This window comes from Akebia trifoliata, chromosome 2 (assembly GCF_017979445.1).
Source record: "Akebia trifoliata isolate Shusen 1 chromosome 2, ASM1797944v1, whole genome shotgun sequence".
Classification (NCBI taxonomy): Eukaryota; Viridiplantae; Streptophyta; class Magnoliopsida; order Ranunculales; family Lardizabalaceae; genus Akebia; species Akebia trifoliata.
This window is the reverse complement of record NC_141376.1, coordinates 20,995,315-21,067,403: the sequence shown is the minus strand read 5'-3', so window position 1 is coordinate 21,067,403 and position 72,089 is coordinate 20,995,315. Positions and strand designations below refer to the sequence as shown.

The 72,089-nt window shown below is 35.7% G+C and overlaps 1 protein-coding gene across 1 annotated transcript; it reads left to right on the top strand.

The window, feature by feature from the left end:
• Positions 1-16,912: 16,912 nt before the first annotated feature.
• LOC147409900 (putative phosphoribosylformylglycinamidine synthase, chloroplastic/mitochondrial) lies at positions 16,913-43,763 on the top strand. The gene is given in 14 exon segments (XM_086431998.1): positions 16,913-17,248; positions 17,335-18,988; positions 18,991-21,535; positions 21,639-21,707; positions 21,803-21,855; positions 25,875-36,305; positions 36,394-36,504; positions 36,586-36,674; positions 36,905-37,040; positions 39,100-39,162; positions 39,383-39,494; positions 41,567-41,681; positions 42,995-43,156; positions 43,249-43,763. Coding segments are annotated over 3 exon segments (4,236 nt in total). The 5' UTR covers positions 16,913-17,206; the 3' UTR covers positions 21,531-21,535; positions 21,639-21,707; positions 21,803-21,855; positions 25,875-36,305; positions 36,394-36,504; positions 36,586-36,674; positions 36,905-37,040; positions 39,100-39,162; positions 39,383-39,494; positions 41,567-41,681; positions 42,995-43,156; positions 43,249-43,763.
• Positions 43,764-72,089: the final 28,326 nt, after the last annotated feature.

The window sequence follows — 72,089 nt, the reverse complement described above, 5'->3', positions numbered from 1 at the left end:
CGAGACAAATCTAAACAAAAGTTGATAAAAAGTTGAATGTTATACTCTACCTACCCTAGGTGAAAGAGTAATGAACTTATTTTTCTAAGAGTCCTACTCTACCTGTCTAGGGTGAAAGAGTAATGAACTAATTTTTTTGGGAAGTTCTACTCTACCTATTCGGAGTGAAAGAGTAATGAACTAAGTTTTTTAGGAGTCCTACTCTACCTGCCCAGGGTGAAAGAGTAATGAACTAATTTTTTTGGGAAGTTCTACTCTACCTACTCGGAGTGAAAGAGTAATGAACTAAGCTTTTTGGGAGTCCTACTCTACCTACCCAGGGTGAAAGAGTAATGAACTAATTTTTTTTTTTTTTTGGAAGTTCTACTATACCTACTCGGAGTGAAAGAGTAATGAAGTAAGCTTTTTGGGAGTCCTACTCTACCTGCCCAGGGTGAAAGAGTAATGAACTAATTTTTTTGGGAAGTTCTACTCTACCTACTCGGAGTGAAAGAGTAATGAACTAAGTTTTTTGGGAGTCCTACTCTACCTGCCCAGGGTGAAAGAGTAATGGACTAATTTTTTTTTGGGAAGTTCTACTCTACCTACTCGGAGTGAAAGAGTAATGAACTAAGTTTTTGGGGAGTCCTACTCTACCTACCCAGGGTAAAAGAGTAATGAACTAATTTTTTTGGGAAGTTCTACTCTACCTACTCGGAGTGAAAGAGTAATGAACTAAGTTATTTGGAAGTCTTACTCTACCTACCCAGGGTGAAAGAGTAATGAACTAATTTTTTTGGGAAGTTCTACTCTACCTACTCGGAGTGAAAGAGTAATGAACTAAGCTTTTTGGGAGTCCTACTCTACCTGCCCAAGGTGAAAGAATAATGAACTAATTTTTTTGGGAAGTTCTACTCTACCTACTCGGAGTGAAAGAGTAATGAACTAAGTTTTTTGGGAGTCCTACTCTACTTGCCCAGGGTGAAAGAGTAATGGGCTAATTTTTTTTTTGGAAGTTCTACTCTACCTACTTGGAGTGAAAGAGTAATGAACTAAGCTTTTTGGGAGTCCTACTCTACCTGCCCAGGGTGAAAGAATAATGAACTAATTTTTTTGGGAAGTTCTACTCTACCTACTCGGAGTGAAAGAGTAATGAACTAAGTTTTTTGGGAGTCCTACTCTACTTGCCCAGGGTGAAAGAGTAATGGGCTAATTTTTTTTTTGGAAGTTCTACTCTACCTACTTGGAGTGAAAGAGTAATGAACTAAGTTTTTTGGGAGTCCTACTCTACCTACCCAGGGTGAAAGAGTAATGAACTAATTTTTTGGGGAAGTTCTACTCTACCTACTCAGAGTGAAAGAGTAATGAACTAAGCTTTTTGGGAGTCCTACTCTACCTACCCAGGGTGAAAGAGTAATGAACTAATTTTTTTGAGAAGTTCTACATTACCTACTCAGAGTAAAAGAGTAATGAACTAAGCTTTTTGGGAGTCCTACTCTACCTACCCAGGGTAAAAGAGTAATGAACTAATTTTTGAGGGAACAAACAGGGGATTAACCTTGTATTTGATTTTTTTTTTAATAAAAAGTTGGATTTTATGAAGATCCGGTAAACATTTTAACTCTCTTTGAATCTGAGGAGTTTTCAAAATTGCTATCAAGAGGGTAACCTTTAATTCAAAGTTAACCTTATCCTTTGGGGTTGAAATTGACCAACCTTCATAACCAAAACGCCCCTAGTTTGACAGGGAATATTATACTAGGGATAATTGAACATAATTTGAAAACAAATGCCCCTAGTGTAAGGGGGGAAACTGTACTCTTTAGAAAAATGAAGTGCCCTTGTTATGAAAATTTGAAATCCTTGATCACCGCAAGCGCAATAAAGGTTTAAGTTTTTATATTGAAGATTTTGAGTCAGGCTCAAAGAAATTGGAACAAAATATTTCTTTCTGAAATTCATCATAGAATTTGTTATTTCTCCTCGTCGGTTCGCTTAGGGACATGAAACTCTTCAGATCAATCAAAGACGAGATACTTGTATCAACTGAGTCTATATTTGATTCGAACTGAGTATTGAAACTTGATCATTCGGACTTCTGATGTTTCTGCTCGGACTGTCTTTTCAGCTTCTCAACTCAACTGAGATTTTCTTTTATTTTTTTATTGTTCTAAGTTTTGCCTAGATTACCTTTTCAAGTTTTCAATCTAGCGAGCATGCTCTAGCTTTTGCCTAGATCGCCTTTTTAGGTTCTCGATCTAGCGAGCTTACAATTTTTTTCCCTTTTCTTTGTTCTGATTGTTGCCAAGGTCGTCCTTTCAGATTTTCAACCTTGCGAGCTTGCCTTAATTTTTGCCTAAGCTACCATTTTTGGGTTTTCAACTTAGCAGGCTTTTTTTCTTCTTCTTCCCTTCTGAACTTCTGGAATTGTTGTCTGATTATGCTTTGCTATCTTCCTTGATTTTTCGCACGGTACTTAGGAGGACTTTCATGGGTAAGCTTAGGACTAGGTATAAAAAGAAAGGAATTTTGAGGCTCAAAAACCCGAATGCCCCTTGTGTGGCATTTCTTTTATTTTGCTTTGAATTTTCTTCCCCATTTTGAAGATATTTATTTTTCTTTTGAATTTTTTTCTTTTTAGATTTTTTCTTTTTCGAGGAATCTATTTTTTTCATTTTGATGTGGTCGGGTCTGAAGTAACTTCTCAGGTTGCCTACGTACCCTAGAATTTTGGGATCAGACCAAAACGTAGTTCAAAGCTTCCCTCCCCTAGGTTAGGTGATCGGGCTGAGAAAGAAAAAGGCATAATTTTTCTTTTTGAAATGACTGCAAAGGGGTTGAGAAAGGATATATTGAACTAAGTAATATGAGGATTGATTCGATCAAAGATGGCTTCCTTAAATGTAGTACCGTTTGATTTGGTCAAGGTTGGTTGGTTCTGGTAATTCGATTTCATCATGATCTTGAAGTCTGACAGCTTTTCCAGGTAATATTTTTTTATGATGAACAGATTTCCCCAGTTAGGTTTGAACTTCCCTCTAGGGTCAAAAACAAATGCCTGATTCTCTTTGAGTACCAAATCTCCGACTTGTAAGTGATGGGCCTTGATCTTTTTGTCAAACGCACGGGCGACTCTTCTTTGATAAACCTGCATGTGGTACAAAGCTTTTAGGTTATTTTCTTCAGTCAGGTTCAGTTCTTTGTACTGATGTCGAACTCAGTTTGTTTCTAACAATTGACTTTCCATCAAGTCCTTGATATACGGGATCTCCATTTCAACTGGTGAGACTGCTTTCATATCATACACTAGAGAATAAGGAATGACTCCAGTGGAAGACTGTATTGAAGTACAATATGCCCCCAGTGTGAATGACAGCTTCTCTGACCATTCCCGGTGCGATCGACACATTTTCACGATGATTATTTTGAGACTCTTATTAGCTATTTGCTTCAACTATTCCATTAATCTGAAGATGGTATGGAGATGATGTCGGATCTTGAACTTTGAACACAAAGTAATCATTGACTTTGAAGTATGACCTGTTATCAGATATCAATCCCAAAGGTACCCTGTATTGACTTATGATAGCTGCAGTGAGGACAATATTGAAACGTTTTCTAACATATTCTTTGATCTCGTTAGTGTTTTCAATTCATCGAGCAAGTATCTATTCCATGTCGAACAACACCCAAGCTTGCACCTAACATATCCTCATCAGACCACGTGAACAAGTCTTTTGAAATTTCTGAGTAAATTCATTATCCTTCCGTGTTCCTCTAGGGATAAGATAGTTTCTACTTGAATCTCTTTAGGAATTATTTTCTGTTCCGAGGTCAATGACCTTTGCTTTCTTGAGCCCGACTCTTATCTTCTTGTTCAAAAAAGAAATCTATCCTTGAAGCTAGATTAGTAGTTAATTCGTTAATGCGCTCAAGGTATTCAAAATTTTTCTTTATTCAATTAAATTTAGATAGGACGATTGACACCATTGTAGACTCGACAAACTAACTTGACTAGAACAAAATAAGAAATAAAAAAGACATACTTGATTACTAAATTGATAGAAAGAACTAGACTCAAGACTCATAAACAACTAAAGACAATTACCCACAACGGGCTTGATTACAGACTGAGACTCGAGAAATTATTTTCAAGTGGTTGAACTGAGTCTTCTTCTTCAGATTCTTTGCATTCTTCAGACTTACTTCTTCTCTATTGACCAAGACTGCACTTGATGGTGAAAACCTCATTAGGGACCGTTACTTTGGTAAGAGGAATGCTAGGAGGTTTATGATTGACTGATCGGATGAGAAGGATTGGGTCAAACGAGAGTTGAGTATTGGATATCATGTTCAAAGTCTAAGGAGGTTGGTAAATTGATAGAGGGTTGGTAGTAACATTTGGCTGCTCAGGGGCAGGGATAGTAACTTTTTTGGTGTCAATGAGGTCTTGAACTGTATGACGAAGAGCGACGCAACGATCAGTAAGATGACCGGGATTTTGGTGAAACTCACAAAATAGGTTGGGATTGTGAAAAGTGGGGAGTGGATTTGGTAAAGGTAGAGGTTGGAGGGGTGCAATGAGCCCTTTACTTAATAGTTTTTGAAAGACAATGCTCAAAGGCATACCAAGATTGGTGAATTTTGTTACGTGGTCGAGGTTGATTAGGGTTAACTTGGTTACTAGGCAGGATAGTAGATTGGACGGGTGTAGTAGACGTATTGGCTACATAGGCGTGATCAGTGTTAGGCTTGGAATTGGTAAAAGGCTTTTTGAACTTATTGTCAGAAGGATTGGAAAGGATTCCGGAAGCGAAAGCATCTTCCAATTGGCTACTAACTTGCAATAGAGACTTGAATGTAGGAAGGTATTGGGAGACTAGATGTCGGGCATACCCTTGCGAGAGATTTTTTAAGATAATAGACACTTGTTCTTTCTCTGAAGGTCTATCCCACATTTGTGCAGCCTTGGCCCTCCAACGACCGATGAAGTCCGTAAATGTTTCCCCATTCTTCTGTTTAGTTGACTCCAAGTCCCTTCTTGAAGTTTCAATTTCAGTACTGTATTTGTACTGATACCAGAAAGCCTTTGACATATTTTCCCATGTACCTACCATAGTTGGGTCTTAAGACATCAACAATCGCAGAGCTGACCCGGATAGAGTTATTTGAAATAGCAATGTCATACGTTCATCGCTGAGCCCCATAGTGCGCATGTTAGTATCGTACACCTTAAGATGCGTTTTTGCACAACCTACCCCACTGAACTTGTCCATTTCAGGCATCACAAACTTCTCTGGCAGATAAATTCTAGGGATACGGTTCAAGACTTCAATGCCCGTTGTAATTTCATCGATACTCTTTATACTCTTCATAGCTGATTCCAGTTGAGACATTCTGTTGGCTAACACTGGATTCTCATCAACATACTTTTCATCTCCATCGAGTTCGAAGACTTCATGGGCACGTTTTCCTTTCGGATCGTCAAGGAGATTGCCAGTTGATTCTAAAATCTGTTCCAAGACTTCTACTTTGCCCTTTATACTGTTGATATCATTGGCAAAGGCTGCCAAAATCTTACGGATCTCTGTGAGCTCAGATTTTTAAGTCATTTCTGCATGTTGATTTGATACCAACGTTCGTTCTAATCGACTGGACTTACGACTCCAACTAGGAGGTGGATGTTTGAGTTTGGGTGCAATGACAACCCTGAAAATCCCATCAAAAGTGGATTACTAGTTACGGACCCCAGAGTAGACTTTTAACAAATAGAGGTTTCTCTTGATAGCATGGGTTAAGTTAACCCCTAGATTCAAAATCTCTAACCAATAAAATATTCCCATCAAGAAATATTACATGAAAATGATTTACTGATCTTGTTAAGTATGAAATATTCAGTCCGTTGAATTAAACTGGTCGATGCAAGGTGATTGGGACTATGTACCCATTTGAGTTTGGGCCGGTTCAACCCAATGGATCTGAATATTCCACTTGCATCACTTCATATAATATTTTTAAGCCAATTACTTCAACCGGTTCATCTGTTGATCCATAAGATCCATTTACCAATGGGGCTAATTGGTTTAACTTGATATTGACAATATGTCTCATCAATTAAGTTTATTGGGTTGGACCGATATTGCGGGTTTGATTGGAACGGTGTGGACCGGTCCACCCACTTACCTTTTGACTAGATTAAATAGAGCAACCCGGGAACACCCACGATAAGTTCGGGTCGTGGCCTACAAGGGAGGTTTCTAGACTCTAAGCTTACTATATGCAGTGCATTTTTATCTGGCCACCCTTACCCAAGCACACCTATATACCTCTCGATACGTGTTGACTTGGTTTGATATACCGTATAAGTGATAATCTAAAACCTCAACTCACTTCTCTGAAGCCAAAAATAGCCAGTTTGATCCCCAGTTGAGAGGTGGCGCACAATGCTGAGCAAGGGCCCACTTAAATACCTCTCGTCTAAAATAGACGTAGTCTATCCCCCTCATACAGTAAGGTACAGCGGGACAGGATCTCGCTTAGGCATCGGTTTTGACCAAAAAGTGCAATTGATATACTTGGATTATCTTTTATATACCTACGGGACGAGTCAAGAGTTGTAACTTTCATAAATGGTTTGGCATCCCACAAGGGGACCGACCATGTACTAGTACTATGTTGGCAATCGGGACATGTGACTGTGTGGCTCACAATAGGTCAAAGGCTCAGGTCGCTCCAGCCTGGGTGCATCAATATACCTCTCAGAATCACCTGATCAGATGGTATTGATGCCCCAGTTTGATATACCCTAAGGTACGTGACTGGAGTTGTGGTTTTCATGAATGACGTCGTATCTCCGAAGAGACCGGGCCACGCACTAGTGCCATGTTGGCTATATAAGACATGTAAGTGTGCAAAACAGTAAACGTGCATGTGATCTGTGCAACACAGGGTGGGGTGTGTCCGGGGCCTTTTCAAATAAATGGGTCCATAGGCCTAATCAAACCATCACAACATGAATATCATATAAATATTACCCACATAATTCATCACATCAAGATTAAGATCAAAGCATGTACATCAAAAAATATCTATCAAGATCATGGCAAATCAATTAATGAGCATGGCATATAATAATTAATCAAACAAACATTGCAATAGGCATAACTTTTATAATTTTTAAGGTCCAATCAATGATCACTTTTGGGTGATCCAAAATAAATCGAGATTCCAATAGATGTTACATTGATGATAGAATGACAATGGTTGAGATGAGCTCACTCTTAGGAACATTAATTGTGCTAACATTAGATAAATTCGAATTTTCTGTGAATTAGGAAAATACAATCCGAACTTACATCGATGATATCTAAGGCTTTTGATAATGAAATCGAGTGAACTCAGATTATAAATTAATCTACTCGATGAGATCTACATTTTATTAAGAGATACCTAGACTTAGTTCTCACTAGAATGTTCTGTAAAAACGTTTTAACATTACTGTCCCAACCTTCATTCAGAAACAATTCCAGATTTACAGATTGAACTTGCATCGATGATATCTAAGGCTTCTGATAACGAAATTGAGTGAACTCAAGTTCTAAATTAATCTAGTCGATGAGATCTACGTTTTATTAAAGGTTCCTAGACTTAATTCTCACTAGAATATTCTGTAAAAACGTTTTAATATTGTTGTCCCAACCTTCATTCAGCAACAATTCCAGATTTAGAGATTGAACTTGCATCGATGATATCTAAGGCTTCCGATAATGAAATTGAGTGAACTCAAGTTCTAAATTAATCTACTCGATGAGATCTACGTTTTATTAAGAGGTTTCCAGACTTAATTCTCACTAGAATATTCTGTAAAAACATTTTAACATTACTGTCCCAACCTTCATCATTCAATCGTTTTCATATGTCAATTTGAATCTTTCATTATTTAGGGGTCATCAAAAAGTGATCCTTAATTGGAAAAAAAATGCAATACCCAAAATCATCTACAATCAAGTCACAAAAATAAATAAACAGAAAAAATAAATAAAATAAATCGAACTGAATAATAAAAAAAAAAACTAGGTCATCTTGGCAATGCTCCTATACTTAGAATTTTTCAAGTTTGATCCTCAATAGTCCCCAGCGGAGTCGCCACTGAAAGCGCTCTCGATTCGCTTGGTGCGCGGATCCACTTTTGACCCTTGAGGTTTGGGAGTCGCCACCTAGTTATTATGGTTTAGGAACCAAACTGACTCTAAAACGGATAAAAAACTAATCTACTACAGAAAATCTAAATCTAGGGATCATGTTACGGGGTTGGAAGGTGTTAGGCACCAACCCCGCCCAGCCAATGCCGGTTTCTACTTATCCCAAGTAAGACTACAATTCTAATGACCAAAACCTAGATAAAAAAATAGAAAAATGTTACCTTCGATACGTAAAGGTTATATTCCCTCAGATCTTGTGAAACTGCTCCTTGTACTGTACTCCTTGCTTCGTTCTATCTCCGAATCTGATTTCTTATCTTCGAGACAAGGTATCTCTTTCTTGGATCTGGATGCTTTGAATTTATTAAAGATTTTTGGAGTGTTTTTGAAAGATTTCTAGGTGTTTTTTTGGCTAAAATCGAAGTAGGGGTATTAGGTAAGGAGTTGGGACTCCAAAATTAAGGTTTTGGGGGTGATGTGGAGGCTTCTTCACCTACTTTTCCTAGGGTTTTTTCTTTGATACGAAAATAGGGTGTGGAGGCTCCTATTTATAAAGTTTTTTAGAAGCATTAGGGTTTGATTAGAGTTTCTTTTAGAGTTTTAATTAGGGTTTAGACTTTGATATCTAGGGTTTTAATTTAGGGTTTTGACTTTGGTCTTATGAGATTGACTTGATTAGTTTAGATTAGGGTTTTGATTTAGGATTTTGACCTTAGTTTTATGAGATTGACTTGATTAGTTTAGATTAGGGTTTTGATTTAGGATTTTGACCTTAGTTTTATGAGATTGACTTGATTAGTTTATATTAGGATTTTGATTTAGGATTTTGACTTTAGTCTTATGAGATTGACTTTAATACTTTGACTTTAGTCTTTCTTGGTTGGTTTTTAATATCTTGACTTTAGTCTTACTTGATTGACTTTAAGGCTGACTTTAGTCTTACTTGATTGATTTTAATGTTTCACTTTACATTATTTAATAATTTATTTATTAATTTCGAAAATTTTAATTATTAAAGTTGTAAAATTATCGTTTGACCCTTAAAGAGGATTTTTTACATTTTAAGTCGTTTTTCAATGTTCCAGGATGTTTTGGAATCAGTTTTTCATAAGGAATTCAATGGGAATGTTGATTTTTATCATTTATAAAATTTTTTGTGTGAAATGATCGTGAATTTTATGAGGGGTATTTTCGTAATTTTGTCAAATTTTGTGAAAATTGACAAAGTTGTTTATTTGATTTCGATTTACTGTTTTATGTGTTTGAATGGATTTTTTTAAGTGTAACGTAGGTTTTAGGATTGTTTTGATGTTTGGGGTATTTTGATAATTTTGTCATTTTTAGTGATTTTTATCGTGAAGCTTCTTTTTGGTTTGCAAGATGATGATTTCTATGTTTTTGGGGTCGTATTTTCCTAGTGTAGCGTGGTTTCTAAAATTTTTTCAGTTCGAGATACCTCATCCGGATTTCTGAAACATATCTGGTAACAAAATAAAGTATTGGAATAAACATCCATCATTGGGAACAGTTGCGATCGGGTTGACGAGTTGATTAATCAGGCGAGTGCAAAAATGGGGTGTCTACAGCGGGGTATGCGGATCCGCTTTTGACCTTTGAGGTTTGGGAGTCGTCACCTAGTTATTACGCTCTAAGAACCGAACATCGACTCGAAACGGATAAAAATAGCTAATCTACTTTAAAAAAAAATACTGAGTCCGGAAATCACGTTATGGGGTTGAAAGGTGTTAGGCACCAACCTCGCCCGAGAAACATCGGTCTCTACTAATTTCGAAGAATATTACATTACTAAAGACCTAAAATAAATAAAAAAGATAAATAAATTATACCTGTGATGATCGCAATGACTTGTTCCCTTAGATATGGTAGAACAACTTCTCATATAAATTCTCCTCGCTTTATTTTAACACCGGATCTATTTCGGATTTCTAAAATGAAATATCTCCTCATTAGATTTGAGTTTTTCTTAGTATTTTGATGGGTTTCTAGGTGATTTTTGGAGAGTTTTGAGAGTCTTTTTGATAAAAGTTAGGGTTTGGATGATATGTAAGGGGTTAGGGCTTCAAAATCAGTGTTTTGGGAAGGATAGTGTGGCTTTTTGACCTATTTTTTCTAGGATTTTCTTTGACCTACGAAATTGGGTTGTAGAGACTCTATATTTATAGAGTTTTTTTTGGTAGAGTTAGTGTTTGATTAAGTTTCTTTTAGGATTTTAATTAGGATTTTGACTTTAGTCTTATGAGATTGACTTAGTCTTTTTAGATTAGGGTTTTAATTAGGATTTTGACTTTAGTCTTATGAGATTGACTTGGTCTTTTTAGATTAGGGTTTTAACTTAAGTCGTATGAGATTGACTTGGTTAGGGTTTTAATTAGGGTTTTGACTTAAGTCTTATGAGATTGACTTGGTTAGGGTTTTAATTAAGGTTTTGACTTAAGTCTTATGAGATTGACTTGGTTTAGATTTTTAAATTAATTTTATTAAGGTTTTACTTTACGTTAATTAATATTTTATTTATTAATTTTGAAATTAAAAATTTTAAAAATTAAAAAATTACCGTTTTTCCCCCGAAAAGAACTTTTGCATTTTAAGTCAATTTTTGATGTCCCGAGATGTTTAGGAATCAATTTTTCATAATGAATTCAATGGGATTATGAGTTTGTGTTATTTATGAAATTTTTTAGCGTGAAATGATTGTCAACCTTTATAAGGGGCATTTTTATAATTTTGTCGAATTTGGTGAAAATTGACGAAATAATTTATTTAGTTTCAATTTGTTATTTTATGTGTTTGAAAGGGTTTTCTTAAGCGTACTATGGGCTCTAGGGATGTTTTGATGTTAGAGGGTATTTTGGTAATTTGATCATTTTTTAGTGATTTTTATTGTAAAACTTCTTTTTGTCTGCAAGATGATGATTTCTATATTTTTGGAGTTATATTTTTCTAGCGTAACGTGGTTTCTACAGTTTTGTTAGTTTGAGATACTTCATCTGAATTTCTAAAACATATCTAGTAACAAATAAAGCATTAGAATAATCATCCATCATTGAGAATCGTCGCGATCAGGTTGACGAGTTGATTGATCAGGTGAAAGCAAAAATGGGGTATCACACACAGCATCCTCTATTTCCTTTATATTATAGATGTATTATTGACTATTTGCTAGATGTCATTTTTTTTTCTTTTTATAACTATTTGGTTTGAGTGACTAACTAATAAGAAGGCTAAAAGTTAAGGGGTCGTAGTTAAACTCTATAATGAGAATAAGGAAGCTTCAACCTTAACCTCCCTCGTGTGTTGGTAATCTAATAGGTGTCCATAATCTAGTTGGTGATTGAGCATGAGGGATGTAATGATCCATGTTACACTTATACCCAAATTTTGGATCAGGGGCAATTTGATATTTTTAATTTTGAGTTTCTATTTAATGAATGTTAACCATTTTTGGGTACCGAACAACCTAATCAAATAGAGAAAATATGCTTTTAGGGATCGAGAAACCTGAGAAAGTTATATGATGTAGGATTTGCAGAACCATGTAAATCTTGTTTGTTTTCTTTGTCATTCTTTTAGTTTATTTCCTATTTTACAATGTCACTTGAAGAGATCAAAAGAACTTATTCAGCTGATTTTAGTCCCACATCGGAACAAAATTTTCTTATGTCTCTCCCTACAAGCTCCTAGGCCTCTCCACTTATTACCAATTGATATTGAGTTGGACCCCCAAATTTATCATTGTGTAAGAGCGGGCCCTTCTCTCCTTAATGTTATCTCCACGTGTTTTTGCCCAGTTTGGCCCCACGTGTGGAGGCGTATTGAGTTTAGTTCCACATCAAATACAAATTGCATTGTATCTTTCCTTATAAGCTTTTGGGTTTCTCCACTCATTGGCAATGGGATTTGAGTTGGACCCCCAAACTTATCACGTGACACATGCATGTGTTCCTTGCACGTTGAGAACATTCCCAATGCAAATGTAGATCGAATTTGGTTTAAATTCTTGCTAAGAATTTATAAAAATGAGCTTTTGGTCATTTAGAACACACAAAAATACTAATATTAATTCTGAGGTCATGTATTCTTTATAGAAATGAACTTTTAATTAGTTTAGAACACATCTATTTTACAAAACAAGGTTGTTGTCCCAGTCATAAGCACAATTCATGATCTAAGATCTATTTGGAAAGATCCTATAGTGGTGGTCACTTCCCTCTAAAAGATGCATTCATTCGAAACTACCCACTGACCACCTATCTCTCTCGAAGAATAAACCACCATTAACCCTACATATCACTCTCCAAACTAAATCACAAACAACAACATTGGTTACTCTACTTTGAAGTGGCAGATTGTTGACTTAGATTCTTATATTATTAGGCAATCTCTTGTTGGTATTCTTTTCATCGTTCACTTTATATAATTCAAAAAGAAAATTTTATACGGGAAAGAATTACTTTAGAATTTATGGCCGGTGTTCTTCACTTAACTATACGTGAGTTCACTTCAATCCCTTCATTCCTTCTATTCTTGACTTGGTTTTAAAATGTAGACAACAATTGTGACTTTAGTTGGAAGATCATTTTACACGGTTTTCCAATTTTATATAAGTAGTGACAATTAAAATAAAAAATAGAAAAAAATAATAAAATATAAAACACCTTTTTATATGATTTATCAAGAAAATCGTGCATTATGAGGTACATGTAATGCCCAACTAAGTATAAAGGCAAAGGTCTACTCGACACTTGTTCCATAAAAAGAAAGATGAATTTCTTTTTTCTTTTTTTTAAGGAACGATGACGAAAATATATTCAAACTACATAGGCCAAGGGGGCTCACCAAGAAATCTTCTAATGTATTCAAGGGGAAATAATTAAAAACAAATTAAATAATACTTTTGTTAAAAAGACAATAATTCCTAGAATTTATCGAAAGGAATCTAGAACCCCGACACTTTTTGCCAATTACAAAATTACCATATGAAAAATGTCCATTGAAAAACACCACTTCAATGGGCGTTTTGCTGTTTTATCCCACAAATTCCCTTACCTTTACATTTAATTTTAGAGATCTCATATTGATACCAGGATAGGAAAATGTAGATATAGTGACAATCAAGTTACATCCGTTAGTGTAAGACTACTATAATGACGGATCGGAGAAGGTACTGTCGGCATATAGTTAATTTCTTGTTTATATTTTTCCTCTTCTTCTATTTTCCAAACCAGTTTTTTTCCTAACTTTCCATTTTCCTTCAACCAAACTCTCTCGATTTCGATCTTGTAATCTCGATCTCGTCATCTCCCCCGATTTTGATCTTGCATTCTCTCAATCTCTTTATCTCTATTGATATCGATATTTTATTCACTTGATCTCCTCTTTTGGAGTGTTGTATTTGATCCGAAGAGATCGAGCTGATCTCTTAGGGACGAAGTTTTAATTCTTACAAAGACTACTTCGTTGCAGTCGATTCTTTCAACAAAATCGTTAAGGATCGAAAAAGAGTGGAGGAAGCGAAAAGATTTGTAGTCTTAGTTATTCTTCTTCTTTGGTTTTCTCCTTAATCGATTACTCTTTCATTCTTTGGCTCAAGTTTGAATTTCGAAAATCAATTTCAATTTCTATAGACTTGAAGGTGAATTATCTTAAATTTGTCTAATTTTGGAAAGAATTTTGAGATCTTGATCTTGTATTGTTTCTCTGCTATGTTGATTCTGTCATTCTCATAGATTTGCACTCAAATTAGGGTTGATTTTTGTGGTGGAAATTAAGGATATCTTAACATCTATGGTAAATCGCAATTTTTTTTCTTATATACAATCCTCATTCAGGCTGGATACAAACTCTAATTTCAAATTAACAAGGGAAAATTTATTTTGAAAAAAATGAAAATTGAGAATTTTGACTATTGAAAAATCACCTCTATTATATTAGGGATAAAATTTGAGACATCCCATCCTCATATATAAAAATTTTGAATTAAATTTATTTGACTATTATCGATTGTCATGCTATTAGTTTTTTATGTTAGTTTAGGGCTGTCAACGGATAGGTATCCGATCGGATACTGCTATATCCGAATTCGAATCCGAAAAAAAAATATTATTTGAATTCGAATTCGAATCCGATCGGATATCTCTAATAAACAATCAAATTCAAATTCGAAAAACATATCGGATATCCGATAACATTCAATCCGATCGGAGTTCGCATAGTCGAAATCCACAAATTTCATCTGAAAACTCCGGCGGGTTCAGATCGTAGAGAGAGAGAGAGAATATATACCTGGAATTTCACCGGTGGGAGTAGACAAGTCAGAGTTCGCATAGTTGATACCCACATATTTCCTTAAAAAAATCACTCCGATTGATTTGATCGGAGAGAGAGAGAGAGAGAGAGAGAGAGAGAGAGTACCTGATGCTCGTCGATCGGAGAAAATCGTGGTCACAGAGTTCGATCGAAACGGAAACCACCATTAACGTCTGTTGAAAGTGGGTCGTCTGTTGAAGGTGGGTTTGAGTTGAGAAGATAAAGATTTGAAAATTAGTTTTGATGTATGACACGAATATATAACATAATATATTTGCATATATAAAGTTTTGTTGTAAAACATAAATACCTAATATATGTATTACTATCGGAGCGGATATTATCGAATTGGATATCGCAATATTCGAATTCGTATCCGAAACTCATTCAAATATTAAAATGACATCCGAATCCAAATTCGATATCCAAAATTTTTGGATAATATCAGATTTTTCGAATTCGAATTCGGATTTCAGCTATCCATTGACACCCCTATGTTAGTTCTCAAATGTTGTTTAGATTTTGAAATTCTGTAAGGGGGTTTTCTGGAGTTTTTTTATAGTAGTGGATGTTAGGATTGGGTTCACTTAATCCAAATTGTATGTATCAATTGCATTTGCCAAAGATGCCATCATCGTATAGTTTCTTAAGTGTTTGAGATTAATGAATAGGCTTATCCATGTGGGTGTGTGTTGATTGGCTTAGAACTATGGCTTAAAAAACAAAAAGAGCATCTTTCTTATCTCATATACCACTAAGGATTTTCTTTTTTGTTTTAAATTAACATTCTTTGGATATGTTCTTTTGTGTGTATGACCATGTGTTATTGGTCTAAAGATGGTGTCGCTGTAAAGTGGACATGTCAATAGAAAAAAGTTGGATTCAATTACCTAGAAGTATCCCTAAGTATGATAAAGGAATTATTAAGTTATTAGATTTTCCATTTTCTTGTTCAAGGTTTGGTAACATGATTAAGTGCCCATGCATCAGATGTCTCAATGCGATTTTAAAGGATCAAAATAACGTGCATGGTGACTTATTATGGTTTAGGATGAATAAATATTATACTCATTGGACGTACCATGAAGGGAAATTTGAAGAAAAGAACTTCACCCGATATTGATTGGGGGAAATTTGTTACTACAACTTGCATGTTACACAATGTCTTCAATTGAGAAAAAGAAGTTTTGTGAATACTTGAAGGATGTAAAAATACAAAATATTTATTACTACCTACATGTTACACAATGTCAATTTTAATATTACTTCAGCATTTATTATTATTATTATTGGAAAATAAAGTTTTGAGGTGTATTTAATTCATCTTAACTGTACCCTTAGGACACATGTTAACAAAACCCAAGATATATAACATAAGAGAGGCTAAAATTTACGAGAGGAGAGGGTAAAGAAGGAGAGGGAGAGGGAGAGGATGGATGCCTACTGGTCATGGACTTCGTCCATCAAAGATTGGTTAATGGAGAAAAAATTCCAATTGAAAATTTAGAGCAATTTAAGGGCTTGGTTTTTTTCAATACACGTGGCTTCAATCCATTGGTTAATGAGCTCAGTAAATCACTATTCCAACTTGAAGCTAACACATATCTTTCTTTTCCAAATCCAAATATGGAAAAAAGAAAGGTTAAAAATGGGAAGCTTTTAATTTTGGATCGGATTCGGATTTAAAATTATAAAATCCGTCGGATCTCTAATAGATTTCAAATCGGATCAACATTAATTTGTTACCAAATGAATCCTAACTCGATCCATTGACAACCCAATAGGTTATTGGTAGTTGGATCGTACACATATTAGAACCCTAACCACTATATATTTATCGATTCTGACTTGAATTTTAAAATAAGTAGAATCGAAATCGTCAAAAATCATAAATACCCATCGATTTCAATTCTCAAAACTCGGATGAGAAAATTTATTTTAAAATCATTATACAAAAAATTTCTTCTAAAAAAAATAACATATTATTTGTAAAGTATCAATTTAAAAAATAATTTATTTAATTAAATAGATGATTTAATAATTTTTATTTTCAAAAATTAAAATTTATCTTCTTTATAAGTAATCAATTTTAAAAGACATGACTTATTTTAAGTTCAAATATTTAATTATATGAAATTTAAAGAATTTTATATCATTTATGTTAATATTAAAATATAAGAAATCAATCAAACTTGTATAATGTAAAAATAAATCGGTTTTGGATATTTGACGGATACAACCTAATGATTCTGATTTCTATTGGTTGGACTCTATAGTAAACCCGGCTCGAAGTCGATTCTAATAAAAGGGTTTTAGGTTTCGGTTCCGGGTAAATGGATACCTATTGACACCCCTAGGGTTTTTAATTTTTTTAAACCCTAGCCTTCGTAAACACAGACTTTCAATCGTCTCCTCAGTGTGAGCCCGAACTTGGCAAAAAAAGGTTTCTGTTAGTGTCACTCTCTCTCTCTCTCTCAGAAATCGGATTAATTAAGTCTTTTATTATGTTATCTGTGAATCTCCATTAATGGAGAATTGGAATACCGATCCAAGAAAACATGAGATTGGCTGATTTTATCCGTTTGTGTATTATCGAATTCAAACAATTAGATTCTTACGAGTTACTATCGTTATAAAGCTTGAATTTTAAGTCGAAATCTCTTAAAAGGTTCAATTTTTTATTTGGTACAGTTAAGCTAATGGCTTCTGCAGGGGAGATAACAGCGGTGGAGTTCTTACAGGTATGATTAGTTACTGTTTTTTTTTTTTTTAATATCAGAGTAAAATTTTCTGTTGAGGTTTTTTTTTTTTAATTATTTATATACAGGGTTCAAGGAGGCAAAATCTGTTTTTTCAAAGAAATTATCGAAAACAGAGGTGTCATCTGCTTAGGGTTCCCCGAAATAGACAAATTCCGTTGGCTGGGATCTCTAATAGAGGCATTGTTTCGAGGGTTATGCTTCCAGTAGTTCCCAAAGCTTTGGTTTCAGGAGGTGTGAGCAGTTTTGTAGATGAAGAATTAATTAAGATTGGAAGTTCAGCTGAGAAGGTTATACATTATTATCGCATCCCATTGGTTCAGGACAGTGCAAGTGCAGAACTTCTGAAGTCGGTCCAAATGAAACTCTCGAACCAGATTATTGGCTTGAAGACTGAACAATGTTTTAATATTGGGCTTAATTCGGAATTGTCAAAAGAGAAGCTTGAAGTCCTTAAGTGGCTACTGGGAGAGACGTTTGAGCCTGAGAATTTGGGGACTGATAGTTTCCTTGAGAAGGAAAGTCAGAAAGGTGTTTCTGCTGTTGTAGTTGAGGTTGGGCCCCGTTTGTCTTTTACTACGGCATGGTCTGCTAATGCTGTATCAATTTGCCAAGCGTGTGGACTGATGGAAATCACTCGCCTAGAGAGGTCAAGGCGGTACATGTTGTATCTTCGTTCGAGAAGTGGAGTGTTAAAGGAACGACAAATAAACGAGTTTGCTGCGATGGTTCATGATCGGATGACGGAATGTGTCTATCCCCAAAAGCTCACATCTTTCAAGACGAGTGTGATTCCGGAGGAAGTTCGGTACATCCCAATCATGGAGAGGGGGCGGGAAGCATTGGAGGAGATTAATCAGAAAATGGGTTTAGCGTTTGATGAACAAGACTTACAATATTACACGAAGCTTTTTAGAGAAGACATCAAGCGGAACCCAACAACTGTGGAACTCTTTGATATTGCACAGTCTAACAGTGAACATAGTAGGCATTGGTTCTTTAACGGGAAAATCGTTTTAGATGGAAAGCCCATGAGTAATACTCTCATGCAAATTGTGAAAAGTACATTGAAAGCCAACCTTAATAACTCTGTGATAGGCTTCAAGGATAACTCAAGTGCAATCAAGGGCTTTGAAGTGAACCAATTGCGCCCGATCCAATCTGGTTTGACATCTCCGTTAAGCACAACTACTTGTGACCTTGATATCTTATTTACAGCAGAGACTCACAATTTTCCATGTGCAGTGGCACCTTACCCGGGTGCTGAGACAGGAGCCGGGGGTCGCATAAGGGACACACATGCGACAGGACGGGGTTCTTTTGTTGTGGCTTCCACAGCTGGTTATTGTGTTGGGAATCTTTACATTGAAGGTTCGTACGCTCCATGGGAAGATCTAACATTCAAGTACCCATCAAACTTGGCTTCTCCTCTTCAGATTCTTATTGAGGCAAGCAATGGTGCATCAGATTATGGGAACAAATTTGGAGAACCCTTGATTCAGGGTTATACAAGAACTTTTGGAATGAGACTCCCAAGTGGAGAAAGACGGGAATGGTTGAAGCCAATCATGTTCAGTGGAGGAATTGGGCAGATTGATCACACCCACATAACAAAAGGAGAGCCCGAGATTGGAATGCTAGTCGTGAAGATAGGAGGCCCTGCATATCGGATTGGAATGGGAGGTGGGGCTGCATCAAGCATGGTTAGTGGTCAGAATGATGCGGACTGGACTTTAATGCTGTACAACGAGGGGATGCAGAGATGGCTCAGAAGTTATATCGTGTCGTCCGAGCTTGTGTTGAGATAGGGGAGAACAACCCAATTATCAGTATTCACGATCAGGGTGCAGGGGGAAACTGTAATGTTGTCAAGGAAATAATCTACCCAAAAGGTGCTGAGATTGATATCCGTGCAATTGTGGTTGGTGACCATACTATGTCAGTTTTAGAGATATGGGGTGCAGAGTACCAGGAACAAGATGCGATATTGGTGAAGCCTGAAAGCCGTCACTTGTTACAATCAATTTGTGAAAGAGAAAGGGTTTACATGGCTGTTATTGGAACTATCAGCGGTGAAGGACGGGTTGTGTTAGTAGACAGCTTAGCTGCAAAACATTCTCATTCAGGTGGGCTCCCTCCTCCCCCTCCAGCAGTAGATCTTGAACTAGAGAAGGTTCTTGGAGACATGCCTCAGAAATTCTTTGAATTCACTCGAACAATTCAAGCACGGGAGCCACTTGATATTGCCCCAGGGGTCACGTTAATGGATGCTCTAAAAAGGGTATTAAGGCTTCCTTCAGTTTGTTCAAAACGCTTCTTGACGACAAAAGTTGATAGATGTGTAACAGGTCTTGTGGCCCAACAGCAGACAGTTGGGCCTTTGCAACTTACTCTTTCTGATGTTGCAGTCATTGCTCAGACATATACCGATTTTACTGGGGGTGCGTGTGCTATTGGTGAGCAGCCTATCAAGGGTTTACTAGATCCAAAAGCCATGGCGAGACTAGCTGTCGGGGAAGCACTTACGAATCTTGTTTGGGCTAAGATTACTTCTCTTTCAGATGTTAAGGCTAGTGGGAATTGGATGTATGCTGCCAAGCTTGATGGGGAAGGAGCAGCGATGTATGATGCTGCTACTGCTCTTTCAGAAGCAATGATCAAGCTTGGTATAGCAATAGATGGGGGGAAGGACAGTCTTTCTATGGCAGCCCATGCATCTGGTGAGGTTGTCAAGGCTCCTGGAAATCTAGTTATCAGTGTATATGCCACTTGCCCAGATATAACATTAACAGTGACCCCTGACTTAAAACTTGGAAATGATGGTGTCCTGCTTCACCTTGATTTGGCTGAAGGAAAGCGGCGGTTAGGCGGGTCTGCTCTTGCTCAGGTTTTTGACCAAGTTGGAGATGAGTGCCCTGACCTTGATGATGTCCTTTATTTCAAAAGTGTCTTTGAGGTTGTACAAGAGTTGCTTGCAGACGGGTTAATCTCTGCAGGTCATGATATTAGTGATGGTGGGTTGATTGTGTGTGTTTTAGAAATGGCATTCGCTGGGAATTGTGGAGTCCACTTAGACTTGTATTCACATGGTGAAAGTCTCTTCCAAGCACTTTTTGCAGAAGAGCTTGGCCTTGTTCTTGAGGTTAGCAAAACTAACTTAGATAAAGTGAGGGAAAAGCTTAGTGGAGCCAGCATTTATTTCGAGGTCATTGGGCTGGTGACTACATTACCTACAATAGAATTACGGGTTAATGGGGCAACTCAATTGAAAGAGGAAACTTCCCACCTTAGGGACATGTGGGAGGAAACCAGTTTCCAACTTGAGGGGTTCCAGAGATTGGCTTCCTGTGTAGAGTCAGAGAAAGAGGGATTAAAGAGCAGGCACGAACCTTATTGGGCTTTATCTTTCACTCCCGAATTTACGGACAAGAAATGGTTGGCAGTGCTTTCTAAACCAAAAGTAGCTGTAATTCGAGAGGAAGGCAGCAATGGGGATAGGGAAATGTCAGCTGCATTTTATTCTGTCGGCTTCGAACCTTGGGATGTCACAATGTCAGACCTCTTGAATGGTGTTACCTCTCTTCATGAGTTCCGTGGGATTGTATTTGTTGGAGGTTTTAGTTACGCCGATGTGCTAGACTCCGCAAAAGGTTGGTCGGCCTCTATCCGGTTCAACGAGCCTCTCCTAACCCAGTTCCAAGAATTCTACAACAGGCCTGATACCTTCAGTCTTGGGGTTTGCAATGGGTGCCAACTCATGGCTCTGTTGGGATGGGTCCCAGGATCCCAAGTTGGGGGAGTCGGTGTCGGTGGCGACCCATCACAGCCTCGGTTTATCCACAATGAGTCTGGCCGGTTTGAATGCCGCTTCACGAGTGTGATGATAGGGGACTCACCTTCTATAATGTTTAAAGGAATGGAAGGTAGTACATTAGGTGTGTGGGCTGCCCATGGTGAGGGGAGGGCATATTTCCCTGATGATAGTGTTCTAGATCGCATCCTTAAGTCAGATTTGGCACCAGTAAGATACTGTGATGATGATGGGAGGACAACTGAGGTTTATCCTTTCAATCAGAATGGGTCCCCATTGGGGGTGGCTGCTATTTGTTCTCCGGATGGGAGGCACTTGGCTATGATGCCTCATCCTGAGCGATGCTTCTTGATGTGGCAGTTCCCATGGTATCCAAAGCATTGGGATGTGGAGAAGAAAGGCCCCAGCCCATGGTTACGGATGTTTCAAAACGCAAGAGAGTGGTGTTCTTGAGACAGGTTAGCTTTTGTTCGTTATTCTCTTTTTAATTGATGATATTCCCCACAATTGATGTTTCTCCTTTTTGCTGGTCAAGCTTTCCTAATTTTTGTCTTTCTCCAGAAGTTGAAAGATTAGGAGAGGAGGGGATTTTGTTTTATTGAAGTACCAAGGCTTTTGATGCTTTCAGAGGTTAGTGAGGGTTTTGATGCTTTCAGAGGTTCTGTTATTCCTGTTTTGTCTTGTTTCTAGCAATGGTCATATGTTGATTTGTTTTCCATTTGCAGATATTTACACCAGGAACAGTGGAAAATGGGGAATGAAATAATGGGATTTTCCTGTAATTCTATAATTTATTTTCTTAATTTCTGTTCCTGTTGTGGACTGAGTAATTTATTTTTGTTAGAGTCTATAGTGTTTCGTGACTGTATGGGTGATCTATTAGTGGATTGATCCCTGTTTTCGTTTTCCTTTATTCAGTTATATGGAACCCTTTTCAACTATGAATAATACAAAATATATACATACATACAACCTGTAGAGGTAATTCCATGGGTTATTGGTTTTTAATTGCTCATGTGGCTAGCTATCTCGAGTTGTATCCTTAAGATTTAAGACACTTTATATTCTTTCTCGTTGTTTCTCATGCTCAATCTTTTCAATTGACTTTACTGTATGATTATGAGTATCTTTTGTTCCATTTTTTATTAGATATTTTGAACTCTTTGCATCCAATGTATTCTGTACGGATATTTTTTTATGATTACTTCAATAAACACAGGACCTTCTTTGTACGCTATTAACGGATGGGGCGTTTTGCTTTGGAGACTTTCTTTAATAATGAAAACTGTGACTTAAACCCTAAAACCCAAATAGAACTTGATTTTGTATAAGATATGTTACTTTTACAGTATAAGTTGTGTCCTTCCTAAGATATTGTTATTGTGAGATTCAAGTTTCACTCAAAAAGTTTTTTTTTTTCCCTTAAAAATAAGAAAAGAAAACAAACCTTATATGATTGCTTATGGGATGGATTGATTACATATCATTTTTCACAAGTCTTTTTTTTTTTTTTTTTTGGTATAAAATCATTGGAACATGATCCAGTAACCTTAGGTTTTAAGATGTGTTGAGGTATGTTAGTGTGTCGATGCATTCCCATCTATACTATCTTCTAGGTGCAAAATATATATAAAGAAACAAACAAGAAGTCGAGTTTTAATAATAATCAAGAGCTAATGTTTAGTATTTGTAGGATGATACATACTCTCTTTTGATGTTTGATTGTTCTTGATGGGCCCTCGTATAAAGAACTGAGCCCCACCATATCAATGGTAAAATCAAAATCAGATAATCTAGAACATATCATTTCCCATTGTTTATAAGGGAAATGTATTAGAGTTATACTAGATCATCTTTGTTGGCTTTTCTTGTTGATGTATGCCCAACTTTAGGACATTAATTCATCTTTGTTGGTTTGTAAAAGAGTTTGGATTTTGGTTACTAGGAGTAGTCCTATCCTAGTGAGTAATTATTGAGCTTTTAAATTTAGAGAGCTTGCCACACCATTGGTGGTACTATTGTTCAAAAAAAATCTCAATTCAAACTATGACATTAATTCATCTTTGTTGGTTTGTAAAAGAGTTTGGATTTTGGTTACTGGGAGTAGTCCTATCCTAGTGAGTGTGATTATTGAGCTTTTAAATTTAGAGAGCTTGCCACACCAATTTTTGCTAATGCCACACCATTGGTGGTACTATTGTTTAAGAAAAATCTCAATTCAAACTATGAAGATATAATCGTAAAACAATAGATTGGATTGCCTCTACAATGGATTTCTTTAGGCACACCAAAAGGATATTAAAAGAGCTTCTATTAACATACCAATTTTTTACTTATAACACTCCGATTATATGTAGATTTTAATTTCATAAGGATTGGTGTGTTGTGAGTAAAAGTTGGTGTGCCAGTCAAATATATATGCTTTAACTATTTTCTCAAAGGTAGAGAAGATGATTGGAAGACTTGCATCATCCGTGCAACAAATCTCGAGGTGGGAGGTTGTGTTATTGTCTTCCTAAAAAATCCCTGTATCTTACATGACAAAGGGTTTGTGATATCCATACTATATAGTGAAGGACATGCCATTGAATTCAGAGCATACACGTGCCTATCATATATGCCACATGATGGGATGAGTACATGATACTGTTGTTGTAAGGCAATAGGAGATTTAACGTAGATTGTAGTACCTAGAGATATATCGAAATACTCAAAATAGTAGCATGGTCGTAAAGGGATATGATGAAATAAGGAAGAACGATTACTACGGTGTCTTGACTGACATAGTTTAGTTAGATTATTTTGAGGACAACCATGTTTTCTCTTCAAGTGCGATTGGTGGGACGTCGGCAACAATGGTAGAGGAGTTAACATAGATAAATAGAACTACACCAACATCAATATCACAAGGAGATGGAATACCGATGAGCCATTTGTGTTGGTGTCTCAAGTTGAACAAGTTTTTTATGTCAAAGACTGTAAGTTAGGCAATGATTGGTTTGTCGTAATGAAGACACAAGCTCGAGACTCGTACGATGTACCAGAAGATGAAAAGTCAATTTGTGATGACGAGCCATACCAACAAAATGAGCCTTATGGTCTAACTAATGCATCGAATATTAGTGACGATGATTTTGTGGCATGGCAAAGAGATGATATTCCTCTAGCACTTGTTGAGGAAAATCTTGTAATGCGAGGAAGGGGAAGATGAGAATGATGATACCTTCATTAATGATGAAAGTAAGGATGATTGTACCTTCTGTGACTATGAAATAGAGGAGGATGAAATGAACACTAATGATGGTAGTGAGAGCATTAGCTTTATGTAATAACATCCTTATCATTGTTTGTAGTTTGCTACTCATCTCTCCCCACTATTACATCCTTTTACATTCTTCTTGACTTTTGGGAGAATAATCTTTCATTTCACATTAAAATTTGTACTTTAGTCTGAGAAATGTTTGAATTGTTGCAATTAGGCTATATCATATTTTAATATTTTGATAAACTCACGAAGCTTTCTGATTTATTGGTGGAAAGTAAACAATAACTCAACATTAACAAGAAGACTATGATAGGTATAATCCTAACACACTAGAATAAAAATATATATCTTTGAATTAAAACTGACAGCATTATAATTTATCATTTTTACCATTTTATTAATGAGAATAATTTGAGAAAAAATTAAATAAAATAAAGTTTGCATGTGTGGAGAATAACCATGGAATGCCTCATCAATAAGTATGTCTACATTTCCTCGAGTTGCTTATTATCTCATTTTAAATTTTTTATTTATTTATTGATGTATAGAAAGCACTATTTTTGTTTCTAGTTTGTTATAGTAGTTGTACTAGTAGATTTTCTTTGATTGTGGATCCTATATACATCCACTTGTATAGAAAGCATTTTCTTTGGTTCGTTTAAATCACACATTTATGCTAAGTAACATAGGAGCTAGCATAACATAGGAGGTACAAACAAAAAATTGAGGCTGGAATCCAGCTTATATTGGGCACAAATGGACCACACGACCAGGCCCAACATAAAAAATATCACAAGTGACAGCTCAAGGCTCTACCCACTTTAATGATTATCTATCTTTTTGGGACTCGTGATGTTTGGACAAATGTGGGTATGAAAAAACCTAATCAAGGGAAAAATGTGTTTTTTTAAGTGTTTATTATTATGAAAAATAGAAAGGGCTGGATTATATACACGCACTTCACTGTTTTCATCCAGCAGCCTTGGCGAATCTCAAATTCCTCCTCTCTCATTTGTATCTCACTTTCTAAATTTTCTTCTTCTTTGAGTCTACATAAGTTTCAAGTAGGGTTTCCTGGTACAAAAAGTAATGCTCCCTGTATTTTAGTGTTCTTACAATTCAAATGTGCCTTAAAATGTATACCGCCAAGGATTCAGTTATGTGTTCATTCCCTCTCAGAATTCAACATGAGGTATGTACTTTTTTGGATTGTTTCTTAGTTAATTTCTTTATTCAGCTTGTCTATGTTTCACTGGTACATTTACAAGTGTTAGTTCTACTATAAGTAATCTCTTTTTGACCATTGTGTACTTCTTTTAACCTTTTCAAAGCTTATGTACTGTTGGGGACATTATTGACGAGACTAGTTTGTATTTCTTCATTTATGTTTTCTGAATTTCGACTAGTGTTTTGGTGACATTGTGATTCAAATATGCCTGAAAATGCATAACATTTAAAATTTCAGTTACATTCATTTTTCCTGCTTAGTCTTCTACAAGGATTCAGTTAGATTCATTTTTCTATCTTGCCAGAATTCCCACCGGATTCATACTGATGTTCGAGGTAAGTTCCTCTTCAATATATATTCATTTATGAAAAAAATGAAATTCTGAACCTGTTTTCAATGGATGGCATGCCCTTGACCTTGGTCTTCTATTGAAGACAGTTATATCCCCATGTTTTGGTTTATATTTGAGATGCCCTGTTTTTTTCAAACTGATGACATTCCCCTTAACCATAGTCTTCTGTGAAAGACTTTTAAAACCTTAATTTAAGGTATTTTATGTAACGAATGTTTCGGTTTTTGGAAAAACTGAAACACCGAATTGATTTGAGAATTTAAACCGTGCTGGCCAACTCCTTAGAGAATAAAAAATGTGCGCAATCTCATGGACTGACCAATTTTGGCATTAAAAACAGTTGATGTTTGAACTTTATTGAGTTGTTTTACATATGTGAACTGTTGGATATCAAAGCCACTGCATATAAGCTTTTTGTTAACATTTCCTTGGCTTTTGTAAGACAAGTATTTTGTGGGATCTGTATGGTGGTTGCTTGCTGGGAAAGCGGAAACAGGCAATGTACTCATCTCTTTATTATGCAACTTATTAAATAATAAGGGAGTTGGTAGGTCTTGATTAGAATATGCTTCCATCTTGACTGACACGGGTTTGTTTGTTAGTTTTTTATAAGACTCATAGGGTATCTGATTTTTCGAATTTTAGTTGCAGCTTAATGCTTTCCGTATAAAAGTTGTTAGAAGAATTGGTTGTTGAAGTGATCTAAGCAATCTACTACTCAAAAAGTTGATAGTTAGTGCATAGTTAACCATATTGTTCCGATATATGATTTTTGTTGTTGGTTGTAGCTTAATGCTTTCGACACAAAAGCTACGAGAAGCGTTGATTGTGTGACTGATGTTAGTAAGTTCCTACTTATAAAGTTGATAATTATTACATAACTAACCATTTAGTTATGATATATGATTATGTAGAATGTTTTTCAAGTAGTCTCATTTAAAATGATTTAGTTATTGTATGACAACATTATCGTGCCCTAGTTGTGCTAATATTTAGTAGTTCTATATAAAGAGAGTAAATAGCACTATTGCACTGTGATGAACCTTGAAAAATATGATTCATGGATTCAACAGTATATTCTAAATTACGTAATAAAAGTATTGTTGAATAATAATAAAGATGATAGTGGATTATGTGATGGGATATTTCATGAATTGAACAATTTACCACAAATAAGACGAAAAGGTAGAGCTTATATTTGGTAGGCACATTTTGGTTATTACTTGCAATAAGGGGAATACTAAAAACAAAAACACATGCAGAAATATTGGAATCCAACTTGCCCTTGATTTGGTTACATGTCTTGTTAAGAAGAATCAATGCGACATTCCAATTTCTTATGATGTTGCTCATCTGTTCCTGGCTTGGGTGTTATTATAAATTAGAAGTTTTATATATTTATCGAAAATGAATGTATATGTATATCATCCTTGAGTGTTAAACTAACTGTGTTGTTGCATTCATGAACCTAAAACTTTCTTATAATTTCAACCTTTTAGATTGAAGGCCCTTCCTGTTATGCCACGAAAGATAGGAAAATGCAAAACTTTGCATTTCCTTTCTTTTGCAATTCTTGTCTTTTGCGGTCGTTTATGATTCAGTGGCTTTGTAGACCTTTTAGAATTTCATTGTAAAACATTTTGATTGCTTGGTTGAACATTTGAACTTTTCACACATTTATCATGTTATAATTGCTATGTTCTTATTTGTAATGCCATATTCCTTAATAACAAAATCTTGTGTCTCTGTCTCATGTGCTTATGATCAATTATTTGCATGTCTTCTATATTTTTGTTTGCACACATATGTATGTTACGACACTGATTCATCGAGTTATATATTTGTCGTTTAACATGCCATCCTTATACTATTATTTTTGGCATGTCTCTGTTTGCTTCCGTCATGCATCGTGCTCTGATAGTCATATTTATTGCTTGCATATTTATTTTTCCCCTGTGCTTATTGGTATATATTCTGTCAACATTGGGTTGATTATGCCATTTATCAAATACTAACAAAAAAGGGGAGAATAGTTTCCACCTGTGTGTACTGTCTCAGTTGAATTCTACAGGTAAACCATTCAGAGGGAGCAATACCTAAGGGGGAGCAAAATAGTTAGAATCTTAAGTTTTTAAATTTAAATACTTTTATAAGATTCTATCGGGTGTAAGTGTGTTGGTCATTCTAGAAATATTTCCTAGTTTTTTTTTGGTTTAGATTAGGTTGTCTCATAATTGACAAAGGGGGAGATTGTTAGTTCCATATTTTGTCAATCCAGAGACTTAAGTTGAGTGTTGGATTTGTTTACATTTGAAGACGTATGAAGATTCCGATAAAGCTGTTCAACCTTAAGCACCTTGACAAAAAGCTCCAAATGTGCGTGCACAAAGTTTAAAAGGTAATGAGACCACCTAGACCTTTCACTAATACCTAGATGATTGTTAGATCAACTCATATTGGTAAGACCATGCTTTTCCCTACCCATTCTTTCATCGGAACTTCTAGGAGTCAAAAATGGCTTGTCGGGAGTCAAAATGGCTAAAAGGGCATTTTGATAATTTTACCTCCATTAGGTCATCTCCTGTCTCTTGATGAGTGTTTGGGGATCTTATATTGACAATATCTTGGAAATCCCCGAGCCGTTTGATCATTGGACCTCTCAGGAGCTCAAAATGACCAAAAATGGCATTTTTATAATTAACCCGGTGTCGAGGGGTCCACTAGGGCCGTCAGTAGAATCACTCCAATTATCCAAAATATAAACGTTGGATGTACTAGTGCCATTGGTAGGTATATTTTGTTTCCCTAATGTCTTTAAAACTCAGCTCTTGAGTTCTTTCTTTGGTTAGCTCAAACACCAGAGAAGACTTGTTCTCATCCCATATCATCTAGAGAGTTTCCTCTAGCCATGGAAAGTCCAAACCTTGGTAGAACCCACCTTCAACCTAAGCCCTTCCTTGTTTTGTCCTCTTTATCCCTTTACCCTTACCTTGCATATATATTAGAACACATCAATGGAGCTTGAAGCATTCTCTTGAAACAAAGAATACAAAGTGATGAACAAGAAATCCTCAAGGACATGAAGAACTCAAACAACTAATTAGAAGATCAATTAAGTTGAGTCAAGTCTTTGTAAGTGTTTTTAGTTTTCTTTCATTATCTAAAGGTTCTTGGTTCCTAGTTAAAACCAAGCTCTTGAGTAGAGTTGAGGATTCTACTCAAGAGAACTAGGTTGTGGATTCCCTAGAGACAAAATCCACAAGTTTGAGGAAGAAGCATTCTTCTCAAACCATAGGTTTAGATTTAGCCTAGAGAAAAATCTGAATTGCAAGGTTTTCAGGTGAACTATAAACCTCATTTGTTAGTGGAGGTCAAGACCCTAGAGTAGGGGTATTTGATAGTGGATGTAGGCAAGTTGCCGAACCATTATAAATCTTGCGTCTCCTTTACGATTATGTTTTATGTTCTATTTTGAATGAATGACATGAATGCCATGACTTGCATATCAAATGTTTGCTAAAATGTCTACAGCATATTTTAGAGTTGTATGCTTTGCCATGAATGACTTAAGTTGAGCTTGTGCATCTCTATGTATTAGTATAATCTTAAGACCTAGGTTAACTTCTTGGGTGGTGAATTTATCTTAGTTTCTTGATCCCATCAATTAACTTACCTAGATAATTTAGGAGAGGATTAAAAGAAATTTTTATTTTACGTATTCACCCTCCTCTAGGTTTAGACACGGTGCAAAGCCTAGAATTTCAGACCTACCATAGTCATTGATGATGGTCCACAAAGAAAGATTATGAAACGATATCCTTGGTCTTTCATCGCCTTCCCGCAAGAATTGAAGACTCCTAAAGATGAAAAGTCACTTCCACAAGATTCACTAGTGATCGCTCGGATGGAAAAATTAAGTTGCACTGTAACATCTTCTAGCTCCAGCAATTATCAGAAGCGAAGGTAAATTTTTTTTACTGTGAAGCTCTAAACATGGAGAAATATGGCTTGTAGAGTCATATGGATTGAATGCTTTTAAGTTATCGACTAGTGTCATTCATCACAAAGAAAGATTGGGAAAAGGATATGGCTTGGTTGAGGAGGGCTTGGGTGGCATTATTATACCTTAAAAGTGAATAGGAGGCAAAGGTTAAGGTAGAATAAGAAATAGGCTAACTCTGTGAGGATGGGAAGAATAATGTAGAAATTCTAAGGTCAATGGATAGTGCCATAATAAATGTCCGTGAGCAGAAATTGAATTTAGTTTTGGAGGCAATGAAAATAAAAGATAAAATTGAGTGGTTAAATAATCTTCTGAATAAAATTCATGAAAATGTGACTTGTCGTGAGGTTCAAATGGAGAAATTAATAAAGAAGGCTCAACTAGAAAAAAAGAAATTGAAGTGGATTCTAAAAAGATATTGCTGAAGAAAGAAAGCTCGTGGAAGAGCTTCGTGAAGTGTTAAAAGGAGAATTGAATTGACACAACAAATGGAAGAGTTTCTGGATTCGGTTGAAGAATGGCTAAGAGATATGATTGATTTAGGTTTCTCCTTCTAAGCTTAACATATAGAGATTGAGAAGCTGATCAGAGTTGGGTTTGTTAGAGAAGAAGAATACCCAGAGTGGTTAGCAAATATCGTCCTAGTCAAGAAGAAGAATGGGAAAATCAGAGTTTGTGTTGATTTCCACGATTTGAACAAAACTTGCCCTAAAGATGAGTTTCCTTTACCTAATATGGATATTATGATTGATAATAACACCTTCAAGTACCAAATGTTTAACTTTATGAATGGTTACAATGGCTACAACCAAATAAAGATGGTACCAGAAGATGTACCAGAGACATCTTTCATAACCCTCATGGGAGTATATTGTTATATGGTGATTCCTTCTGGGTTGAAAATGCTGGGGCTACATATCAACAAGCCATGACAGATTTTTGGTGACATGCTACACAATGAAGTTGAAGATTATGTTGATGACATTGTAGTTCGATCATAAATTGGCCCCGATCATATAACAATTCTAAAGTGAATACTAGAGTGATGTCGTGAAAAGTCGTATTTGAAGATGAATCTATTGAAATGTACTTTTGGAGTAACCGTTGGAAAATTCTTAGGGTTTATGGTTAAATACAAGGGGATAGAAATTGACCCAACAAATCTCAAAGCCATCAAAGAAATGTATCCACCAACATATTTGTTAAACAAGTGAAAAGCTTCATCGAAAAAATCTTGTACATTTGTCGATTCATTCCCAATCTGTCTAAGAAAGCTTTACCTATAATGCACATATTAATAAAGATGCAACTTTTATATGGAATGATGACTGCCAAGAAGTATTTGATCGAATCAAGGAAGAATTGCTAAAACCTCTGACTCTAATGTATCCTATGGAAGGAAAACCTTTGTTATTATATCTATCTTCCATTGACAACGCAATGGGTGTTTTATTGGCTCATGAAAACAATGGGATTGAAAAGCCAATCTACTACCTTAGTAAGGTGCTTCTCACAATAGAAAATAGATATTCATGTATTGAGTGTCTATGTTTAGCTTTGGTTTTCGCTACACAAAAATTACGACATTATGTTTTGGAACAAATTGTATGGCTCATTACAAAAACGGACTTGATACGATATCTCTTGAACTGGCCAATGTTAACAGGTTGTCTTGCCAGATGGTCTTTAAAGTTAGTAGAATTTAATGTCCAATGCAAGAACTAGAAAGCGATTCTAGGACAAGCAATACTTGATATGCTAGTAGAATATCTAGTTCCTGACAAAGAAAATATTTCAGATCATTTGAATGATGAGGAAAATATGATTGAAAAAGGAAATAGATTAGAAGTCAAAGAATCTGTGACGAAAAACCAAATTTTAGTTCCGAAAAGAAAATGGAGTATTTATAGGAATATTTAGATACATATTGCTTAGGTAATGCATTTTGATGAGTCACCATGACGACGAGATTGTTTAAAAAATGACGAACCAAAAGATGACTTGTGTGATGGAGGGATTGGAATTATCGTTAAAGCTTCCTCATGAGAAGAGTTGACTTTCACTTATAAACTAGAGTTTGATTGCTCTAGCAACGTAGCAGAATACGAAACTATGATCATGGGTTTAGAGTTGGTTGTTCAGGCTCAGATTCGAGATTTGCATATAATAGGGGACTCACTTTTGTTTATTTCTCAACTCTAAAAATAGTATCGTCAATGAAGATGATCTTCATCTCTATATTAAGAAAGTTAATCGACTCTTACAATATTTTTGCCATATAACTATGGATAATGTACCAAGGAAGAAAAATTCCCATGTAGATTCCCTTGCCACCATTGCGTCAAGATTTAAAATGAAAAAAAGATGATCAATTTTCTGTTATTGTTGCGAGAAAAAAGACCAATACCCAATTTAAACAAGATGATTTGTGAGATGTGGACAATGAAGAAGTTTGGGTTATTATGAATCCTGAAGAGACATGGTTCCAGTCGCTTAAAGATTATTTGGAAAAGAGAACATTGCTTGTCATTACAAGAAAATGAGCGATTAGGAACAACATTTTAAAATGGTATTTAGCCGTTTCTAATTAAGAAAGGGTTTGAACCGTTTTTCTCTTGAAGACCATTTGCTCTTTCATTAAGAATGTCGAAATAAACTTTTTAATCTCGCATTCTATTCTTCTAACTGAGATGGGGTAGCAAGAACGAACAGTGTGATGGTCGAACGAAGATAAAACAATCGAAAGAAACCTTCGATTTTTCTAAATTTTTTTATTGTAAATCGATCTCTCCCTTTCGATTTGTTTAAATCTTCAATTGGTAGTCGATCTCCCATCTTCTATTTCTCTCAACCTTCGATTGTAAATCGATCTCTCATCTCCGATTTCCCTACTTCGACTGTAAATCAATCTCTCACAATCGATTTTTCTAAATCTTCGATTTTAAAACAACTTCTCCCATCCTCGATTACTCACTATAGTCGATTTCAAAGTTATGCTTATGCTATTCTCACAAAACCCTACTCGTTTCTCATATTTGATTTTAATGCTCGTCTCTAATCTTTGTTTTACCAGAAGAAAAAGAAAAGGGGTAGTAGAGGGATCTCATTCTCTTTGGTTGATTTTGAGAACGATTGAAGTCAAAGGGAAGATAATGATAGAAGATCTATAAAAGATTTTCAAATATGTAAGTCCTTAAGAAGAAACCTTAGTTTTTTTCAATCCCATCACGATAAACCCTAGTTTTTCATTTTTTATGGATTCAAGTAATTTAATGTGTGATTTTTATTTGATTTAAAATCCTAGAATCTGTAATTTTTTTCCTGTTTCTCGACTTTTTTTTGATGGATAATTAAGCTTGAGCCCTAGATTTGAAATGGATTGGAGATTAGGTTACAACCGTCGATCAATGTAAATTTACAGTCAATTAAAATTCCATATAGCATATCTTACACCCTAATCGAGCTCTAATGCTTCCATTAGGATTTAACCTCGAAAAAACCTTCCTCTGTTGTTGATCTTTCTAGTGAAAGAGAAGAAAGAAAAATAATTGTTTTTTTCTTTTTATCCTCAAAATACCTACCGAGAGAGAGGGATTGATATTTTTCCCCAAAAAAAAGTTTTAAAAGTAAGATTTGTTCTATAGATATTTGACTCATCTAATTTCAAAAGGCCCAAACACCTAGTTTCCCAAAAAGAAAACTTTATAAAAATTATGTAAATGATAAATGTTATTACTATTTCTTTTTGGTCTCCGTAGAAATGAAAAATACTTTGAATCTTGTTCTTTTGAATTCTTTTGGAGAGAAACAAATCAGGCTGCAGATTACTTAGCAAGATTGGGTTCCTTTTCGGAGAATTTTTTTGTTATTGAAGATATGTATAACGTTCCTCAAGCGCTTTTGAGAATTGTAGAGCGAGGTTTAATTTGTAACTACATTCGATAGAAGTGTTTTCAGGGTGGGGTCCCTTTAACTCTCAACTTATCAATCAATATATATATATATATATATAAACTTTTCTTATATGTTTTATGGAAATATTTCAAATTCAATTGCATGGTTGAAATAGATAATCCTTGGGCTTTGGGAGGTAAGCTAGAGGTAGTAATAGAACTTATAGCATTTGTAAACTAAATTATCACAATTAAGTGAAAGATCAGTAGATTTTCCACATCTCATCTCCATATGGTTTTAACAGTTTCGGTTAACACTAGTGTTGGAGAACAATGTAAATGTTATGATGATACTCGCACACTGTCTCTAATTGAAAGTTGATTTGGTATATGTTGGAATTTAAGAAGATGTCGAACATGCTTGGATTTTAATTATCACATGGCTTGTTCATATTTGAACCCAATTTCAAATCCTTGAGAGAAATCAAGTCTCATGTCCCATATAGTTATTTGGATATTAGATATTGGACCCAACTTCCTTGTTGGTCCGATGATTCGTCATTGTTGGTCCACTCTTTTCACCATCTACTCTAAGTCATCTTTGTATCATTCATAAACGAAAAGAGACACAAGAAACCAACATTTAAAACGATGTTCTCTCTCTTTCTCTCTTAATATATATGTTCTTTAGGGTGGGTGTGGGGAGAGGGTGCATGGCTTAGAAGAGGGAGTTTACTCTAGAGGAGGAGAAGTTGATAATAAGCCTTCATGGTGTTGTAGGGAATAGGCTTAAGTAACTCCAACTTCTACTCTTTCTATATTATTCTTTTAATGTGATTTGATATTGCTTTCCTCATCAGTTAATCAATACTTTGGTATGCTAAGAAGAATAGAGATTTTTTCGTTTCAAAATTTATAGGCTAAGGTGATGAATCAATGATATGGTGCCATGTGTATTGAAAAACAAGTAAAATTCATATGCTCATGTTCAATGAATTATGTTGTTTATTTAGTCAAGCGGGCTGCTCATGTATACTTGGAAGCCAAGCGTGTTCACGCTTTTAGGGACATCATTTTATCAAAACTGAGGTACGTCTCATTTGCAAACGAAAGATCACTTTATGTAATCTATGTATGCTGATGCATATACTTACTGTGATGCACATCCACGCATGTATTCTTCTAGAAAAAATGCGAATTATCTAGTAAATATGGTCTTTGTATGGTCTCATTTTTATTCTGGTACAAACTTACGCACTCACAGTTCAACTGTGCATGTCATGGTTTTTAAATTCGTCCGAGACCGAGACGTATCGCCCGAGTTAACCCGGTGTCAGAGCTGAACGAGACAAACTCACAAAGTTTTTTTTTGACCGAGTTTTACGAGTCACGTTCAATTTTTTGATTTGTCTCACGAGACATCTCAAACGTATCGGAAAACTTGTCCGAGACGACTAGGTATTGGAGCTGAACGAGATGAGACGAGATGCCAAGTTTAAAAACCATGGTGCATGTGGACCTGCTCCTTTTATGCTCTTCACTAGCTGATTTAGTTATGTTTCATATTATGCCCTCTGGTTTGGGATATTATTTTACCCATTATGGACTATGAAGGGCCAGCTAATTAATGTTCTTCTTAATTGCTGCTAATTCTTAGTTGCTGGAATATTTTCCTTATGTATAATACTGCAGTTTCTTTTCATTAGTTAATTGATGAAGAAATTTCCTTGAGAATCCTTCTTAATCATGAATTCTTGGTTAATGTCTTTCAGCCATCACATTTCAGAACCTTTGTTGTAGCATTGTTCACATAGATATTAGGTTCTCATTGGGGCCCAAAATGGCCTGGTTTGGTCCCAATCCCTGCCCTTTTTGTTTCTGAGGAAGAAAAGATAAGTCTTCTAAGGCTAGCAAGTGTAATTACAAGGTAAGTCTTCCAAAAAAAACTCTCACCAATTCCTGAGGTATGTTGTTAGCATCCTCTGTTATATAAAATTATCCCATAGTATCCTAAACGAGCTAAACAATCAGCAATTTTGTTCGCCAATTCCTTGGTTTGAGTTACTTTTGTTATTGTAGAGCATTGCTATAATACTGAAATACGACAAAAGTTCGTAAAGTGTAAGATTTCAAAATGATTATCATCGTATTTAGTTTCCATGCTTTCCTATTGTTCGCTTCTATGACCTCTATTTCTTATCTGTGATTAATGCAGCTCGAGTTCCAAACATCTCGATACCTTTGATACTATTTGAGAACCCATTGGAGGTATTCGAGAATGTCCGAGCAATTGCACTTTCATTCATTGGGATTTTGTGTCAAGTATCAATTATCTTTGAGGTTTAGTTATAGAATTTCACTGTGACTTGAAATTGAAAATCCTTTTTCAAGGCCAGGGAGCCCCAAATCATTCAATGGGCTCTTGAAAGTGCATTGGTGGAGATATGTCGGTTTAGCTTAGAGATTGGAAGTGAGCTCTCCAAAATGGTATAAATTTTTTATCTTCAATTCTGTTTGTAGATCAAAAGAAGACATTTTTTTTTATATTAATTTACCTGAGAATATGTTGGCACAGATTGGGACGCACATTTTGGAAGCAATACTGCAAGATGAATCAGGGATATCCTACATCTGTAGTCCAATGTGCGACCATCTTACAGGATTGATGAAAACCTGGGAACTTCTGGTATGTCTACCTATACAGCATGAAATTTATTATTTTATTGTTGAACATGTTCTCAGTGTGAAACTTTGTCCATTCATGTAGGTCACACTTTTGGCTGTACACCAAGACTTCTCTCTTTACTTCCTCTTTTACATTATCAGATGCTATGTTCTTTTCTGCAATCGCGAGAGGTAAACTATTGCAATGACTTAGTATCAAGATAATGACATCTTAGTAATAGGGCTTTTATTTGTAAGCATGGTTGGTTAAGAGTATTGATGGTGAAGTACTTGGTAATTTTGTAAATTATGACCCTATGGTGAAGCACTTGGTATTTTGAAATGATTTATCATTTGTTTGGCTTTGTCATTATTGAAGAAGGAACCGTTGTGGAAAGTTCTACTTTTAAATTGTGTTTCAGGTAAGAGAGGTTGATGGTCACAAGCTTGTTCATTCGAAATCCATGGGCAAATGAGGTTGAGTGGAATGGCCCCTGGTCAGATTCTTCCCTTGAATGGACCGATCGTATGAAGCACAAGCTCAAGCATGTTCCTCAGGTGGTCAACTGCTTAAACTTTTCCTCTATAGAGCATTGAGCTAATCTTTATTTTGTTTTATTTCTTTTTCTGTTTGAACCTCTTTGTGAGTGCTTTGTTTTAGATATATTTTTTGGCTATTTTTTTTTCTTAATTCATTCTCTTCAAATTGATTTCATATCCCAATACCATAGGTTGGAGATTTTTTTTCAATGTTTTCGAGATACATATTAGAACTAATGCAGGCATCATCATTAGCTTAATAACAATATATTATCTAAGTGATTCTGATAAATGGATTAGTTGAAATTGAAATGTTCAAAATAGTCCAGAGTGTAAGGATTCTTCAGCATCAATTCCAGGAACACTACTACAATACTACCCCCCCCCCCTAATAGTAGAAAGGTTCTTCCTATTATCCCACTTCTTCATTACTAAAAACACAAGTTCCCTCCATAGTTGCTTGCTTCCCTAATAGTAGAAAGGTTCTTCCTACCATCCCTTTCTTCATTACTAAAAACACAAGTTCCCTCCATAGTTGCTTGCTTGCTTCCTTCCTCTATATGCTCTCCTCTCCTATTGTTGGGCACATTGCACCCTCTAGGCACTACCACCACCAGCTTCATCCTCATCATAGGCCTCCTGTGCTGCTTGTTGAGCCTGTTTTCTCCTCATCTCCTCCTCAATGTTGACATCATGTAGTGTTGTCTCCTCGCATTTGTCCAACTCCATATCTATCAACTCCATTGACATCCTTGATGGCAACACTGCTTTTAGTGCCTTGCATTGCTCCATAGTCAATGAATCCGGAAAATCAACCGTGAAGTGGTTGTAAAGCTTCCCCTTCATGAAAGGCCTTTGATACATCGGCATCAGCTCATCGTTGATTGCCTTGAATTGATCTGTTGTAGCTCACATAACATTAGTACAAGAGAAACTTGATAATCAATTGCAGGGGATACTAGGAAGAAGCTTACCAGGCTTGACAACTTCCCTAGGGTTAGATTTGATGAGTAGCGGCGTACCGTCCAAATGGGTCAATATGAATTGAAAGCTACAGAGAGCCTTAGTGAGAGACAATGTGTGCTCAACAAAGAGATCGTCTCCCTCCCTCTTGAACTTCGGGTGATCCTTTTGTTGCACACTACAAAAAAAGGCGAAATAGGAACAAAAGTATAAAACGGTATTAAGCCGTTTCTATTTAAAAATGGTATTAAACCGTTTTACCTTTGAAACCGTTTCTAATTGTGGTTTTAAAATTGAAAAGTTGCGATTTAACATCTCATTCTTTCGGAACGAACCAGACGAAACCTAATACCCATTCGATTTCAGAGGAGAGGAGTCTTGAGAAGGATATCAGGAATGAACCTTAAAGCTCATTTGATTTGGATTTTGAGAGACGAAACCTGAACTCATTTGATTTTTATTTCAATTTTGAGAAGGTGTCTTTAGAAGGAGATCAAGATCAAACCTTGGTCATTCGATTTCGATTTTGAGAAGGAGTCTTGATAAAGAGATCATGAACGAACCCTAAAGCTCTGATTAGGGGTTTCTCACAAACCTCACTCTGTTTTTTTTCTCAAGGAACAAACCCTAAAGTTCAAGAAGGAGATCAGGTAGCTTCTCAATCCTCACAAAACCTTATTCATTTCCATTTTGAGGAGGAGATAGGTTTCTACATTATTATCTCGATTTTGAAGTATTTTCTTCATTGTTGTTGGTTCCTATATTGTTTTCTATGTTTCTATATGATTGTGCCACAATAATCTATGTGTCACATACAATACACCCCTACAGATCTTGTTTTATATTTGTTTTTCCAAAATGTTGTAGATCAGGAGTTTTCTTCCTAGACCATCAATGGTGAGGGTTTTAAAAAAAAATTCTGCAATTTTTATTATTATTAATGGTTTTGGAATTTTGAGTTGATGGTGTGCACTTCGTAGTAGTTTTGTTGGGTGAAGTGAAACCAAAGGTTAGGGTTAGGGTTTTATTAGATGTGTTTTGTACTAGTTTTTTTAATTAGTTTTTTTTCTCTTTCTTTCGATTTAATTGAGTTTGGAAGAACCCATGTAGTTAGGCCCAAAGGGAAGCACCAGGCAACTATAGTGTGTCTACACAACCTTGGAGATAATGACTCAAGGTATAATAATTACCATTTTTGTCATTGTTATCGTTCTTGTTATTAGTGTTATGGTTTTTCTTTTTAACCTTACTCAGTTGGAAATTTACAAAGTTCATAGATTTGATTTGAGAAGCTTTCATTTCATTTTTTCTTATTAGAATATTCTTGATCATTGTTAGTTTGTTTTCATACCACTGATTTAAGAAATTGAATATTTTAGTTTTTTTTTTTTATATAGGTAAAAGTCATTTCATTAAGACGGTCGAGGAGACTGAAAAAAGAATAATACAAATGGAAAGAGTTAAGGGGATTCAAGACAACAAATTTGATCCCACCTAACAATTGATTTTGTAAGTTTAAGTTCATTTTGGAGTTTCTTTGGTTAACTTATATGTATTTATTTAAACTATGAAGATGTGTTGAACCTTAACCTGACCAAAACCAACAAATTGCCACTCTAGTTGAATTAATATATAAGACTATTTAGTTTGTCGTGGAGGGCAAGGTAGAAAATGCTGTCCTCTATGAGTTGGAATTACTTAAAATTGAATTTCCTACTTCTCTTACAATAGGTGATACACTTGTAGGTCACCTTGATGACATGGAAGCAGATTGGAATAAACCTATAGTAAGCGTCAGGTATTTGTTATATAAGAGGTTTTCGAAAACTTTAATTTTCCTTTGTGAGATATTTCCCTACAGTTTGGGCTGTAAAGGTATTTTTGTACTAGGAGGAAGGTCTAGAAAGGATTTGCCAATAAAAGTGACTCTTCGAAGTGGCGATAATTTAAAAAAAAATTTAGGTTTAAATGCCATCAATTTTGTTACAAAAAATTCATGTTTTTTGTAGACTTTTTATTTTCCTAGTTAAAAAACATACTTTTCAGGGCTTTTGCTTGGGAGTTCATCTTACCTATTGATCACATATGATCATTCCTGTACCATCTGACAAATCAATCTTAGTTAGAAACAATACTAATCATGATTTTGAGACTTTGAACCATGTCAACCAAAGAAGCTTTCATACAAAACTAACCTTTCCGATTTGTCACCCATATTCTTGATGAGAAATCATTTGCAAATTCTGCTAATCCATTGCCATGAATAATATCTTCAGATGATTCTTCTAGTAAAATTTTATAGCCTACACCAAGAAGCCATATTTCACTAGCTGAGCTAGAAATACCAGTTTTGCTTGAACCTACTATGCACTCTTGAAGTCTCCTCATTTAACCACCAGTAACTACTCGCTTCAAAGTTGTTGTCCACCCATAAGTTCTACTATTAGATGCTTTCTAGATGCAAACAAGCTTGACCATAAGGAGACCTTGGAAGACTTAAGTGTCCCTAGTTTTTGAATCAGAACTGGCAGATGTCAAATCTCTATTAGGATAATCAGTCGTAGTTCCTGCACAAAATTTCGAGGCCGCAACCCTCTCAGGCAAGCCCTTCATCACCTAGCTAATTGTACATAAACATACAATAATGGAGACGGTTCGTGGAAGCAAGACAAGGTGTGAACTTTACTTGTAGATTAGAGAGAAAAAAAATGAAGTGGAACTATTTATCAAAAAAAGAATGAAGTGGAACTTATTCAAACTATGAGGTAAGGTAACTGGGGATACATATAAGAATTGAAACTGATAATGAAGCCTCATATTTACGGAATGAATAGAAAAATATGATCAATTAGTGGTGTTCAGTAGGCTACTCATCTGTTGCACATTTTTAAGTGATGTGCCAATTGAGAACTTCTTGTTGAATTCCTTTCTATTTCAAATGATTTCCGACTGAAGTAGTATGTAGACATAGTTCATTTTTTTTTCTTGCAATCATAAATTATACTAGGTTAGCAATTGTACAATATTTGATGTGTGTCTTGGTAGTTATGGGTGTCTTTTTTTATAACATTACTTGTGAATTGAGCATGTGGCTGCTTTGCATATAGTGTGATGTTTGAGAATTGCATCGTATTTCACGTTTAACGTGGGTAAAGAGAATGATCACTTGGTGTTAATTGTATCTTTCCAATTTGTGGTTGGAAGTTTTGATTTGATTGATTATCATCAGTGGGTGCCTTGTGTGTAGTTATAACTACCCTTTTCCGGGAGTAAACCTTATTATGTGATTGGTACTAATGCTTAATGGAAAAAAGGATATCTCGGTTGTGCTTTATGTGAATGTTGCATGTGCTCAAATCGTTCTCCAAGCATTATGAATGGCATAACGACCTCTCAATTTTTTTGTTGAATTTTCTAGTTTTCACATAGTGTTGTCGTAAATGTAATGGATTACCTTTTTTTTTTTCTGGATTTTTGGATTCTTGTTAAGTTGTTTCTTCTTGACCAGATTTGACTTAACTGAACAATCATACTTCCTAGTTGCATATTTTGATACTTAGAAAGTTTTGTTTACCGTCCAGGTGATACGTGTCAAAGCATTCGAGGGTATGAATCAGTTAATCTACCCAGAGACATGGTTTTTTTATGTTAGTAGTGGTGACACGTGTCATCACTCAAATGAATTATCTCAGCAAGGTTAGTGACAGGTTACTATTATCAATTGCTCTGTTATGCTTAGAATTAAATGGTTTTTAGGTTTCAGAATGTTTTCGATGTCTTTCAGCCCTTCCATGATGTCATCAAAGCCTTATCCCAAAAATTTGGGGTCGGCTAGATGAATCCTATTATTCAATTTGTCCAAATCCATATCTTTTCTTATTGAAATTGTGGTCATATCCGCTTTCACTATCTCAATCTATGGTCTTCTGAACATTCCTCGCTCTTTTAGAACCTTTAACTATTATTTTCTTTCTAAGTGGGGTTGTAATCAGCCTTTTTTGAACGAATACTTTCTTTTCCAAGTGAAATTCCCAACTATCAAATTTTTTATTGCCGTAGTGAATAGGAACAAGAGAATATTGAAAACAGAATACAATTTTTTGTCTTTACAAACTAGGAAAAAAGAAGAAAAAGATAGTAGTACTTACGCATCTTAGATGTCTCATAATAGTTCAGAGGATGATTAGTCACACTGGGACTGATACACAGCTCAAACTTGTACAGGAGGCAGCAAAGGAGAAGCTTTCTTGATGTAAAATGAAAAGCTAAAAAAACATGGAAATAAATTACATCCAACAAGATTTGACCCTATACCAAAGGTTTAGAAGACATGATCTATCCTATTTGTCATACATTTTCCATTTATCAAATGATTCTAATTTCTATAACTGGAAGTGCTTACTCACTCTTCTAATTTGCATCAACCCCATGATTGAAAAAGCCAAAAAGTTCTACATACTGTTTGTCCTTAGAGTAATTATTGCCTTTCTTAGGTCGAACTGTGAAGTACTTCTCTGATCTGGCAAGCCTGGAGCCATTATTTTTCTCTCATAGAGACAATGAGTTTTTGAATTTTATATTTTGGGTGAACTTTTGAATCTGCTAGGTAGGATCACCTTTACTTTGGCATCCACTTTCTATCTTCTCCATTTTCATATGCAGATGTATATATACCTATATGCATGCTTGATGGAAATATGTGCTGCCCATTTTGAATCAAGCTTTATTTTGATCTTTTTAGTCTCTGGGTATTTAATATTACCTTGACATGCTTTAGTATTGATCCAAGCAAACACTTATTGAAGGTACTTCTATTTTAGATTATAACTTGAGTTATTCCAAAGGAATTTTCCAAGTGTTCAAATGACAGGTTCCTTGGATATTAATTAGTATTTTAAAGTTAAATTTTGTCATCTTTCATGGAATTAACTAGATCTGATCATGGGTCATGAACTTAAGATGGTTTGTAGAGAATTTAGTAAAAGTCTCTTTTTAATGAATCTGTGCAGGACAAGTTCTGCTAGATGCTAATGGCATAAAGATACAGAAATTGCAATGGATAAGGGAACAAATTGGGCTTGTAAGCCAAGAGCCTACTCTGTTTGCAATCACAATTAAAGAAAACATGCTCTAGGGTTGGCATGGCGCAACCCAATCATACTCTCTTTCAGGTAATTATCTCCTAATTATTTAGCTTATTTGGTATTCTCTTCCATTTTCTCTCTCTTTCTGCTTTTACTATTTTGTCACATTTGTGTTGTAGAGGTAGTTAATATACACTTATCACCAAATTGGATGCATTAGTGGGAAATACATATATTTGAAAGCGGGTTTCAGCTTCTAAAGCTGGAAGTGCAAAAGATGCTGATGTTGTAGAAAGAGACAATGATTCCGAATGTGATGTTGGTGAGGATCCTGAAGTTGATATAGGTGGTACCACTGAATATGCAAACAAAGAAGTTTCTCTTTCCAAAAAAGCTCAAGTAACTTTATTCAGTGTTGATGTTGAGTTGGTGTTTGGGGCAAGTGATGAATTAGGAAGTTCCCTATCCAAGGATGGAGTTCGATCTAGGTGTCAGACGAGCATCAAGTCTACCACTAGACAGACGACATGATCTTCCAATTTGGATTGAATACAATGCATATTCCATAGATGATTTACACGTTGTAACAATGTAATTTTTATTTATAAATTGTTTGTTCCACATTTTTTGAGATGATTTTCAATTTCATCTTTTATAAATCGTTTTGTGATGAACCTCATGGAATTGGATCTAATTTTATGTTCCATTTATTTTATTTTATCTTTTATTTAATAGATTTAAAATTAAGAAGGGTTAAAAATCGCTTGTCTATATCTTCTTTGAATATAACAGATTAACCCGTTTTGAATTTGTAATGGTTGATAGCCATTCCAAAATTATAAATCTGGAACGGTCATCAACCATTACAAAATTACAAATAGGAATGGTTTATAACCGTTCAAATTCTGAAAATTTAAAACTGCCTCAAACCGATTGAGGTGATTAATGAGATAATCATTTAAAATGGTCTTGAAACAGTTTATAGCGTATAAAGAACAGTTGAAAACTGTTCCTAATGTCCAAATGTCGGAATTTGGTGTAGTGTGTAGAGAAAGTTAAAGCACAAATCCCATAAGAAACTAGCTGTCAAATACATCCTTGTCAACAACATTCTATATAAAAGGAGTTTCAATGATGCATTACTCGTGAAGAAAGTACTAATATCTTAAGAGAAGTACATGCTGGAATTTGTGGTGAATATCAAGCGATCGACTTGTTTTCAAAATCTTGTGTACAGGATATTATTGGCCAAAAAGGCACAAAGAATGCAAGATATTTTTTTAAAGATGCAAAGTTTGTAAGATTCATTCAAGTATCCTAGATTGCACCCTAATGAACTTCATCCAATGCGTGCATATTGGTCTTTTCAAATGTGGGGTCTTGATTTAATCGATAAGATATCACCACCCTCAAGTAAAAATCACATGTGAATCGTGACTACCACTGAGTATTTTACCAAGTGGACTTAAGCAATTCCATTACGAAAAATTTCTTCCAAAGTAGTTGCAAACTTTTTCATGGAAAACATTGTCGCTAGATTCGGTCAACCTCAATAATTGTCACAGACCACGGCTCGTAATTCCAAGGTGAAACCAGAGCACTATTGAAATGATGAATAAAATCTTGTTATGCATACTCTGGGAAGTGAACAAAAGTCAGCGTGATCGGCATCTAGAAATGATTAACGGGTTATGATCTTATCGCATCTCGGCTAGGGCAAACACCATTTTCTTTAGTTTATAGGGCAGAAGCAAATTCCCCAATCGAGTTGCAATATGATATGTTGAGAATGGCAAGTGCTACAACTTTACTAAGTGCATCCATCAAATATGCCAAATTACAAATGACTGATCTAGATTTGTTAGAAGAGAAGCGTCAAGATGCACATCAGGCAATGAATCAATATTGTCTCCATACATCTCAAGCATAAGAAAAACATGTTAAATTACAACCTTTCAAAGTAGGGGACTATGTTCTTAAAGTTGCTAAAAACATTCGAGTAGACTCAATGAAAACTAAGTCTGCACCAAATTATGAGTTGGGACCTTACGTGACTGGCCCAAGCTTTTGAAACTAGTTACTATAGATTGCGGGGATTGTCACAATAATGAGATGCATGAATCTATCAATGGTAAGTGGTTGAAGAAATACTATTGTTAATAAAATAAAAGCACTTGTATTTTGCTCATTCCATTTGTATTCCTTGTAATTTCTTAATATTAATGACAAATTTCTCACATTATTTTCATAAAACCATTTGCATAAATTTGCTTAATGTATTTAACAATTCCACCTTCATTTTAAATTTTATATTTTAGTTCTTTTTGTTATTATCATAATTTTTATATGTACTAACAATTATTCAATCTTTATGAAAGACTATAAAGTGTATTCTACTTTTGCAGGAAGGAGCAGACACATTTGAAGAAGACACAAAATTGTAAAAAATATCAATTTCCAAGTAATCTTGGCATCTCATCATAATTCTAGGCAAAAACATCCACATACTTGCATAACATATTAACCAAAATTTTCTTCTTATCATTGAATAAAAAAGTGGCAATATAAGTAACTTTGTTCTCTGCTTATTTTCCCAAGTTTAATTCAACCAAGGTTTTTTTCACCGACGATATTTCATCTTCCAAACATGGTGGGGTTGGTAGTACTTCATTATCATCTCCTTCTTGAAATTGGTCCTCACAAGCATAAGCCTCACGAGACAATTCGTTTTTGTATTGCCAATGCATTTATTTTGAGAATTATTTGTGTTGGAAGGAACAATGTTTATGAGACTTCATGCATATACATTAACGTGCAAATTTTAATGGAATAATTTAATTATCATGACAACTATTTCATTCAAGTTTTACACATTTAACACATATTACATCATTTCATCACTTCTGTAAGAGTGACATTTCATTGCATATCATTTAGGGGCATTTGTTTAAATCATGTATACATAAAGTGAATATGGTTGATATCATTGAAACATTTGGTAAACAGTTTTTGGTAGGTGTCTCAGGGTTCAATTCTTTCCTTAGAAAACATTTTCAAGCACCATTGATGACGTTGGCCAATCGTAGGAACACCTTGTACATTTTAAGTGTCAGCATCCTATACATTGTCGATGCATCCAACTATGTTAGAGTTACGTAAATCATTAAACATTTTTTATTTTAAAACACATTCAATGGTGCTGACCAATCATGGAAACACCTTGTACAATGTGGGTATCGGAATCACAGAAAGAAATTGAGAAAACAAATAAAAGAATAGATTGAAAATTAGAAATATAGAAATATTTGCACAGAAGGTCAAAGAGGTATGTATGAAGAATAATTAAAGTAATATTTGTGAGGAGAAAGTGAAGCGATATGTGCAAAGATAATTAAAGTGATATTTTCTTAGAAACTTAAAACGATATTTGCTAAGAAAAGTCAAAGTGATATATGCAAGAAAAAAAAAAGCGATATTTGCTAGGAAAAACCTAGAGCGATATTCACAAGAAAATTTGAAGTGAGATATACAAGACAAATTGAAGTGATATATAGAAAGAAAATTAGAGCGATATACAAAAGGACAATTGAAGCGATATTTTACATGAAACATTAAAAAAAAAATGATATTTTCGAAAGAAAAATAAACACATTATTTTGAAGAAAAAGAACATAGCGATATTTCCAAACAAATTAAAAAAGAATAATAAAAGCTAATTAAGGGAACATAAACAATGAAATCAGAAACATGAGTAAAAGAAATAACAAGTTGAGAACAAAGAAAATTGAGAAAAATTGCAATTAACTAAGGAAAATGCATCGAAGAAACAAACAACTAATTTCATAGGACAAAATTGAATGAGAATTGTTAAATTTCAAAAACTAAAGAGAAAATCAAAGAAATGCATAGAAAATCCTGATATAGAAAATAATAGAATTAATCACAGTCAAGATCTTCTCAATGAAAGCACTATTTTGTTTCCCCCTTTAAAGATCTCTCTCGAAATTATCCCCGTTAATTGCTCTTGGATCTCAATTTTCAGATTTTCGGATTTAGAATCAAACTTTGAACACGATTGGTCAGGGTATTTCTCAAATTTAAAATAAATTGGGGATAGTAATGAGTTCTTGATTGATCTCGTCCCCTCTGCAAAGAAGAGGGTCAGGAATTCAATCTCACAATACGGCACGGATTTTAGTTCTACTTTAGATCTCAGGATTCTTTTGAACATTCCAAAATAAAATTATTCCTTAAAAAATAGTTTGAATCTCAAAACTTAATGGAAAGAAATCAGATTTTATTACTTAAATGATCATTTTACCTCTTAAAATCAATTTTGTGATTGAGTTTGGTAAAATTCGCGGATAAACTTAAATTTTAATAGTAAAATTCAAAAATCCTTTAGGAAAAACTCAACATTTATGGTAAAAAAATGAAAATGATAAGAATTATACTATGAATTTGATCTTACTTTTTTCTTGAAGTATGTAATTTGCAGCTCTTGACTCTTTTACTGAGGCGAATTTATGGATTCAAAGAGAAAATTACCAGTCAATTGCCTAAAAGAGTGATGAGATGGGGGGAGGGAGCACCAGCTCCTTCTAAACCGAGTTCTTGTCTTGCTGGATAAAATGCCATCATATTGTTAGGAATTTTATTACCATCAACATATTTTAAAGTAAAAATATCATAAAAACGCCTAAAATGAAGCATGCATTTGTTTTGGGAAGCAAATTGATACGTGCAAAAACTCAATGGTATCTAGTTCAACCTCATCGAAGAAATACTATATTAGTAGCAAGAAATTAATAAAAACCAAGTCATCCCAGTGGGACCGAAACATGAAAAACCATACAAATCCTAATGCTTATAACATATGAGATTGAAGTAGTTCCTTCAATTGGATGTTTATCACATAGAAGATCTTCGAAGGAAGGTAATAAACTGACGTCAATTGATTAAAGAACTAATACGTGGACATAGTAGAAGATCTTCGAAGGAAGGCAATAAACTAGCGTCAATTGATCAAAGAATTGATTCGTGGATGCTTCAACTAAGATCGAAAGTTAGAAATTAATCAATAGTAAATTTCTTCCAACAAGCAAGTTTAGAAACAAAGAAAAAATAAGCCATTCCTACAAAGCCCTTTAAAACAAACCAAACCAAAACAACATTTATTTTCTTAGAAAAAGGTGTGTAATAATGCAAAAAAAAAAAAAAAAAAAAAAAAAAAAGAAGATAACTCTGAAGTTTAATAAAATACAGAGATCTCAAATTTTTGAAACAAACAAGCTTACTAGCTAGGTATATCCCTGAGAAAAATAGAAAATGCACTCTCCTTCACATGCATCGTCGCAAGAGGACTAGCACAAGCATGCCAAAGTTTCGTGTAAAAACAAAAAATAACAGAGATATCATAATTACCATGATTATTCAATAATGACAATAAGCTGCACAGCAAGAAAATAATCGAATAATGTATTGCAAATTGAAACACACACACACACACACAGAAATAGATAACAAAAATTGTCATTGCATGAGATTATTAATATGAATTCAAAAAAAAGAGAGATTACTTCAGAAGCATTTTAATAACCATATAGCAAAACAAATTAGAAACTTCTCTAATATATTTCTTTCTAATTTGATCATGTCTACGATGATGAGGTTGATTGAGATTAAAAGTATGGAAGATTCAAAAGAAAAATGGTTATATTCATAGGTATGAAAAATTCCAAGAAAAAAGTAGCCGTCATCAATTGCCAAAACATCTTCAAACAATACCTCATGAGATTCAAAACCAACCACCACCATTCTCTATATGCAATGACCATAGTTTCAATAAGAAAAGAGTCAAAAAATGGATTTCAGAATACTTGTCACATGAGATTATCAATGAACATTTCAATATCGAAGGAGAATTGCAACATTTAATCTTATATATCATGTTTCAATATCAAGTTTACTTTTAGTAAAGTTATTTTAATTAATAGAAAGAAGATAAGTTTAATTTTTAGTGTTGATTGAGATCAGAAATAACAAAAAGTTTGTGTAATATACACACTACAAAGTTGACCCCAATCCATTGATATTCATACAATTCATTTAAGATTGATAGACATGGCTTTAGACAAAAATGAATTAAGGAATAAGATTCATTAAATCAATCCCAATGTTTTGGGCAAGGATATGATGATGATGATGACGACCAATGAAAATAATGAAGTTGATGACAAATGACGATCACAGATAAGTATCATCATAATCAAGGACCTATCCCAAACATTTGGGGTCACTAAACAAATCTTTTTTTTATTTATCAAAGTCTATCTAAAGCCATATTCTTTTGTTATTTAAAATGAGTTCTTATAAACACTTAGGGTAGAAAATCAATAAAAAAAAAACATGAGGATCTCTATTTCTACTAGCCTTCAATCAACAATTTCAATTAGTTTATGAGATTCTAGGTTCCAACCAAACAAACTATTCTCGAGTTATTCAACTTTCTTGATAAAAAAAAATATAGAACAAGCCCTAGATGGATCTTTACTCGTCATCTCTGCAAATTCATCCACCTTGGACGAAACTCGAAAGAATGTAATTGAAAATTAACTTTAAAAAAACATAAATTTATGGATAAATTTACATGGGATGAAATTTGGAAAAAGTTCAACATTTTTTATAGGTGTTCAATTCCAATAAGAATCATCAATTTCACTAATTTGTAAAATTATAAATAAAGTAAGAAGAAATAACATCAACAAGAATGAGAATCAAACCTTATCTCTCTCAGAAGATTTTGGTTATTAATATCCTAAATCGACCAATCCAAACCTCTTTCTCCTTCGTCTCTTATTCATATCTACTTCACCAATATAATTATAATTAGGTTTCAATCAAAAAACTTAACCTAGTTACTTGAATACAGAAGATAAAGTAATGAAAACTTAGAAACTCTCCATCTTACAAAAATCAAATAAGCATGCGAAATGAGTTTGAGAAGAACATTTCATCATTTATAAAATACTAAATTAGATTCAGTGGATTATCACTGAGCATTCCAAAATCGAAACACAGAAATTGTAAAGAGAACAATAAACAAAAAGGATCGACAAAAGCACAAATGAAATTGTGAAATCTGAAAATAATAATTCAATTTTATAGTAGGAAAAAAATGAACATCTTGAAAGATAAGTGCTATTGAAAATACGCGAACTAAAAAAATGCACCTCTAAAGTAACAACCATGGTCCTGTTAACAAATAGATAGGGAGCTACAATTGCATCTAAGAAACCACGACCATAAAAAATAAATAAAATAAAAAATGACGAAAATAGAAAAGAAAGAAATGCATAGATCCCATTATTTTGCTGTACGTAAGCTAAATATATAAAACATAATAGAAAGAGACCTAAAGAAATATCAACTAACATATTAACATAATAATAGTTTTAAATCACCACACAGAAACAAAAGTATCGATTCATCACACATGCAATTTACTATCATCCATCTCATTGAAACCCAAAAATTAATAGACCACTCAATGCAATAACTATTCAATTGCAAAAGCAAGTCAACGGAAATTAAACAATCACTTATGTCGATTTAAATGTGTTTTATCTCCAGAATAGTCTAAATTATAAAGAAAACATCAGTGGGAGGCTATGTGAGAGTACGAACCACCTTACTCATTTCTCCCAATCACCATTTAACCTGCTCAAGAAAAATTCACCAACAAAAAAAATTGTCAAAAAAAAGAACATGAGGATTTTTTTTTAAATATTATATATATGAACAAAATCATTAGGAACTATCAGTAGAATTTTAGAAGAAGAAAAGTCAAGTCTCATAATGAGAGCTTGGCATATATATATAACCAATAATAAGTGAATGGACAAATATGTCCTTACAGAGAAAGAATAGAAATAAACTATATTAGATAAAATAAAGCTAACTATTCTAACATCTCCAATACTCCCCCTCAAGCTGGGAAAAATATATCAACTAAGGCTAGCTTGGCAAGATGAGAATTAGTGACAGAAGGTCCAACAGACTTCGTAAGCATGTTGGCCAGTTGATCTGAAGAAGAAATAAAGATTGTCTCAAGTGCACCAGATTGAACTTTCTCCCTGAGAAAGTAAACATCAACCTCAATGTGCTTAGTCCTTTCATGAAGGACTGAGTCGGATGCAAGCATAATAGCAGATTTGTTTTCATAAAAAAGTGAAGAGGAACCAACAGTAGGGAATCCCAATTCTGACAGCAAAGATCTAAGTCAAAGAAGTTCACATGTGCCAAGGGCCATAGCACGATACTCGGCCATAGCACGATACTCAGCCTCAGTAGAAGAACGAGATACAATACTCTGTTTCTTACTTTTTCATGAGATAAGGTTATCACCATAGAAAGTACAGAAGCCAGAGGTAGATCTTCTACCTATAAGAGAACTCGCATAATCAGCATCAGTGAAACAGGATAAATGTGGCTGAGTAGTAGATGAATAGAATAGGCCTAGACTAGGATAAGACTTCAAGTAGCGAAGGATACGATACACGACATCAAGATGAGAGGTACGCGGAACATGCATAAACTGACTTACTACACTAATCGCAAAGGTCAAATTCGGTCTAGTGTTAGTCAGATAGATCAAACGACCTACGAGTCTCTAGTAAGATGAAAGATTAGATAAAAATTTCCCAGATTCAGCATGAAGGTGATGATTCTGATCCATTGGAGAAGAGGCAGGATGACAATCAAGCATACCAGTGTCCAGAAGAAGATCCAATGTGTATTTGTGTTGACATAATGAAATACCACGGCGTGAGCGGGCTACCTCTATCCCTAAAAAATATTTGACAGGACCTGTAATGACTTGAAAATCCTAAAATGTATCTCGAGGAAAATTTTTTAGATCCGTGCATTGATTTAAAAGTATGGATTCTTAATTTTTAATATTTGAGAAAAATTAACTTCACCAATAGATTTAAAAGGATTGAGAAACATACTTTAGCCTGTAAGTACGCTTAAATCTGAAGTCGATTGAAAAAGTTATCAAATCCTCGAGTTTCGCATTAGATATTTTCTCAACAGGTAAACGACACCTTAGAGACGTAATTTTAGGAAACCGATCATACCATTAGATTCGTGTCGAAAAATCACCCGAAATAGAGTATAAGTTTATCCAATTCAGCATTCAGGAAAAATAATTATCAAAATGACAAGTATGTCCCAACTTAAGTTATATAAATATCTGAATTCTATTAGAAAAATTAGATTTTTCTTATTCACCTCTTCAAATAAATCTCAACCCTTTTCCTTCGATATTTGAAACTTAGATCTACGCTAAACGAGAACGATCCGAGCTTAGCCGTAAGAAGGAAAGTTGTTCTTCTCGTCGAGGGTTACGCGTGGACGCAAAAAATCGATTTTCGTCGGAAGAAAAATTTGGAGATTGGTCGGAGGCGATTTTAAACTCCGTTTAACTGTTGAAAATAACTTGAAGTAGGTTGCCTTCTCTTCTACCTTCTAGTTATGCGATAATTTCATAGAAAATCCATGTGATTGTCGATAAATCAACCGTTTCATTAAGTTTATATATATTTAAACGATTTGAATCATGTTTGCATGCTTATTTATGATTGGTTTTAGTTTATTTGATGTAATATAATCATTTTATAATTGGTATAATATTTGGATCAATTTTGATCGAGTTTCAACAAAAAAATCAGCAATTCAGAAAAGTATCTGAATGTTGAGTTTGGTTCTAATTTTTTTTGTGTTGCTTCCATATAGTATGTATACCCATTTCCTACCTTTATTTCATTAAAAATAGTTAAGTATTACTTTAAGTTCTTTAATAAATAAATAAATAACCCGTTTTAAATTTTGACTTTGAAAAATAATTTTTTCAACACTTAGCCAAAATTTCACAGATTTTCAGCTTTTACGTCTTATGATTTTATCTTTGTTTCCGAGTCTTTCGACTCAACCAAAATCATCGAATGGAATTGGTTGATGCTATATGGATTTCGAATTACTTTAAAGGTGAAATTACTTTGATAGATATGTAAGAAATTAGATGATTGATTGATTGATTTAATTGATGGATGGATAAAGAGAACGTATGTTCTCGATTGATTGATGAGATAATGCCTCAAGTTCTATGTAGTGGCCATGCCACGTAAAACGTGATTGATAGATAGAGTGATGAGATGGTTGATGGATGGAAATGACAAATAACTGTCACTAGAGGGCACTACCAGACTTTGTTTGTATTTTCGATTAAAAGAAATGATATATTATATACAAAATAAACTATTTTGTTTACCAGTAAAGGTTTGTAGAAAACCCATAAGAGTGACGCGTTACTATGTATCCAGAAACGGTGAGTCAATCTAGGATAACACTAGATGTCATATGCTCTTCAGTAGTATGGGATACCTTAGAGCATATTACAGCTTATGAAATCTGAAAATTTCTCCTACTTATTTCCTGGGGAATGTTGTGTGTAAAGGCGGTCTCTTTATAGTGTAGAGCTAGGCGGGGTTCACATGCATTACCTCTTGATAGGCTTCGATGCGAGGGGTCTCCTGGACTGGTTAGTGATCACTGTTGGTCTGTAGTCGTCAAACGGTCAACCTCACCGTTAGTTGAACTCAGTATTGGGTTCTTGGTCAACGGCCAGTCTGAGCCGGATAAATGGTCATCCAATTGTGGTATGCTAGACCGGCCACAAAATCAGATTATAACGATGGGATTCCACATCAGAGGTTAAGTTTAGAATATCGTATTGCCATAGCCAAGGCGGTTATATCGACGTGTTCCTCTGCTCTCTTATCGATTACACCGCCGTGTTCTTATTATGTATCTTTTTCTTATTTTGTAATGATTGATAGATGTTTTCATTTAAAAGATGTATATGCTATTTTAAATGATTGAAAATGATAGATTAAAAGTTATTATAACTGTTTACTGAGTATGCTTAGACATTTATCGTATGTTACATTATGAAAATTTGCATTATTTAATTGTTCTGATGATTACTCGTGCATGTATGACTCGTTGTTAGAACGACGTTCATCTTACTGAGTAACATTCCCTTGTTACTCACCCTATCCTTTCCCTTTCAGATTATTCAGCTCTTGAGGAGCTGTTATTTGAGGAGTCTTTTGAGGAGGTCCCCGAGGAAGATCAGATTGATGTCTTATCGTCGCCATGTCTTTGAGGACTAGTAGAGGATCCTAGCGATTTTTGGTTGTAGATAAGAAACATGTTAGTCTTAGAAATTTTTATAATTTCATGTATTATGAGATTGATGACTTGGATGATATCAGTGTTTGATGATTGTTTCCGCTTACTCTAGACTCTCGTTTAGATATTAGTTAAATGTTTATTCCGCTGCGTATATTTTCTTTCCATAAGTATTATTATTTGTGAATGTTCTATCAGGTTATGTGATTGATTACCTCACACCTCGAGATTCTGACTGATGAATCATAGGAATTCGTGTTGGGATTTCGGGGCGTGACAGGGTGGTATCATAGCTTAATATTAGTTCCAAATGGGACAAGAACTCTTCTGTGTCTAGAGGTCTGTTAGAGTTTAGATTTGGAGATAAGATAAGGAATAATAGGAAATTTCTTAAAGGTATTAAAGACGAGAAAATAATTATTTGAGGAAGTAATGGACTGAGTGGTATTAAATGGAATATGTTTGAATGCATATATACTGGTGTGTAATTAGTACTCTGCCTAAAATTTGATGAAATGTCTTTTGGATTTGGAGAAATAATAAATATTATTTAATTGCAGATTTGATTAGATGGAAGGCAAAGGTAGGCTAGGCAAGAGGCCCCAACCCACAGATGCAGGGGCATCTAAGGCTAGACAGCCGACAGAGATGGAATTGATGATGCAAGCCATAATAACAATGTCTCAGAACCAAGAAAAAGTGCAAGAAAGACATATGAAGATGATAGAAGATCAGGCGGTCTTGATGAGGTAGTTGACCAAGATGATAGGGGGCCAAACCAGTCGGGTGCACATATACCCGTGGCAGCTCCGGAGCATACTCCTGATTCTACACCTGATCAGGGTATACCCCCATTCCCACCAGCACAGATACCGAGACATGTGCAGTTGGTGTGTCCACCATATCAGGGTCATGCAGGTGTTCTTCTGAGAGAGTACAGGAATATGAGGCCACCCAGCTTTGATGGAGCTGTAGACCCCATCATAGCGGAGGAATGGTTGGAAGAATCCGATAAATACTTGTGCACTATGGAGTGTTCAGACACCCAGAAGGTCTTGTGCGCCTCTTTTATGCTTCAGAGGGGTCCAGCATATTGGTGGACTTCGGTGAAAGACAACCAACCGGAGATTTAAAAAAATTGGACAATCTTTCAAAGAGCATTTCTAGAGAAGTATGTTTCCTCTAGCTCCAGGGATAGAAAGAGGATGGAGTTTGATCGGTTGGCACAGCGTAACATGACTGTGGACCAGTACGAGTCCCGTTTTACTCAATTGGCTCGTTATGCTCCCGAGTTGATTTCCACCAATCAAATGAAAGCTGAGAAGTTTGTTAGAGGGTTGAAAGTCACCTTCAGGAGTAGGATGACAGCCTTCGAAGTTACTAGCTACTCCAAAGTGGTCACGAGAGCCCAAAGGTTAGAGCGGGCAGATGAGGTCATTCACGAGTAGAGTGCTCGGATGAGGACGGTACCCCCACCAGCCAACCACAGAGTCAAAGCAGTTTCTGACCCCCAGTATCTACAGGCTAGTTTCCACTAAGGACAGCAGTACTAGTGCAGGGCAGGGGTCAGGCTATTCGTTCGTAGAGTCAAATGACTAGAGGTCAGGGACAGACTTTGAGGCCTTAGGTTCAGACTGCTAGACCTCCACTACCGTCACAGAGGACACCTACGGGTTAGGCCAGTAGAGAGCTGATTAGATGTTATAAGTGTGGAGAGTTGGGACATCTGAGGAGACAGTGCCTCAAGATCCCCCAGCAGACCTGTGATTCGATGACCCAGGCTAGGGTCTATGCTATGACGCAGGCCGATGCTACAACTTTCGAGGATGTCGTGGAAGGTATAATTATATTATACAATTGTTTAGCACATGTATTGATAGATTCGGGTTCCACGCATTCATTTGTATCGTCTGGCATGGTAGATAAGTTAAAACTCTCTACAATAGACACCAATATGACACTTTCATTGATGACTCCCCTAGGAAACAAAACAATACCACATCGGGTGTGTAACTCGTGCATTCTCAAGATAGGAGATAGTTTGTTTGAACTGAACTTGATAGTCTTAGAACTTTGAGATTTCGACATCATCCTAGACATGGACTGGCTAGCTGCATACCATGCAGTTATAGATTGTTATGCGAAGACAGTTAAGTTTGGCGTGCCGGGACAACCAGAGTTTAAGGGAATTCGGAATCGTGTAATCCGAGTGATAGAACCATCTAAGAATGGGACTGATTGGGACAAATTGTATAACATAAATGCTACCGTTAGTGAGGTGAATGAAGAGTCACTAAAGGTGGAAGCAATCCGAATAGTATGCGACTATCCCGATGTCTTTCCTGCAGAGTTACCTGGGTTACCCCCAATCAGGAAGATTGACTTCTCAATCAAACCGATTCCAAGAACTAGACCCATATCAATTCCACCTTATCGAATGGCCCCAGCAGAAATGAAGGAGCTAAAAAGTCAATTGGAAGAGTTGACAGGTTTGGGTTTCATTCGTCCGAGCAGCTCGCCTTGGGGTGCTCCAATTTTGTTCGTAAAGAAAAAGGATGGGTCAATAAGATTATGCATTGACTATCGAAAATTGAACTAAGTGACGATAAAGAACAAGTATCCACTCCCCAGGATTGATGATCTATTTGATCAACTAAGAGGTGCCAAGTACTTCTCAAAAATTGATCTAAGATCGGGATACCACCAGTTGAGGATCAAAGAGGAGGATGTTTCGAAGACAGCATTCCAAACTCGATTAGGGCACTTTGAGTACCTAGTAATACCGTTCGGTTTGACTAATGCACCTGCGGTGTTTATGGATCTCATGCAGCGAATGTTTTGGGATTTCTTGAATGTCTTCATTATCATCTTCATTGACGATATCTTGATCTATTCGAAGACGGAATTTGAGCATGAGGATCATTTGAATGTCATACTTCACAAGTTGCGCCAGGAGAAGTTGTATGCTAAATTTTCCAAGTGCGAATTCTGGTTAGATGAAGTGAAGTTCTTGGGTCATGTGATTTCCAAGAATGGGATATCGATGGACTCGTCGAAGATTGAAGTGGTTATGAACTGACAGAGACCTACTACAGTTACTGAGATCAGGAGTTTTCTTGGACTTTGTGGGATACTACCGTAGGTTTGTAGAAGGCTTCTCGAAGATAGCTTCGTCATTAACGAAGTTAACTCAGAAAGGGGTCAAGTTTGAATGGACCGATAGTTGCGAAACAACATTCCAGGAGTTGAAAACTCGACTAACCACGACATCTGTTTTGATAGTCCCTAAGCCAGGAGAGAAATATATCATTTATGCTGGTGTTTCTCATACGAGACTTGGGTGTGTATTAATGGAGGATGGTCAGGTAATTGCTTACGCATCGAGACAATTGAAGATCCACGAGAAGAACTACCTGACCCATGATTTAAAGTTGGCGGCTATAGTGTACAAACTCAAGGTTTGGAGACACCATTTATATGGGGAGACCTTCGAAGTATATTCGGATCACAAGAGTCTCAAGTATTTATTCTCGCAGAAGGAATTGAATATGAGGTAGAGGCGATGGATGTAGTACTTGAAAGACTATGACTTTACATTGCATTACCATCCTGGTAAGGCTAATGTAGTAGCAGATGCGTTGAGTCGTAAGAAAGATGGGGTGTTTGCTCACATAAGGATTGAGGAATGGAAAATACTAGAAACTGCAACCGCTTACGCATTCAACATTCCCTCAGAAATAGATGAGTAGAAATCCTATGTAGCTTACATGAGAGTACAATCCCAGATCGTTGAGTGGGTTATTGAAGCGCAGAAGATGAATACGAAATTGGAAGGGTACCAGGAGAAAGCAGAGGACTTTGGTAAACAGAGTTGGAGAATTCATGATGATGGTAGTATACGGTTCAAGAGTAGACTTTGGGTTCCTCACGACGCCTTGTTGAGGAAGGACATAATGGATGAAGCCCATAAGTCGCATTTTTCTATTCATCCAGGGAGTACCAAGATGTATCAGGACATGAAAAAAAAATTTGGTGGCCAGGAATGAAAAAGCACATTGCCCAGTATGTGAGTTGTTGTATGATATGTCAGCAAGTAAAGGCTGAGCATAGGAGACCTGCAGGGTTATTGCAACCACTTCCTATTCCGGAATGGAAATGGGAGTACTTAACTATGGATTTTGTTAGTGGGTTGCCGAAGGCCAGTGATGGGATTGATGCTGTATGGGTGGTTGTAGATAGACTTACTAAGTCTACTCATTTTCTACCTATAAAGATGACTTACACTATGGATAAGCTGAGCAGGATTTATGTCTCAGAGATTGTGAAGTTACAAGGAGTTCTAGTTTCTATTGTATCTGATAGGGATCCACGTTTTACATCTCAATTCTGGCAGAGTTTTCAAGTTGCATTTGGTACGAAGCTGAAAATGAGTACATCATTCCACCCACAGACTGATGGACAGTCAGAACGTGTTATTCAGATATTGGAAGACATGTTGAGGGCTTGTGTACTAGATTTTTGAGGTAACTGGAAGAATCACTTGGTAATAGCTGAATTTGCCTATAACAATAGTTACCAATCTAGTATAGGCATGGCACTATTTGAAACGTTATATGGCAGACCGTGCAGATCGCCAAATTATTGGGCAGAAGTCGGAGATAGTATTCTGTTGGGACCCGACATCGTCTCGAAGACTACTGAGAAGATTAAGACAGTTCGAAAAAGGTTGCGGGTAGAATAGAGCAGGCAAAAAAGTTATGCAGATCATCGTCGACAACCGTTAGAGTTTGTAATCGGTGATTTTGTGTTATTGAAGGTTTCTCCAAGAAGAGAAATCGGTAGGTTTTGGATTAAGGGTAAATTAAAGCCGAGGTATGTAGGACCGTTTGAGATCATAGACAGAGTTGGCACAGTTGCATACAAGTTGGCTTTACCTGCTCAATTAGAAAGGGTTCATAATGTATTTCATATATCGATGTTGAGAAAGTATGAACTGGACCCATCCCACGTCATTAACTGGCAGTCCTTGAATCTAGAGGAAGACATCGTATGAAGCGATGCCAGTACAGATTCTTTACCGTAAAGAGAAAATGTTGAGGTCACGAGCTGTTCCGTTGGTTAAGGTGCTTTGAAGACATCAAAATGTCGAGGAAGCGACTTGGGAGAAAGAAACGGAGATGCGTTCTCAATTTTCAAAATTATTCTTCGATTGAGGTATGTTTAATTTCGAGGATGAAATTCTTATTAAGGGGAGGAGGATGTAATGACCTGAAAATCCTAAAATGTATATCGAGGAAAGAATTTTAGATCCGTGCATTGATTTAAAAGTATGGATTCTTAATTTTTAATATTTGAGAAAAATTAACTTCACCAATAGATTTAAAAGGATCGAAAAACATACTTTAGCCTGTAAGTACGCTTAAATCTGAAGTCGATTTAAAAAGTTATCAAATCCTCGAGTTTTGCATTAGATATTTTTCCAACAGGTAAACGACACCTTAGAGACGTAATTTTAGGAAACTGATCATACCATTAGATTCATGTAAAAAAATCATCAGAAATAGAGTATAAGTTTGTTCAATTCGGCATTCAGGAAAAATAATTCCCAAAATGACAAGTATGTCCCAACTTAAGTTATATAAATATCTGAATTCTATTAGAAAAATCAGATTTTTCTTATTTTCCTCTCCAAACAAATCTCAACCCTTTTTCTTCGATATTTGAAACTCAGATCTACGTCAAACGAGAACGATTTGAGCTTAGTCGCAAGAAAGAAAGTTGTTCCTCTCGCCGAGGGTTACGCGTGGACGCAAAAAATCCGATTTTCGTCGGAAGAAAAATTTGGAGATTGACCGGAAGTAATTTTAAACTCCATTTAACCGTTGAAAATAACTTGAAGTAGGTTGCCTTCCCTTCTACCTTTTAGTTATGCGATAATTTCATAGAAAATCCATGTGATTGTCGATAAATCAATCGTTTCATTAAGTTTATACATATTTGAACAATTTGAATCATGTTTGCATGCTTATTTATGATTGGTTTTAGTTCATTTGATGTAATATAAGTATTTTATAGTTGGTATAATATTTGGATCGATTTTGGTCAAGTTTCGACAAAAAAATCAGCAATTCGGAAATATATCCGAATGTTGAGTTTGGTTCTAATTTTTTTTTGTGTTGCTTCCATATATCCTTTTTTTTTTCTTTTTTAAACAAAGCCCAACAAGAAGAAACAATAAATCAGCCTCCTTTAAGGTACTTAATCAGAAGCTAGAGTTCAATAACCTCAAAATTCAGCAATCCGTTTGCGATTCAGATATATATGTTTTTTTTAAAACGAAACAATTGTGATAATCTATAAAGTGATAGCAACAACATTAATATAGAAGGGTGTGGGAGACGGATATTGAAAACAAATCTCAACAGAAACAAAGGTTCAATGATTCTCAGAAATCTGAAGCTCTCTTTGTTTATTTTTATTTATTTATTTATTTTTTTGACGAGGACATGATACACAACAAGTCAAATATGTATTCAGCAACGTTGTAATTGATATTCAGCAACATAAATTAACGTTTTGAATGTAACACGTCGAAAATAGAACACACTCAACAGTTGCAATACACAGGTGGCTGTGGTGTTCTAGCGTAGTTGGGATTTTTTTTTTCTACTGTTAGAATTTCACGCAAGACACATCAATTCAATGGGCTACCTAGTGAGAGAACCAACAGACTGAAACTCAATAAAAAAAAAAGGATTTGTTAGTTGCTGTTTGTAGGTACAGGAAATCGATAATTTGGAGTTGCTAACTTTAAACGGCCATAACTTTTGATCCGGGTATCGGAATGACTATTAGTGCATATCAAATCGAAGCTCTTTTCGAGATCTACAATTTGAACGAGGCATAGCCTAGTTCCACACCATTTCGACCTCCAATTCCATCATTTTCATCACTTTCCAGGACTTACAAGATTGTTGTATTCTTTTGTTGTTTTCGTTTATTTAAACTTATAGGGTTTCAACCATGAGTAAGGAAGGTGGGAAACCACATGAGACCGACCTGAAATTATTCATCAAGGTCGTTCATTACCAATTTAAATTGTTGAATTAAAGGTTAGACAATATGAAATCCTCTAATGAATCTAAACCATATCGAAGACATGAGTTCGACGGAGAAGAAGATATTCATTCCGAAGCAGAGAGAGTACATTATCGACGGGATAAGAAAGTAGATTTCAAAGAAGATAACAATTTAAGTAGCATAAAGATGACGATTCTGACCTTTCACGGAAAGAATGATCCTGAGTTATATTTGGAGTGGGAAAGAAAGGTTGAGCACATTTTTGATTGTCATAATTATTCCGAGGATAAAAAAATAAAGCTAGCCGCTGTGAAATTTACAAACTATGCCAGTATATGGTGGGATCAGTTGGTGATCAATAGGCGTAGAAATGGTGAGAGACCTATTCGATCATGGGATGAGATGAAGTCAGTGATGCGTAAAAGATTTATTCCTAGCCATTACTATCGAGATTTGTATATCAAATTGCAAGGGTTGGTTCAAGGTTCCATGAGTATAGAGGATTATTATAAAGAAATGGAGATTGCCATGATTAGAGCAAGCATAGAGGAAGATAGAGAAACAACCATGGCTAGATTCATTGTCGGATTGAACAAAGAGATTGCTGATGTGGTTGAGTTGCACCATTATGTGGAGATGGAAGAATTATTGCACAAAGCCATTAAAGTGGAAAAGCAAATCAAGTCTAGAAGTTTCAAATCTGGATCATCTTCTAATAGTCTGTGGAGACCAAATTGGAAAGACAACCAAATTCCTTTCAAACCAAAAGAAGAAACAAGGTTGAAGAATTCTATTTCTGTTCCTAATGATAAACCTGAAACAAAGTCTTTTACTAAGTCACGAGAAATTAAGTGTTTTAGGTGTCAAGGATTTGGACATATTGCTTCTGGATGCCCAAACAAAAGGGTTATGGTTGTACAGGCAAATGGAGAGATTGAAAGTGCTAGCTTGAGTGACAACGAGATGCCACCATTAGAGAATTATTCTGATGAAGAAGTGGAAGAACCTGTGCATGGTGATTTACTTGTTACTAGGAGAGCTCTGAGTATACAGCCTAAGGATGAGAGAGATGAGGAGCAACGTGAGCATATATTTCACACAAGGTGCCACGTGAAGGATAAAGTGTGTACATTGATTATTGATAGTGGAAGTTGTACTAATGTTGCTAGTACCTTGTTGGTAGAGAAGTTGAATTTGAAATGGAAGAAACATCCTAAACCATACAAGTTACAATGGCTGAATGACTGTGGAGAAGTAAAAGTAAACAAACAAGTTCAGGTGCCTTTTTCAATTGGAAAGTATAAGGATGAGGTTCTTTGTGATGTGGTACCAATGCATGCTGGTCCTATATTGCTTGGTCGACCATGACAATTTGATAGGAGAGTTTCACATGATGGGTACAAAAATCGATATTCTTTTGTAATGAACGATCGAAAGGTTGTATTGGCCCCTCTCAAACGTTTGCAAGCTTATAAGGACCGGGTTAGGATAGCAAATGAGTGCAAAAAGAGAGAAAAACAAAGGTGTAAGCAAAAAAGTAGAGTAAAGTGAGCAACATGGAGAGGAAAATAAAATACTGAGTGCAATTGCTGAAAAACATGAGGTTAAAAGTGTAATGGCAAGGTAACAAGTATTAGTACTTATACACAAGGATAGTATATTTGTTGTTGTTGATAGGTTTAGTAAAATAACCCATTTTATTGCATATTTTAAAATCAACGACGCAACACATATTGCTGATTTGTTCTTTAAGGAAGTAATGCGATTGCATGGGTTGCCTAAGTCAATTGATTGTGATAAAGATGTTAAATTTCTAAGTTATTTTTTTCATACTTTATGGAATAAATTAGGAACTAAACTTCTACTACAACATATTGAGTTTGCATATAATAAGACTATTCATTCTACTACTTCATTTTCTCCTTTTAATATTATTTTTGATTTTAATTCTTTAACACCTGTGGATATTTTACCTTTGCCTACTAATGAGCATGCTAATTTTGATGATAAGGAAAAAACAGATTTTATGAAATATTTACATGCCAGAGTACAGGCCAACATTGACAGGAGAAATGATCAATATGATAAGCAAGCCAATAAGGAGCGTTTAGAGGTTGTCTTCCAACTTGGAGATTGGATTTGGGTTCAGGTTCACTTGCTTAAGGAGAGGCTCCCTACACAAAGGAAGTTAAAATTGCAGCCTAGAGAATATGGACCATTTCCCGTCTTGGAGCGAATCAATGATAATACCTACAAACTAGATTTTCCAAGCAACTATGGTAATGTTAGTGCAATTTTTAATGTTACTGATTTATTTTTGTTTGGTGTAGGTGATTCGTCGACGAATCTTTTCGAAGAGGAGGAGAATAATAGAGATCGGGTTGATGTTCCCAAGTCTTCTAAAAAACCATTGCAAGGAATTGGCTAGGTCAAGGACTAAGAGGGTTAATTGGGGAGAGGCTTTACAAGCATTACAAGGCTTGATTGTGGAAGTACAATATAAGGAGGCCGTTCTAGAAGATTCTAAGACTTAATTTGGAGATATCAAAGTTTCCCCAAGGATGGTCAACCTTCTTTTTATGCAAGGGATCGATTTGGAAGATAAAGTGGGATGCGAGGGTTAATTGGGGATTTTATTTTCTAATTGTCCTTAGTTTTGATTTCTTTATTTTTGAAGGACTAATTAGACTTTCTTTATTTTTCTAAGGACTAATTAGAATTAATCTTGATCTAATTTATCTATAAAAGGGCACCTCATTTTGTAATTGAGACACAATTGATAATTTACATCTTATGAGATTTTGAAGTTTATTCAAAGAAACTTTAATTTTGTTTCATGTTTTCTTTATGGGTTCTTTATGAGTTTTCATTCGAGTTCTTGAAGAAAAGACATGACTCTTCGACTTATCAAGGAAGTGATCAATCCTTGTGGTGTCATTAGATTGAGGTTTCAAGGACTTAGTTTCCTTGGAGTTTTAGTCCGATCAACATTTTAATTTGTTTTAAAACAATCTAGAACGTTCGAAGCCTTCGAATAAAAGGGTTCTTAATAGAGATCATCAAGAGAAGGTCTTAATCCAAGAAGGTTCACATCAGTATGTATACCCATTTCCTACCTTTATTTCATTAAAAATAGTTAAGTATTACTTTAAGTTCTTTAATAAATAAATAAATAACCCGTTTTAAATTTTGACTTTGAAAAATCATTTTTTCAACACTTAGCCAAATTTTCACAGATTTCCAGCTTTTACGTCTTATAGTTTTATCTTTGTTTCCGAGTCTTTCGATTCAACCAAAATCATCAAATGGAATTGGTTGATGCTATATAGATTTCGAATTACTTTAAAGGTGAAATTACTTTGATAGATATATAAGAAATTAGATGATAGATTGATCGATTTAATTGATGGATGGATAGAGAGAACGTATGTTCTCGACTAATTGATGAGACAGTGCCTCCAGTTTTATGTAGTGGCCATACCATGTAAAACGTGATTGATAGATAGAGGAATGAGATGGTTGATGGATGGAAATGACAGATAACTATCACTGGAAGGCACTACCAGACTTTGTTTATATTTTCGATTAAAAGAAATGATATATTATATACAAAATAAACTATTTTGTTTATCAGTAAAGATTTGTAGAAAATCCATAAAGAGTGACGCGTTGCTGTGTATCCAGAAACGACAAGTCAATCTAGGATAACACTAGATGCCATATGCTCTTCGGTAGTATGGGATACCTTAGAGCATATCACAGCTTATGAAATTCGGGAATTTCTCCTACTTATTTCCTGGGGAACGTTGTATGTAAAGGCGATCTCTTTATAGTGTAGAGCTAGGCGGGGTCACATGCATTACCTCTAGGCTTCGACGCGAGGGGTCTCCTTGGCTAGTTAGTGATCACTGTTAATCTATAGTCGTCAAACGGTCGACCTCACCGTTAGTTGAACTCAGTATTGGGTTCTTGATCAACGACCAGTCTGAACCGGATAAATGGTCATCCAACTGTGGTATGCTAGACCGGCTACAAAATCAGATTATAACGATGGAATTTCACATCGGAGGTTAAGTTTAGAATATCGTATGCCATAGTCGAGGCGGTTATATCGGCGTGTTCATCTGCTCTCTTATCGATGACACCGTCATGTTCTTATTATGTATCTTTACTTTATTTTGTAATGATTGATAGATGTTTTCATTTAAAAGATGCATATGTTACTTTAAATGATTGAAAATGATAGATTAAAAGTTATTATAACTGTTTATTGAGTATGCTTAGACATTTATCGTATGTTACATTATGAAAACTTGCATCATTTAATTATTCTGATGATTATTCGTACATGTATGACTTGTTGTTAGACAACGTTCATCCTGCTGAGTAACATTCCCTTGTTACTCACCCTATCCTTCCCCTTTCAGATTATTCAGCTCTTGAGGAGCTGTTATTTGAGGAGTCTTTTGAGGAGGTCCCTGAGGAGGATCAGATTGATGTCTTGTCGTCGCCATGTCTTTGAGGACTAGTAGAGGATCCAAGCAATTTTTGGTTGTAGATAAGAAACATGTTAGTCTTAGAAACTTTTGTAATTTCATATATTATGAGACTGATGACTTGGATGATATCAGTGTTTGATGATTATTTCCGCTTATTCTAAACTCTAGTATAGATGTTAGTTAAATGTTTGTTCCGCTGCGTATATTTTCTTTCCATAAGTATTATTATTTGTGAATGTTTTATCAGGTTGTGTGATTGATTACCTCACACTTCGAGATTCTAATAGATGAATCGTAAGGATTCGTGTTGGGATTTCGGGGCGTGACAAGACCTAAGTTCTTAACCTCAAAGACACGACCCAATATCATCTTTACCCTATCAATCCACTGTGCATCATCTCCTGTCAAAATAATATCATCAACATACACTAGCACAATGGCACAACAACCATCCAATCCTCGACGAAAAAAACAAGTATGATCTGAGTGGCATCTGGTGAGCCCTATAGACAAAATAACTTTTGAAAAACGATGATACCAAGCTTGCGGAGATTGTTTCAGGCTATATAGACATTTGAGAAGTCGACATACCTTCTCACAATACTCCCCCTGAAGGCGAAACCTAGGAGGGGGATCCATATATATAATCTCAGTCAAATTACCATTCAGAAACACGTTCTTCACATCAAGTTGATAAAGAGGTCATGAGTGACAAGTAGCTAAAGAGATAAGAAGACGAACAGTAAAAAGTTTAGTGACAGGAGCAAATGTGGCACCAAAATCTTGCCCTGGAGTCTTCGTAAATCCCTTAGCAACTAGTCATGCCTTATACCGATCAACAGTCCCATCCGCGAGGTATTTCAAAGAAAAAACCCATTTACAACCAACGGTTCGTTCCCTAGAAGGAAGGGTAACAAGAGTCCAAGTGTAATTCTTTTGTAATGCATCCATCTCAGTAGTCATGACTCTAATCTAATTAGGATCACGTAAAGCCTTGGATACAGACCGAGGAACCCGAATAGAGTCTGTGGAGGCAAGATAGGCTCTATAGGAAGAAGAAAGACCTTGATATGAAACAAACTGGGCGATAAGATGATTAGTAACACACCCTCGCTTATCTTTGCGAAGTGCAATAGGTAAGTAAGAGTCACAAACATAAAGACCAGGAGTAGGTGTAGAAGGGGGTATACCTGAGTCTAAGGAGGAGATGGGCAAGGTTTGTGAAAGGGGGCGATGAGAGTAAACCTGCAGTAGCGATGAAGATGAAGATGAAAATGGAGAGAAAATTGGAGACGGTAGCACTATAAGAGATTGATCCTGCAAAGGAATGGAGTCCTGCAAAGAAGATGAAACACTAAAATATGGAACATTTTCAAAAAATGTGACATCCACAGAATGAATAATAAGATGAGTGAGTGGATTATAGCACCGATATCCTTTGGACATAGATGAGTAACCAAAGAAAATACAACGAATGACTTTGTCATCTAGTTTGATTCGATGGAGGTTTCATCCTAAACAAGTAGGTACACTCAAAGACTCTCGGTGTAAGGGAGAAGAGAGTGCTATCAGGTCGAAGAACATTAAGAGGCACCTGTCCCCCTAAGGTGCAGCTCGGAACATGATTTAGAAGGAAAACAACAGTAAGAATTGCCATATTCCAATATGAGTTAGGAACATGCATCCCTCCTAGAAGGCAACGGACAATGTTCATGAGGTGGCGATTTTTTACATTCAGCCACCCCGTTTTGCTCAAGAGTATAGGGGCAAGTTAATTGATGAAGCATACCACGCTCATGGAAATGGGACCGAATCCTATCAGAAATATATTCTCCTCCATTATCAGTTCTAAGAGATTTGACAGTAACGTTGTATTAAGTTTGTATCATTTTAAGGAAATTAACAAAAATAGGGAGCACCTCAGAGCGAGAACGCATTAAATAAATCCAAGTACAACGAGAATAGTCATCAATAAATGTAACATAATATCGATAACCATTAAAAGTAATAATAGGGGAAGGTCCCCACACATCAGAATGAACTAAGTCAAAAATGGCATTAACTCTATGCATGCGAGGAATATAAGAGGTACGTGTGTGTTTAGAAAGCTCACACACAGAGAACTGAAATTTGTATCCATTACAAGACGTTTTTAAAGCAGTAAATAAAAAACATAAGTGCTAAAAATTAGCATGTCTTAAGCGAGCATGTCATAAGTTTAAAGTCTGGAAAAAAAAAACATGATTCCCAGTGTGTGGGAAGACAGAAGTCGGAGTAGCAGTAGGTGGAGTGCTAAACAAGTACTGTCCATCCCTCTCATACTCCTTGTCAAAAATCCTTCTCGAAGTCAGGTCCTGAAAGACACAGTGAATAGGAAAGAAAGTTACAGAACAGTTTAAAGATTTAGTAATACTACTCACAGACATAAGGTTAAGAGAGAGGTGAGAAACATGAAGAATAGAATCAAGAGAAAAATTAGGGGATAAGAAGATAGTACCCTTACTGTGAATAGGAGTAAGGGACCCATCAGCAAGGCGAACCTCCTTATGAGTAGTAAGAAAAATAGAAGAAATAAAATGATTGGACTCACCGATCATGTGATCAAAGGCACCAGAATCAATGACCCAAGTCAGAGGAGCAGAGCCAAACTGAGTGACATGAAATGCAAAAGAGGTACTTGGAGGTGTGGTAACAGAAGCAACTATCGAGGATGAAGGAATCTGGGCCTGGATCTGATCCCGTACAATAGCTGTAATCTGTGTCTGGAGTTGTTACAAATCAATAGTACCAAGGGAGGCCGAATCAACGGAGGTAGATTCCACACTAGCAGCACGAGACTGTCCCCTAGAGGATCTCAATAGGTGGGGATAAAGCTGAAAACAACGAGCTTTCTCATGACCAGTCTTCCCACAATGGCTACATGTAAGACTACTTCCATTACCACGTCCATGACTTCCACGACCACGATTTTCGAACCCGTGAGTACGGGAGTTAGAGAATCCTGAATTGGCTGCAAGGGCCATCCAATCATTATCAGAAGTAGAAATAATGACAGAAGACTAAGTCTGAGAGGGAACTACATGGCGACGACGCTCATCGCTATCAATATTCGTAAATGTCTCAAATAAGGATGGTAGAGGAGTGGTATTAAGGATTTGTGTCCGTAGTGCCTCAAACTCATGGCGTAGACCCATGAGAAATTGATATGTCTGATGTCTAACAATCCTCTTTACCACATACCTGGCTGTCTTAGAAGACAATTCAGCTATAGACTCATAATGCGAGAGTTCTTCCCAACGGAACTGAAGGAATCCAAACTAATCTGCAACACTCTGATTTCCTTGTGTAACTTGAGCAATATCCCGATAAAACTCATAAATCCTCGAGTCATTCCGAGTGTGGGCATCTGTCTGAGTAAGAGTTGACCACAAAGAAGAGACAGTCTCATGATACATAAACATTGTGTAGATGCGTTGTTCCATGGAGTTAAATAACTATCCAAGAATGGTGCAATTATCAATTTCCTATTGTTCAAATTTAGGATCAGCTAGGGGTGGCTTAGGAACAACGCCTGACAGCCAACCAGATTTTCCTCTACTACCCAAATAAAGTCGTACCGATCGGGATCAAGATTGAAAGTTATGACCATCTAGTGGGGCATTGGTTATACGCTGGACTGAGAAATTAGCCCCAAGGGTCGTGGTAGAGTCCTTAGTCTCGTGAGTTGTCATCATTACACACTATGAACATAAATAAATTTTGGATTGAAGGGAGATATCCCATATTAGTACCATCGAAGGTCAGATAGTGCTACTAATTACTGTCGGAGCTCCGTGCTGATGACTACTATTGGTACAGGTCTTCGTACACACAACACAGCACCTTGCTGATGAATTAGATAGGAGATCACAGAGCACTAGTTGCTGTCATAGTATGAAACCAAGTAAAAAAAATATCACAGGTCACCAAGCAGGACTTTGCTGCTGTCGTAGGGTTAAACCAACTCTAGAAGTGGTGTCGTAGATCACAAGTCAGTAGTAGTTGCTATCGCAGGGTTAAACCAAACACCAGTTGCTATCGTGGATCATAGAACATGACTTTGTTGTTGTCGCAGGTCACAAAGTAGCCTCCTACTGCTGTCACAGAGTTAAACCCACCACAGAATTGCTGTCGCAGGTCACAATGTAGCCTCCTACTGCTGTCGTAGAGTTAAACCCACCACAGAATTGCTGTCGTAGGTCACAAAGTAGCCTTCTACTACTATCGCAGGGTTAAACCCAATCAGAAATGGTGTCGCAGGTCACAAAACAGCCTTCTGCTGCTGTCACAGATCTTCGTACAACTCCAGGGGGTCGTACATCAAAGAGAATCCACCCAGTTGCTGTCGTAGGGTTTAATCTACCTCTCTATTGTTGATCGCAGGTCTTCACATAGCCCTATAGAAGTCATGTAGGTCTTCGCATAGCCTTGGAGAAGTCGTAGATCACAGAGCTACTGTTGCAGGTCACCACACAACGTAATAAGTCTATCGTAAGGTACGTACAACCCAAAAAAAATTGAACAAACTGCCTATAAAAGGCATAAACCTAATCGTAAGACCTTAAACACAGCGCAAGTCTCTATTGCAGCATGTGTAAAACAAAAAATAAAAAATTTCTATCACAACATGCGATTAAGAAAATATGAATTCAAGGAAAGAAGAAAAAAAAAATATTCCCTCATAGGGGAGAAATTTCGGATGAAACTCCTGCTAAGTGATTGGGTTTAAGGTATTAGTGAGATAAGAAAGAAGAGAGAGGGAGAACCCAAGAGGGGCGTTAGGTTTTCATAGCTCTAATACCAAGTATAATTTTAGAAGACGAAAAGTCAAGTCTCATAATGAGAGCTTGGCATATATATATAACCAATAATAAGTGAATGGACAAATATGTCCTTATAGAGAAAGAATAGAAATAAACTATATTAAACAAAATAAAGCTAACTGTTCTAATATCGCTAACTATTCTAATATCTCCAATACTATCAATCTAGAAGAGTCCTCATGCTGCGAAGAATTACTGATGACTAAGTTATGACTATCTGATTTATCATCACTCAGAAGATTATGAGCACTGTTGTTCTAAGCTAGAAACATTAAAAATGGAAGAAATATTAAATATGTTATCAAGGATCTCACTGTCGGGACTCGTAGCAGAGGATCCAATTGCTGAAGTTTTTTGGTCCCTTCACCCTTAAAAGATGGGTCACAAATGCCTTAGCAGCAATAGTTGCTACTAGGAAATCTAAGGATTGGAAGATATGCAATAAAAGAAGTATTTGAGACCAAAATCTTTTTCAATTGGGAAGCACCAAATGTATGTATTGATTATTTGACAAGTTAAAAGGGGAAAAAATAGAGAAAAACATTACTCTGGCCTTCAGAATCCAGATCATCTAAGTCTTGTAAGAAAATAAGATTTTAACTTTAGCACATTAACCACCTTATTGAGCAATTCCTTTAGAAAGCTTTTGAAATTTGGAGTCATGTTATTTGGATATTGTAGGAGAATCAGGAAAATAGGATAGTCTTCTTGATTATTTTTTATCACTCTTGACTTTCTAGAATATTCTTGTAATTTTCTACAATAACATAGTTGGTTGATTATTTTAGATTATTCTTGAATTTCTAAATTATTCTTATAATAGGATAATTGGTCTATAAATACTCTATTGGGACATTTCTAATGATCATCCAAGAATTCTCAATAAATTCAGTTTTTCTACATGGTATCAGAGCCCTAGGTTATAATCTAGGGATTACCTATGGTGGGCCAAACTCCGTGGAAGACGGCTTTAACTGGTGTGACCAACAAGGACTCAGTAGCGTCAGGGGAAAGCACCGCAAGTTCGAACTTGAACTCCTTTATCTCATTCAGTGGTTCGGAAGGGTCCACGAATTCATTCCAATTTAATATCCACCATCTAAATGGAAAAAACTACACGGAATGATCGCAAACCGTTCGTTTGATTTTGGAAGGCAAGGGAAAACTTGGATATCTGACAGGAGAGCTGACAAAACCTGTAGATGTAGATTCGACTCTCAAGACCTAAAAATCAGAAAATTCTTTGATTATTGTGTGGTTGGTGAACTCAATGGAACCTACCGACAGTCAAAGATGTTTGGGAAGCAGTTAGGGATACGTATT